Source organism: Triticum urartu, chromosome 4, assembly GCF_003073215.2.
Source record: "Triticum urartu cultivar G1812 chromosome 4, Tu2.1, whole genome shotgun sequence".
Taxonomy (NCBI): Eukaryota; Viridiplantae; Streptophyta; class Magnoliopsida; order Poales; family Poaceae; genus Triticum; species Triticum urartu.
The window spans coordinates 83636988-83709076 of NC_053025.1; the positions used below are offsets into that span (position 1 = coordinate 83636988).

Genomic DNA, 72089 nt, shown 5'->3' on the forward strand with positions numbered 1-72089 from the left:
TTAGTAACTTGAGTAGTCTTGCCAATCTTTACGGGAGTTTTTTCGATAGTTTTAGCAGATGCAAAAGCCGTGCTCAAATTACTAAAGATTTCTTCTAGTTTATCAATCCGAGACGAACTTTCTTCAATTCTTTCATGAATTATGGTTCGCTTTTCTTTTAACAACTTAAAAACTTCTCCTTCTTTTGCCCCAATTTTAGTAGCAAAATTATGCATCTTTTTATCCAAAATTTCAATATGCTCTTCAGTAAGCATTTTCTTTTCAATAGCATCTAATCTTTCCATAACATGCTCAAGAGTCAAAGTTGTTTCATTAATCATAAGAGGAGGTGATCCCACTAAATTTCCCATAGCATTGAAAGCATCAAGAGAGGGACACATCAAGAAATTTCCACCGGTAATCGTATCAAGGATGAATCTATACCAAGTGGTGATGCCCACATAAAAACAACGAAGAAGAACAATAGTAGATTGCTTACGGATAGATCTATCATGAGCATTGAAAATTCTATACCAAGAATCTTTTAGATTTTCTCCTCCCCTTTGTTTAAAGTTGAGAACTTCGTTCTTGGGAGTGCATGTAGTAGAGGATGAAGTATCCATGATGATAATGACGACGAACAAGATTGCACACAAAACAGATCCAACAAGAAAACGGCGAACGAAAAAGAGGGGCGAATAAAACGACAATTTTTTGTGAAGTGGGGGAGAGGAAAACGAGAGGCAAATGGCAAATAATGTAAATTGAGAGGAGATGAGATTTGTGATTAGGATCCTGGTATATGTTGAAGATCCTTGATCGCTCTCTCACTATAGCGCCAAAAAAGCTCCTGTCTGCTAGGACTACGTCGGTATTTCCCCAAAGAGGGAGGGATGATGCAGCACAACGACAGTAGGTATTTCCCTCAGTGAAGAAACCAAGGTTATCGAACCAGTAGGAGAAACAAGCAACACAACGTAAACATCACCTACACACAAATAACAACACCTCGCAACCCGACGTGTTAAAGGGGTTGTCAATCCCTTTCGGGTAATGATGCCAGAAATTGGTAATAGATTGAAATAATAGATCGCAAATAAAATAAAGTGCAGCAAAATATTTTTGTATTTTTGGTTTAATAAATCTGAATAAAAATGCAAAGGAAAAGTAGATCGCAAGCAAATATATGAGGAAGAAGACCCGTGGGCCGTAGGTTTCACTAGTGGCTTTCTCGAGAAAGATAGCAAACGGTGGGTGAACAAATTACTGTTGCACAATTGATATAACCCCAAATAATTATGATGATATCCAGGCAATGATCATTACATAGGCATCACGTCCAAGATTAGTAGACCGACTCCTGCCTGCATCTACTACTATTACTCCACACATCGACCGCTATCCAGCATGCATCTAGTGTATTAAGTTCATGGAGAAACGGAGTAATGCAATAAGAACGATGACATGATGTAGACAAGAGCCATTTATCTATTGCGTAGATATAGATCCCATATTTTTATACTTAGTAGCAACGATACATACGTGTCGGTTCCCTTTCTGTCACTGGGATCAAGCACCGTAAGATCGAACCCACTACCGGGCACCTCTTCCCCTTGCAAGATAAATAGATCAAGTTGGCCAAACAAAACCCAAATATCGGAGTAGAAATACGAGGCTATAAGAGATTATGCATATAAGAGATCAAAGAAACTCAAATAAATTTCATGGATATAAAAAGATATGACTGATCATAAACTCAAAGTTCATCGGATCCCAACAAACACACTACAAAAGAGTTACATCATATGGATCTCCAAGACACCATTGTATTGAGAATCAAGAGAGAGAGAGAGATGAAGCCATCTAGATACTAACTACGGACCCGAAGGTCTACAAAGAACTAGTCATGCATCATCGGAGAGGCACCAATGGAGGTGGTTGTAACGCCCCGTATGTAACCTGACATATTTGTATTCCAACTCTTGCCATTTCCGGCACTAAGTTATGACATTTCTTCGTTGTCGGGTTTTGTATTCGTGTTGTTTTGCCTTTGTCATGCATCTCATATCATGTCATCATGTGCATCGCATTTGCACACGTGTTCGTCTCATGCATCCTAGCATTTTCCCCGTTGTCCGTTTTGCATTCCGGCGCTCCTATGTCCTCCGGTGTCCCTTTCTACCTCTTTTCGTGTGTGGGTGTTAAACGTTCTCAGATTGGACCGGGACTTGTCATGCGACCTTGGTTTACTATCGGTAGACCGCCTGTCAAGTTTCGTGCCATTTGGACTTCGTTTGATACTCCAACGGTTAACCGAGGGACCGAAAAGGCCTCGTGTGTGTTGCAGCCCAATAGCTCTCCAAAGTGGCCCAAAACACACCTAAACCCCTTCCATCATCTAGATCGTTCGATCACGATCGCGTGGCCGAAAACCGTGCTCAATTTGGAGCCTCCTAGCTCCCTCTACCTATAAATATAGCCCTCCTCCGAAATTTTCGGATCAATCCACCCCCAAACCCTAGCTCCCCGCACCTCCGCATGGCCGGACACGTCCGGTCCGGCGGGACACAACCACCACCGCCAACCGGGAGCCGCCACCTGTCGCCACCGCCTCCTCCCGCCGTCTACTCCCGCCGCCGCCCGCGGGTCAACGCCCCGACCCCGCGCCCGGTCGCCTCGCCGCCGTTCCGCCCGGATGCCGCGCCGCCCTTCGCCAGAGAGCTCCGCCCCGCCAGCCGCCCTCGCCTCCGCAGCGCCACCGCGCGTCCACGCCGCCGGAGCCGCCCAACGCCGCCCTAAGCCGAGCGCCTCGCCGCGCCGCCCGAGTCCGGCGACGACTCCGACCCCTTCCCCAGCTCCGGCAAGTCCCTCCTCGCTCCGGCCACCGTGGCTCCATTTCTAGCGACCTCGAAGTCCGTGCTCCGGCGAGATCCCGATCTAGATCTACAGTGAACCCTAACCTCGGTTGACTTTTGCCTCCGCTTCAGTAATTTTTGTATATGTTCATCGCATCATAACTCTGCAACCGTGGTTCCGTTTTGGGCGTGTAGCATATCAAATTGTTCGTCTCGTTGAGCACTTCATTTTATCTCATTGCATCATGTTCATTTGAGCTCATCTTGATGCCCTAAATGCTGTTGGAAGAGTGCTAGTTTATGTTAGTTTCAGATTCATATCAGTAATTGGACTTTTGTCATTTTTGCCATGATTCATGTGTGCCTCCTATGAACTTGAGCCCTACATGAGTTTTGAAGTATGCCATGCCATCTTTACAGGGGTGTATGCCATGTCTTTTTTTGATCTTTGTGGTGACTAGCACAAGCATGCAAAGTAGCCCTCTCAATGTTGCTGATTTCAGGGACTTAGAAATATTCTAAGTCATTGCCCTGATAATATTTTTATGCCATGTATTCATGTTGCTTCAGAGTGATCCGTGCCTCTTTTGAGCATGATCAGTAAGGATGTTTTGTAGATATTGTGGTGCTCTATCCATCCATGTCTTTGTTTGCAATTATGGAGCACCCTAGCTTGACTCAATCGAGCTCTACTTTTGCTATAAAATGTTCCTGGCAGAATGTTTACATGTTAAGCATTTTTGCCGAGCTTGTTGTAATTGATCCATGTATGCTATGTTGATGTTCTTGCCATGTTTAGCTCCTATGCCATGTCTACTTGCTGGGTGTATGCTTAGTTTGTCATGCAATGCCTTGTGGTGAGTGCATCGAGCTCGTAAACCTGCCTACTTAATATCTGTTTTGCCATGTTCCAGTTTTCTGCTAAGTCTGAATCTGTTAACGATAATTGCTATGTTCACATGGTTACCATTGTATTTTATGATCCCTTTTGGCTTATGGTCAGTAAGGGACTTTTGTTGTATGCTTTGAGTAGCTTCATGCCATGCCTTGCTTTGCCATGACATGTTCCTGTAGCATGTTGATATCTTGCTCTAAACATTGCTTCCTGATGTTAAATTCCTGACTTGATGATATTTTCACTAAGTCTGTAACCTGATATCTTTTGCACTTTCGCCATGCTTGTTTGAACCTGCTATTGAGTGAATTAGCTGTAGCTCAGTGTTCATCTTTTGTCAAGCATCTTGAGTGGATCCCTGCCATGTATTTTGTTGCTATGTTAGAGTGCTGTAGCATGTTGTTCTTGATGAATTTAGATGGCCTCGTGTTGTAAATCGCAGATCGGTGCCATATTTGTTTTGCTTGCCATTTGCAAACCGTGGATCCGATTTCGGTGATCTTTATATCTATTTTGACCGAAATTAACTCATCTTTCCAGTGGCATTCTTGGTTTTCCAAGTTGAGGCCAGGTTCAATCATTCCTTTCCGAAACATGCATATGCATTGCATATCACGTCCCGCATAACATGCCATGTTTTGCATCATATTGTTTGTGCATTGCACGTGGTTGATTGTGTCTCACTTAGCTTGTGTTCTTGCTTTGGGTAGAGCCGGGAGACGAGTACGTGATCGAGGAGCCCATTGAGTACGTTTACGAGGATCAAGCTAACGTCAACTCGGAGAACTTTGTAGGCAAGATGAACATACCCTCGAAATCACTTCTATCTTTGTCTGCTAGATGCTCGCTCTTTTGCTATGCCTATACTACGATACCTACCACTTGCTTATCATGCCTCCCATATTGCCATGTCAAACCTCTAACCCACCTTGTCCTAACAAACTATTGTTTGGCTATGTTACCGCTTTGCTCAGCCCCTCTTATAGCGTTGCTAGTTGCAGGTGAGGATTGAAGTTTGTTCCTTGTTGGAACATGTTTATTGTTGGGATATCATTATTATATCTTGTCTATTTTAATGCACCTATATACTTGGTAAAGGGTGGAAGGCTCGGCCTTATGCCTGGTGTTTTGTTCCACTCTTGTCGCCCTAGTTTCCGTCATACCGGTGTTATGTTCCTTGATTTTGCGTTCCTTACACGGTTGGGTTATAATGGGAACCCCTTGACAGTTCGCCTTAAATAAAACTCCTCCAGCAATGCCCAACCTTGGTTTTACCATTTGCCACTTAGCCTCTTTTTCCTTGGGTTTCCGGAACCCGAGGGTCATCTTTATTTTAAACCCCCTGTGCTAGTGCTCCTCTGAGTGTTGGTCCGAACCGAGTAGACTGCGGGGCCACCTCGGGGCAACTTGAGGCACTACAACAAAAACCCACCTTTAACAACGGATATGTAGCAACGAAACATAACATGTGTTGTCGGTGCTCCACCACCTCGCACCTCCCACGAAGAGGTAACCTTCCCGTACTCATCTCCACATTATCTGGAAGCACCACCCCATCCAAATATCACGCAACAAAAAAGAGTGAAATATTTTATATCAATCACCTCTCTGATTGGGTGATTCCTTTCTCATGAGCTTCGTGGCCACAAAAGCTGCTGCCACAACCTCCGACTCCGGCTAGATCCAGTGCTTTTCTGCGCCGCCGCTCAACAGCCCATTCCCCCTTACTGCTTTTCTCTGTTCCTGTGCCGCGGCGAGTTCCTCCGTGCCGCCGCTCAACCTCCTGGCTCCGCCTTAGTGCTCTCCTCCAATCCCCAGCCGTCGCGACGTCCTCCACTCCCCCGCTGACCCGCTCATGGGCTCGGGAACCCCTCGCCGCTCCTCTGATCCATTGCCGTGGCGACGTCATCCACGCCCCTGCACGCGCCCCCTCAGGAACCCTAGCCGCCATGGTTTGCTAGCGCAGCTCCCACGTCTCCTCTCGTTTGTCTGCCCATTACCCCGCGTATCCGCGCGCGTGGCTGCCGGCTCGGGCTCGACCGTGCTGTTCCACATCGAGTCCTCGACTACCTCGACCGATGGCAGACGGTTCAGCAAGGCCTTCCTCCTTCTAATAATGTTTGCACAATGTCGAGATAATGGGATCTGTCCCGGATCAAAAATTGATTTTGAAGCAGCATACATCATTTGGACTTATTGATGGATTCTTTCATTTTCTGCTAGATTTATTCAGCATAATTTTGACAAATTTACCCTGTTTCCTAAAGATTATAACACAGTAAGTTCCATGTAGGAAGTTCAAATACCAATGGATTTATCTGCTGCAGAGACAACAACGCTTCTGTTGTCACAGGCTCAAAATTACTGCGTGTAAGATCCCTTGTGTTATTACTAAATCTGCTACCTTTATGTTGTACCAGAGATTTTCTCTAATAGCAGACAATTACAATAATTTGCAATAAATCATCAGTGTAACACCTAGAAGCATATTGCCGCCCCAGTTTTAGATGTTCAGGGGTGGACTTTTTTCTTCTGTGGTTGAACGATTCACCACTTGTCTGTACTCTGTACCTGTTGATTCAGGAATAATGTTTGTAGCATTTCAGCAATAGTTCTTTCTTGTGATGCATTAGGCTCTAATTTCTTGATTCTATGTGCGTGGATAATTAATCAATATCTTTGTGAGGACGATCATGGTAGATTAGTTAAATAAGTCGATAGTACCTCCAGATATCCTAGTTAATAGCCTATATATGACCATGTTATCAAAGAACATTTCTTCAAGTATCAGTTAATATGCGAGCACTATTATCTATAACATCATGATTGTTTTCAAGAGACAAAAACCCCTCCTTATTAGTGTTATGAATCCTTACTGATTTCTGTCACACGCTTCTGTAGGACTATAGGAATAAGCCCACATGCATCTATCTGTCCTAATATTTTTTTATTGTATAATCCTTAGTTTCATCTTCCCTCACAGGTTCTGAAGTTGACTACGTGCTTCAGCCAACATGTGTTTGTTTGTTCTTTCTCTTAACAGGTATATCTACTAGACTTGTGCATACTGCGATTAGGAGATATAAAAATCAACACTTATATATTAAGAGGCCCTAAAAAGAATTTGAAGCCTCTGGAAAATTTAAATATTGAACTATGTATGTATAATCAAGATTATTGGTTACCTATTATCATTCAGTTGGTTCCAGAATTCATATCATTGTTAATATATATAATGTTTGGATAATCATTACTGTAGTAAATACATGCTGATGGTTCAAAATGAATAGCCCCATCCAGTTGTTCAAACATCTCAGGGTGCGTTTGGGAACCAAGTATTTCTAAAGTTTTTTAGAAATACTGTGGTTTCTGAGAAAACTTCAGTATTAAATACTTTGAGGTGTTTGGACAGAAAAAATACTACAGCCTAACAAACCATTTTTTCTCGAATATGCACGAGTGTGCATATCATATATTAAAGAAGGAAAGGCATAGAAAGCCTCAACCAGTCATTTACAAAGGTGAGAACGTTACACCATGCACAACTCCACCTCACGCACGATCGCGCACGCTAACTAGACTACTACTCCCCACTCGTCCACCTAGCTAAGCCTGCAAACACAGCCTCTACATTGCCTCTGAAGAGCCCTGCCATCGACCAGCTCCTACCCTCGTTCACAATTCTCTTGATAAGTTGGTTAGCTGATGGCGAAGCACCATCGAAGACAATTGCGTTTCTGTGCTTCCACAACTCCCACAACGTGAGAAGCAGTATAGCGTGCAGATCCTTCCTTGCCACATTGGCAGCCGGTTGCTTGTCACAAACCCACGGCTTAAGAGCATCCTGCATAGATGGTGCCCACTCTGGCTTTCCCAGAGCCGTACAAATCGCCACCCAAATCTCTCGAGCGAAGACGCATGTTAGCAACACATGATCAATGGTTTCCTCCTCTTGGTCACACAAAGGGCATTTGTCCTGATGCGGCAGCCCCCTCCTAGCTAGCCGGTCCGACATCCAACATCTGTTCCGCAGGGCCAGCCACGTGAAGAATTTGCATTGAGACGGGGCTCGCGATTTCCACATTAACTCCGCGGAGGGAATGACCTCCCTTCCCCAGAACTTCGCTGCGTACACAGATCTGACAGAGAATTGTCCCGTCGGCTCCCAAGACCAAACTATCCTGTCCGGGACACTCTCCACCGGTTCCCACGCCTGAACCCGCTGCCATAGCTGTAGGAACTGTTGCAATGCCACCATAGTTATGTTGGGACCAAGGCAAGCTGCCCAGGACCCGTCCATCCCCACCTGGCCAAGCATACACGTCTGCCTGATCCGGCGCGGCACCAAGTCATATACCGCCGGCGCAAGCTCCTGGATCCTCATCCCGTCAAGCCATCGATCTTCCCAAAATAAGGTATTCAGCCCGTTGCTTGCCCTGCACCTAGTAGCCGCTTGAAAGATTTGCATCGCCTCAGATGGAACTTTGATTTTGAATTCACTCCAAGGTCTACTCCTATCCGTCCTCTGCAACCATGGCCATTTGGCCTGCATGGCCATGTTCATCCACCTCAAGTTAGGCACACCTAGCCCTCCTGCCCATTTTGGGGTACAAACGGTCTCCCAAGCGACCGCACAGTTTCCTCCATTAGCTTCCGCTCTCCGGCACCAAAGAAAACCTCGACAAATCTTGTTCATGGCCGTCAGGGTTTTGGCAGGAAGGTCCAAAGCCATCATCGCATGGATGGGCATTGCACACAGTACCGAAAGCCTAACAAACCATAGTATCTCCAAACTGTGGTATTTTTGTAGTATTTGTAAAAGAGGTCGGGACCTCTTTTTTTAAAACTGAGAAACGCTAGTTCATTGGTCTCTCTGAGTCCAACATCTTATGACCAATACTTGCTAGACCATAGATCTATCTGGCCAGAGGTGTGCGTACACGTACGGATGACTTACCGCCGGCCGTAAACATGTGCACGTGGAGGCGATTCTTATAGGGGTGTGTTGCTTCTGATCACTTCTAGACGCACGAGCTGCACCTTCAGTGCCTGTCACAACGCTACGTCTTTGATGGATCACAAGAGATAACTGACTATGTATCCTAGAATCTAAAGAGAACGTGCTCATGCCCAGCATACATAGGGCGGCCGTAAGCAGGAGTTGATTCTGCCGTGAGTGCAGCTCACTTAGGTTCGATCGGCTATAGGTATCGTTAAGATTATCCATGCAACGAGACAACACTCATTCAAAATAAGAGAAACTTAATAAAACAGCCATTTGCCAAACGCCTCCACAGTTTTACCAAAACTAAGAAAAAACTACGTTTTTAGAAACTAAAGTATTTATGGCCCACATATTAAAATACTGAGGTTTTAAAATACTATGGTTTTGCAAAAACTGCGTTGCCAAACTAATATGCAGTTTCTGATCTGAACGAGTTCAAAACTTGTGCAAGTCGCAGCTGAGAGAATAGAATGTTATCAGTCTACAGGAATGTTCGAGACTTGAAGTCTCTGTGTTTGTACTTCATAGCATGGTGATGTCCCTTCTGCTAGTGTTTATTACGATGGTTCATATAGTAAGTTGATGCAAGATGCAAAATTTATTTAGTACACTGTACACAGATATAGGTTGCATCTGTATTTTTATTAATAAACTCCTGTTGAAATTTTTTTGTATTCAGATTATTAGCTAGCCCCACATCTATATGTAAATCAATGTGTAAGTAATATTTGTGAGCATGTATCACAATACCTAATTTAGACACACCCAAATTTAGCCAGGTGCGAATTATTTTCTTTTAACTACAGTATCTACATGGTTTTTTTAGGGGGTACCTCGTGTCTTACTTAGTATGTTCTTTTGAGGTTTATGTTACTCAATCGACATATAACATTTTGTTCATAGGAAAACAAGGATCGAAAGTGATTGTTAGATGTAGGCTAGTACTCTCCCTTTCTACATACAGAGCTAGTAATGTCATGACCCTCAACCTTTCTTTGCCTCCTCCATAACTTTCTGCTCTATTGATATTCTCTATCATAAGTTACTAATCTCATTCAATTGTTGTTCTTGATTGCCAAGATAAATTCAAGATGCATGGATGTTGATTGCGAGGTCAAGAATGGCTATTTTACCAGATAATTAGAATGTCATTTTCAAGTGTAATGTTTCAAACACTATAGTTGATTGAATGATCAAGATTTAGGCTTGTAGTAGATGGTTTCACATATGTAATATTTGTATCGTGTTCTTTGTAATGCAATACATTCTTTTTAATATATTATGAGGATTCCTACTTATTGTATTGTCGCTCCTATCCATCTGCATTGGGCTAATTTTGGCTCACAGTATATAAAATAACATTAAATTGTTCATATATGCGAAAGCATCTAGTCATTGCAATGACATGGCATGTCCATTTGAAACTCGTTTGTGTGGGGTAGCCACCAACGCATATGAAACATTGCTAACCTTCAGCTCTATACGTTGCTGTCTTGCAACGCTTCTGCACGTGGTTTACCAACGGATGTATATATGTTGTTGTAGACCATTGCAACGCCACCAACGGCAACGCATACTAATCCGTTGGGGTAGACCTTAGCAACGCATATATGGACATACGACAACGCATGGATGCGTTGCTAAAGGGGGGGGTTCTTGCTGTAGTGAAGGTTGGTTTTATTCATAGGATGTCTCATCCGAGTGTGCCCTGAGAACGAGATATGTGCAGCTCCTATCGGGATTTGTCGGCACATTCGAGCGGCTTTGCTGGTTTAGTTTTACCATTGTCGAGATGTCTTGTAACCGGGATTCCGAGTCTGATCGGATTGTCTTGGGAGAAGGAATATCCTTCGTTGACCGTGAGAGCTTGTGATGGGCTAAGTTGGGACACCCCTGCAGGGATTTGAACTTTCGAAAGCCGTGCCCGCGGTTATGGGCAGATGGGAATTTGTTAATGTCCGGTTGTAGTAAACCTGAAACTTAACTTAATTAAAATGAATCAACAGAGTGTGTGGCCGTGATGGTCTCTTTTCGGCGGAGTCCGGGAAGAGAACACGGTCTCGAGTTATGCTTGAACGTAGGTTGTTCTAGGATCACTTCTTGATCTTAGTTTCTCGACCGTGCCTTTGCCTTCTCTTCTCGCTCTCATTTGCGTATGTTAGCCACCATATATGCTAGTTGCTTGCTGCAGCTCCACCTCGTACCTTTTACCCTTCCTATAAGCTTAAATAGTCTTGATCGCGAGGGTGTGAGATTGCTGAGTCCCCGTGGCTCACAGATTTCCTTCAAAACCAGATGCAGGGACCGATGATACCGCTCCAGGTGATTCGACTGAGCTCAAGTGGGAGTTCGATGAGGACTCAGGACGATACTACGTTTCCTTTCCAGACGATCAATAGTGGAGCCCAGTTGGGGAGATCGGGGACTTTGTCGCATTTGGGGTTGTTCTTTATTTTGGTTCCATAGTTGGACCCTGATTGTAACTGGATGAATGTATTGATATTTATGCTATTGTGTGACGTGGCGAGTGTAAGCCAACTATGTATCTTTTTCCCTTATTAATTACATGGGTTGTTGTGAAGATTACCTCACTTGCGACATTGCTTACAATGCGGTTATGCCTCTAAGTCGTGCTTCGACACGTGGGAGCTATAGCCGCATCATGGGCGTTACAGTGGTGAACCCCATCCGAGATGGTGTCTAGATTGGATCTGGTGGTTCTGGACTCTGCGGCGGCTGGATGAATATTTCATCAACGCTTCGAGGGTTTCTGGAATATTGGGGTATTTATAGATCAAAGAAGCGGTCCAGGGGGGCACCCGAGGTGGGCACAACCCACCAGGGCGCGCCTGGGCCTCGTGGCACGCCCTAGTGGGTTGTCCCCTCCTCGGGACTCCCCCCCAGGTGCAACCAGGGTCCAACATGTTCCTTATGGTCCATAAAAAATCTCTGTAAAGTTTCGTGGCATTTGGACTCCGCCTGATATTGATTTTCTGCGATGTAAAAACAGGAACTGGCACTTGGCACTATGTCAATAGGTTAGTGCCAAAAAATGATATAAAATGATTATAAAACATCCAAGGTTGATAACAAAACAGCATGGAACAATAAAAAATTATAGATACGTTGGAGACGTATCAACATCCCCAAGCTTAACTCCTACTCGTCCTCGAGTAGGTAAGCGATAAAAACAGAATTTTTGATGTGTAGTGCTGTTTATCATGTCATAACATATTATTTTCTTTATAGCATGGACAATTGGACTTTTATGTGATTCAAAGCAATAGTCTAGTTTTGACATAATAATTTAGATACTCAAGCATATCAACAAGCAACCATGTCTTTCAAAATATCAACGCTAAAATAAGTTATCCCTAGCCCATCATGCTCAAACATTGATCCATTCATGAAACACACTCGAATATTAGCTACACCCAATACCTAAGTACGATCATATTGCCTCCTAGTTGGTGCTTTTATGAGAGAATATGGGCACTAAAATTCAAAAAAAAAATTGCATAAAGTAAAGGAAGGCCCTCGCAGAGGGAAGTAGGGATTTGTAGAGGTGACAGAGCTCAGAGCGAAAAAAATAGAGATAAAAGCATTTTGGAAGGTGTATCCATCCCACCAACGAAAACACTTAGAGTTCCCAACACTTTCCAAACAGAAAATAAAGTTTATTCCTTTTTCCACCATACTTTCACTTTCCATGGCTAACCGTATCCACGGGTGCCCTCCATACCAACATTTTCCAAGAAATTTATTATTTGACAACATAAAGTAAACTCATTTTTGCATTTCGGGTCTGGGCATCCCTAAGACCTTTGCCTTACTCTCGTGCAATGACAAGTGAATAAACACTCATCGTGAGAATAACACATCCAGCATGGAAAATATTAGCCACCCATTATCGTTCTGCAAGTGAAACAAACACACAAAATAGAAGTTTATTTTGAAAATTAGAGATGGCACATGCAAATTTGCTTAGAACGGCAAAAGAATACCGCATATAGGTAGATATAGTGGACTCATGTGGCAAAACTGGTTTAAAGGATTTTGGATGCACAAGTAGAGATCATACTTAGTGCAATATGAAGGCTAGCAAAAGATTGGGAAGCGACCAACCAAGAAACGAATAATCTCATAAGCAAGCATTAAGCATAATTAACACCAAATAATGCACCATAAGTAGATATAATTTTCATTGCATGACTATTGACTTTCGTGCATGCATAGGGAATCACAAACCTTAACACCAATATTCTTACTAGAGCACAATTACTCATCAACATAACTCAAATATCACATCATCATATCTCAAAACTATTACTAAGAATCAAGCTTATTTTGTCCAATGATCTTCATGACATTTTTTCTTTCTTTATCCTTCTTGGATACTTATCACTTTGGGACTACTTTTCATAAGCTCAATCAAATGTAAGTGAAGATCATGAGCATAACAAATTTTCTTTCTCTCAAAATAATTTAAGTGAAGCAAGAGAGAATTTCTTCAAAATAACAAAGCACACCATGCTCAAAAAGATATAAGTGAAGCACTAGAGCAAGTCCTAGCTCATAAAAATTTAAGTGAAGCATAGAGAGCAATTTCAACAAGTCATGACATAATTTTGGCTCTCTCAAATAGGTGTGTTCAGCAAGGAGTGATGACATAAAACACAAAATAAAACAATCAAAGGCAGATATCATACAAGACGCTCCAAGCAAAACACATATCATGTGACGAATAAAAATATAGCCCCGAGTAAAATACCGATGGTTGTTAGAAGAAAAAGGGGATGCCACTCGGGAGCATCCCCAAGCTTAGTTGGTTGCTCATTCTTGGATAATATCTTGGGATGTCGTGGCATCCCCAAGCTTAGGCTCTTCTATCCTTCTTTCATCCATCGTAAGATAACCTAAAACTTGAAAACTTCAATCACACAAAACTCAACAAAACCTTCGTGAGATCCGTTAGTATAATAATAATAAATCACTACTATAACTGATGTATCAAACCAATTCATATTTTGTTTTTGTATTATATCTACTGTATTCCAACTTTTCTATGCCAAAAACTCAGCAAAGAAAACCATAGAGCCATCAAAATAAGCACACAACACAAAGAAAACAGAATCTGTTAAAACAGAACAGTCTGTAGTAATATGACTATTTCGAATACTTCTGTAACTCCAAAAATTCTGAAAAATTAGGACGACCTGAGAAATTTGTATATTGATCTAGTACAATTGGAATGGGTATTTTATCGCTCTCTGGTAAAGGATGATAAATATTTTGGTGAGCGCAAAACTTTCTGCTTTTTCAGCAAGATCAAACAACTATCACCCGAGAAGATCCTAAAGGCTTTACTTGGCACAAACACTACACAAAAAAACACATTCATAACAGTAGCATAATTGTGCTAACACTTAAGAACAGAAAGAAAAAAGCAAAAAATACATTTTATTCATTGGGTTGCCTCCCAACAAGCGCTATAGTTTTACGCCCTTAGCTAGGCATAAAGCAAGAATTTAAGTTTTGTCATCTTTGGTTAGAGATCCATAAGATGCCCTCATTATTAATTCATAATGTGGCTTAATTCTTGTTCTAGGAAATTGTTTCATACCCTTCCTCAAAGGAAATTGGAACTTAATATTGCCTTCTTTCATATCAATCACGACACCGATAGCGCGTAAAAACGGTCTACCAAGAATAATTGGACAAGACAGATTGCAATCAATATCAAGAACAATAAAATCTAAGGGCACATAATTCCTATTTGCAAGAATAAGAACATCGTTAATTCTTCCCATAGGCTTTTTAATAGTAGAATCCGCCAAGTGTAAATTTAAAGAGCATTCTTCAATATCGGTAAGACCAAGCACATCACATAAATATTTCGGAATTGTAGAAACACTAGCACCCAAGTCACACAAAGCAAAACACTCATAATTTTTAATATTTAGTTTGATAGTAGGTTCCCATTCATCATGCAATTTTCTAGGAATTAAAACTTCTAATTCCAGTTTTTCTTCAAAAGCTTTCATCATAGCATCAACAATATGTTTAGTAAAAGCTTTATTTTGTTCATAAGCATGGTGTGAATTTATCATGGATTGCATCAAAGAAATACAATCAATCAAAGAGGAACTATCATAATTAAAGTCTTTGTAATCCAAAAGAGTGGGTGCATCACTAGTTAAAGTTTTGACCTCTCCAAACCCACTTTCATCAATTTTCTCAACAAGATTTTCACCCTCCGAAATATTGGGACGCCTTCTACCTAAAGTTGACTCTTCTCCAATCCCTTTTTCATCAATCTTAACTTTACTAAACAAGGAATCAATAGAAGAAACACCAATCATTTTAAGATCTTCATCACTTTTGCGAAAGAAATCACTAGAAAACGCTTTTTCCAAAAATTCTCTTTTAGCTCTATGCATAGTAGTTCTTTTCTTACTTTCATCCATAGAAACATAAAGAGCTTTAATTGATTCATCTACTTTAGGCACAAAAAAATTCATCTTGAGATTTTCCACATCATGAGCAATTCTATCAATACTTCTATACAAATCATCAATCTTATTCAACTTTTCTTCTATGGAAGTGTTGAAAACTTTTTGTGTGTTGATAAATTCTTTAATATTATTCTCAAGATCAGAGGTGTTCCTATTATTATTATAAGATTGATTTCCATAGGAATTACCATAATTATTAGAGGAATTACTAGGAAAAGGCCTAGGATTAAAATTACCTCTATAAGCATTGTTATTGAAATTATTGCGAGAAATAAAATTCACATCAATGGCATCACTATTTTGCTAAATCAAAGTAGACAAAGGCATATCATTAAAATCAATAGGAACACTTTTACTAGCAAGCAATTTCATAAGAGTATCAACTTTTTCACTCAAAGAAGAAATTTCTTCAACCGAATTAACTTTTTTTTACTAGTAGGAGCCCTTTCAGTATGCCATTGTGAATAATTTGCCATGATATTATCAAGAAATTTGGTGGCTTCACCCAAAGTAATTTCCATAAAAATACCACCCGCGGCGGAATCTAAAATATTACGAGAAACAAAATTCAACCCCGCATAAAAAGTTTGTATGATCATCCAAAGATTTAACCAATGAGTTGGGCAATTCCTTAGCATCATTTACATCCTTTCCCAAGATTGTGCAACATGCTCATGTTCAGGTTGCTTGAAATTCATGATCTGGGTTCTAAGGGAAATAATTTTTGCGGGAGGAAAATACTTAGTGATAAAAGCATCTTTGAACTTATTTCAAGAATCGATACTATTACGAGGCAAAGAAGAGAACCAAATTTTTGCAGAATCACGCAAAGAAAACGGAAATAATTTCATCTTGACCACATCATTGTCCACATATGTTTTCTTTTGCATATCGCATAATTCCATGAAGGTATTAAGATGGAACGCGACATCCTCATTGGGAGTACCAGAAAATTGGTCTTTCATAACAAGATTCAGCAAAGCAGTATTAATATCACAAGTCTCCGCACTAGTGGCGGGAGGAGCAAGCGGAGTGCCAATAAAATCATTGTTGTTGTTATTTGAGAAATCAAATAACTTGGTGTTCTCTTGAGTCATGATGACCACACAACAATATTGCACTCAAAAACAGACCCGACAAGAAAACAGCGAACGGAAAAAGAGAGGCGAATAAAATAGCAATGTTTTGTGAAGTGGGGGAGAGGAAAATGAGAGGCAAATGGAAAATAATGTAAATTGCAAGGAGATGAGATTTGTAATTAGGAATCCGGTATATGTTGAAGATCCTCCTCGGCAACGGCGCCAGAAATTTCTTTTGATCGCTCTCTAACTATAGCGCCAGAAAAGCTCCTGTCTGCTAGGACTACGTCGGTATTTCCCCAAAGAGGAAGGGATTATGCAGCACAACGACGATAGGTATTTCCCTCAGTGAAGAAACCAAGGTTATCGAACCAGTAGGAGAACCAAGCAACACAACGTAAACAACACCTGCACACAAATAACAACACCTCGCAACCCGACGTGTTAAAGGGGTTGTCAATCCCTTTCGGGTAATGATGCCAGAAATTGGTAATAGATTGAAATAATGGATCGCAAATAAAATAAAGTGCAGCAAAATATTTTTTATTTTTGGTTTAATAGATCTGAATAAAAATGCAAAGGAAAAGTAGATCGCAAGCAAATATATGAGGAAGAAGCCCCGGGGGCCGTAGGTTTCACTAGTAGTTTCTCTCGAGAAAGATAGAGAACGGTGGGTGAACAAATTACTGTTGGGTAATTAATAGAACCTCAAATAATTATGACGATATTCAGGCAATGATCATTACATAGGCATCACGTCCAAGATTAGTAGACCGACTCCTGCCTGCATCTACTACTATTACTCCACACATCGACTGCTATCCAGCATGCATCTAGTGTATTAAGTTCATGGAGAAATGGAGTAATGCAATAAGAACGATGACATGATGTAGACAAGATCCGTTTATCTATTGCATAGATATAGATCCCATCTTTTTATCCTTAGTAGCAACGATACATACGTGTCGGTTCTCTTTCTGTCACTGGGATCAAGCATCGTAAGATCGAACCCACTACCGGGCACCTCTTCACATTGCAAGATAAATAGATCAAGTTGGCAAACAAAACCCAAATATCAGAGAAGAAATACGAGGCTATAAGAGATCATGCATATAAGAGATCAAAGAAACTCAAATAACTTTCATGGATATAAAAAGATATGACTAATCATAAACTCAAAGTTCATCGGATCCCAATAAACACACCGCAAAAGAGTTACATCATATGGATCTCCAAGACACCATTGTATTGAGAATTAAGAGATAAAGATGAAGCCATCTAGCTACTAACTACGGACCTGAAGGTCTACAAAGAACTACTCACGCATCATCGAAGAGGCACCAATGGAGGTGGTGAACCCCATCCGAGATGGTGTCTAGATTGGATCTGGTGGTTCTGGACTCTACGGCGGCTGGATGAATATTTCGTTGACGCTTTGAGGGTTTCTGGGATATTGGGGTATTTATAGAGAAAGAGGCGGTCCGGGGGGCACCCGAGGTGGGCACAACCCACCAGGGCGCACCCGGGCCTCCTGGCGCGCCCTAGTGGGTTGTCCCCTCCTCGGGACTCCCCCCAAGTGCAACCAGGGCTCAACATGTAAAAAATATCCGTAAAGTTTCGTGGCATTTGGACTCCGTCTGATATTGATTTTCGGCGATGCAAAAAACACGGAAAAAACAGGAACAGGCACTTGGCACTATGTCAATAGGTTAGTACCAAAAAATGATATAAAGTGACTATAAAGTGATTATAAAACATCCAAGATTGATAACAAAACAGCATGGAACAATAAAAAAATTATAGATATGTTGGAGACATATCAATCCTCCCCGGCAACGGCGCCAGAAATTGGTGCGTGGCCGGGAGACTATCTTGACTTGATCCTCCCCGACAACGGCGCCAGAAATTCCTTTCGATGTTGCTTGAAGCTATGTCGTTATTTCCCCAAAGAGGAAGAGATGATGCAGCACATCGGCGGTAGGTATTTTCCTCAGATATGAAATCAAGCTTATCGAACCAGTAGGAAAACCAAGCAACACAATGTAAACAGCACCTGCACACAAATAACAACTACTCGCAACCCAACGTGTAAAAGGAGTTGTCAATCCCTTTCGGGTAGCGGTGCCTCAAGATAGGCGTGAGAGAGTTGTAAATATTAATAGATCGAACGCCAAAAAAAATTGCAGCAAGGTATTTTTGTATTTTTGGTTTAATAGATCTGAAAATAAAAGCAAAGGAAAATAGATCGCAATAAGAACGATGACATGATGTAGACAAGATCTATCTATGTAGAGATATACCCCATCGTTTTATCCTTAGTAGCAACGATACATAAACCCACTACAAAGCACCTCTTCCCATTGCAAGATAAATAGATCAAGTTGGCCAAACAAACCCCAAATATCGGAGAAGAAATACGAGGCTATAAGCAATCATGCATAAAAGAGATAAAAGAAACTCAAATACTTTCATGGATATAAAAAGAGATAGATATGATCATAAACTCAAAGTTCATCGGATCCCAACAAACACACCGCAAAAAGAGTTACATCATATGGATCTCCAAGAGACAATTGTATTGAGAATCAAACGAGAGAGAGGAATCCATCTACCTACTAACTACGGACCCGAAGGTCTACAAAGAACTACTCACGCATCATCGGAGAGGCACCAATGGAGGTGGTGAACCCCATCCGTGATCGTGTCTAGATTGGATCTGGTGGTTCTGGACTCTGCGGCTGCTGCAATTGATTTTCGTCGACTCCTCTAGGGTTTCTGAAATATTGTGGTATTTATAGAGCAAAGAGGCGGTCCGGGGGGCACCCGAGGTGGGCACAACCCACCAGGGTGCGCCTGCGCCTCCTGGCGCGCCCTGGTGGGTTGTGCTCTCCTCGGAGAACCCCCCAGGCGCAGCCTTGGCACATTAGGTGTCTTCTGGTCCAAAACAATCTCTGTAACGTTTCGTTCCATTTGGACTCCGTTTGGTATTGATTTCCTGCGATGTAAAAAGCATGTAGAAAATATCAACTGAGACTTGGCGCTATGTCAATAGGTTAGTACCAAAAAATGATATAAAATGACTATAAAATAATTAGAAAACATCCAAGATTAATAATATAACAGCATGGAACAATAAAAAATTATAGATACGTTGGAGACGTATCAGACCTCCACCGACTTCAACTCCAACTCCATATATTCACGTTCAGGGAGAAAAAATCAGAGAGAAGGATTCATCGTATTTTACGATACGGAGCCGTCGCCAAGCTCTGTTCTTCCTCGGGGGGGGGGGGGGCAGATCTAGAGTCCGTTCTGGGCTCCGGAGAGGGAATCCATCGCCATCATAATCATCAACCACCCTCCATCACCAATTTCATGATGCTCACAGCCGTGCGTGAGTAATCCCATTGTAGGCTTGCTGGACTGTGATGGGTTGGATGAGATTTACCACGTAATCGAGTTAGTTTTGTTAGGGTTTGATCCCTAGTATCCACTATGTTCTAAGATTGATGTTGATATGACTTTGCTATGCTTAATGCTTGTCACTAGGGCTCGAGTGCCATGATTTCAGATTTAAACCTATTATGTTTTCATGAATATATTTGTGTTCTTGATCCTATCTTGCAAGTTATAGTCACCTACTATGTGTTATGATCCGGCAACCCCGGAGTGACAATAGTCGGGACATTTCCCGGTGATGATCGTAGGAGTTCATGTATTCACTAAGTGCTAATGCTTTGGTCCGGTACTCTATTAAAAGGATGCTTTAATATCCCCTAGTTTCCAGTAGGACCCCGCTGCCACGAGAGGGTATGACAAAAGATGTCATGCAAGTTCTTTTCCATAAGCACGTATGACTATATTTGAAATGCATGCCTACATTATATTGATGAATTGGAGTTAGTTCTGTGTCACCCTATGTTATAACTGTTGCATGATGAATGCCATTCGACATAATTATCCATCATTTATTCATTGCATACGAGCTTTTCACATATTGATTTTTGCTTCATTACTTTTTCGTTGCCACTATTACGATTCCTACAAAACTGCTAATGTTACTTTTGCCACCGTTATCGTTATTTCCATACTACTTTGCTACTAAATACTTTGTTGCAGATATTAAGTCTTTCAGGTGTGATTGAATTGACAACTCAGCTGCTAATACTTGAGAATATTCTTTGGCACCCCTTGTGTCGAATCGATAAATTTGGGTTGAATAATCTACTCTCGAAAACTGTTGCGATTCCCTATAATTATGGGTTATCTCTCTCTCCTCCACCTCATCATTTATCCTACGTGACATTCTTAAGATAGAACCATTGTACATGCCCTAACCATCTTGTGTTGTAAGAATAATGAACACCTAAACTTTGTCACCATTTGTTTTAAATTTCATTTTCTTTTTTTAGAGTAATATAAATACTCCTTCCGTCCCACAAAGTAAGACGTCAGCTTCCAAAAATGTCTTATATCGTGAGACGGAGGGAGTACCTGTACTTAATTCATTCTACCTTAGAAAAACATATGTTTTTATTTTGTTCGGTCCTTGTATTTATTTTAGTTGATGTTTTTGTTTATTTGCAAAGAAAAGAAAAACAGATTGATTTTTAATTTCAGCTATTTGTTTTGCGTCGTGAAGAGAAATAAAAAGAAACATATTATTAGCTCATTTATGGAATATCCAATTCGGCTCCCAAACTCATCTACACCCTATGAAAGGCAAATTGAAAACAAATACTAGCAAAATTTAAAAAATTCCAAAAGAAATGTGGTGAAAGATGCTTGAGTGTGTGATGTCCGTGCCAAGTTTCAGATCATTCGTACTGATACGGTCATAACTAATAGGCATGCTAATTATTGCATCGGCAGAGATCTTGTTGGGATGAAAGAAAGAAAAAGAAAAGAACGTGGCGCATGCAAATTCTGGAAGAGACTTGCTAGATGCAAATCAGCATGAGGACGTGGCCTCACATGCGGTATGGAAAAATAATACTCCTCATTTATGTGCTAATGCAGCATGGAGATCAGTCAAGCATTCTTTTTGTTTCAAAGGAATGCACGCACATATTTTTTGGGATGAAAGGAAGGAGAATTGGTTTGAACGGAAGGAGATCAAGATGTTATCTATCTTTCTATTTTTACCAAGGAAAGAGAAGGATCAGTCTTACACGTGTTCTGTATGGGATCTGTTGTGTTTAAAGGCTGTTGGGTGGGGTCCACCTACACGCATATTGCACGAGAAAGAGACGCCACGACCAAAATAGGGAGTCTAGTTTGTTATCAGGTTGGCGAATATTTAATTAGTTAATTCTTTGTTAGTTAGGATAAAAGTAAGAGTCCACGTGAGTTTAGCTTTGTTTCTAGGCCGGCTACTACTATAAAGCCAAGTTATGCGTCCCATGTAATGCAGGTTATATTTTGATATGAAATAGACAGATGTGTTTTCAGGGGTAGACACCCGTATCAAGTTTTTGAGGTAGCTTTAGAAAACCTCTTTGTTGCGATTTCTGTGTGGAAATTGTTTTACGTGTGAGGTGCTGTCGTCCAGATTGTTTCTCTCGTGCTGAGCCGCAAGGTTCAAACCCTCTACTTCGTGTACATCGCGTGCGCGGGCGAGAGATTACTGCTACTGAAGGTGGAGTACCGTGAAAGATCGGGCCGCGATAACAGATCGGATCTCACCATCGAGGTTCGGTGAATATCACGTACATCTGACTAGCTCTCAGAAAAAAAATCAAGTCTGAACAATGCAAAACAGTAAACATTTTTCATAGATCCTAAATTTGTTTTCTTTGCTGAGATCCCATCAGATGTTCAAATGTGCTGAATTTTTGCATGGACAGCACAAACTCAAGCATCTTTCATCACATTTTTTTGATTATTTATCTTTTAAACATTTTTTGACGAATTTACTGTTCACTCCCGGGCTCAGATGAGCCTGGGAGCTAAAACGCCCCGTCCGCTCATTTACCTTCTAATAAAAGATGTTGCTGGTGATGTTGATGGAGGATGACAGATTGGCGGAAATCCTGAATCGTTCATGGACCAAGTCGATTAGATATGAGATCTTGTTCTTCTTCGCTTAGTCATTCGACCCAAATACTTTCTCTGTAAACTAATAGTATACCAATCTGTGTGTGTTCCCATTTTGTTGGTTCATGACATCGAGACCACATCGGTGCCTTTTCTTTTTCTGGGTGTTCTGAGTGGGCTCGTCCGAGGGCGGCACAAACATCAGCTTTTCTTCTTCTGGCGCCCCGATTTTGTTCTTCTGATGATTTTCTTATCGTATTTCTTATGCACCGGATGAGGGCTGATTCTAGTCAGGTTGTTACGAAAAAGGTTTTCGCCCCGTTTTATTATTAAAGCAAACCACCACCACATCCAACGGATACAATAAGGTTCACATTCACACACATAGAAAACGAAACAAGACAAGCAGTACGGGTTCTACTAAGGATATAGCTCAACAAGTCCAAAAAACAAAAACAAAATCACAACAACGCGGGCAAGCCGCTTACCCTCTAGCATTCACTTCTTTCTTCTTTTTGCCAAAAGAAATGTGATTCAGGTACCGGAGACGCACTAAATTCGTCGATCTCAATATGTTGTACCGGCTTAGAATTTTGGAGGTGTTCACAGGAACAAGAATATGATGTGCCTGTGTGTGATTATAGGGGTGAATGTATATATGCGTTGTGATTATCTGCGATTGTACTGTGTTAAAAATAAATTAGCCTACTTCATGGGTCACAAGGCTGTGAAAATAATACTTTTATATTTAATACCACTCCCTCCGCTCCAAGATATAGTGCTTTCTTTATTTCCGTGCTTCAACTTTGATTATAAATTTAACCAACGAGATCGACTGCGGCGCGAGCAAAAGTTATACCAATGAATTCGTATTCAAAAGAAGTTTTTAATTATATAATTTTTCTCCCGTCGCAGTCGGTCTCGTTGGTTAAATTTATGATCAAAGTTGAACCTTAAAAAACGCGGGCATATTATATTTTGGAATGGAGGGAGTGCCTCTGTGACAAAATACAAGACGTTTTTGCAGTTAATTTGGTACGGAGGTAGCAGTGACCTAGGTACGAAGACTTCATTTTTGTATATCGCCTAAATTTTGCGTTTTCATTTGAGCCACGCGCTGCGAAGCTCAAAAAGAAATAAAAGAATCTAGCGCGCTCCGCGTCCAGCGCGTCGTCAGATCTGACCCCAGACCCAGACCAGAGGCCGAGGCAAGGTCACGCTGGAGGTCCTCACGCGCCATACGCGCTAATAGATCCCCCGTTTTCTTTTGAAAGAAAGACTTGAGGGAGAGTCAAGTCAACTCAATCCAGATCTCGTTGGGTTCATTTATATGCACCTTCGGCTATCAACGAACCATTCAACTCACAATCCTCATCCCCATTTCGCTGTTCCCTTCCCAGCATCTATAGCAGCATACCTCAAGTGTTCCATCTTCTCCAGGTCAGTGCTTTCTAATAAGAACCTTCTTGTTTTTCAGATGATTGTAGGCTTGTAGCACAACCCTGTTTATAGGTTTTTTTTTAAAGAAAGGGGTTGCCCCCCTGCCCCAACTTTATAGATTGAAGCAGATAAAGTAGTCACAAATAGTTCCAACAGCACCTAAACAGAGAAATAAAGCAACTACTTCTAGACGACTACGCTGCCTAGAATCTCGAGAGCAGAAGTTCTCTCCAACAGAATATGAGAATGAAACTGAGTACTACTTATTACAGAACCAGGTCAGAAGGAAAGGGAACAAAGAAGATTTCTTCCACGCGCGTCTTTCATGCTCCCCTCCCACACCTCACTTCCAGGCTATCCGCATCAGCTCTCCACGTCGCTTGTCCAACAGGAGGATACACCTTTGCAACAGGCTTGCTTGAGCATCGTCGCAGAAACATTCCACTGATGCAAATAAGAGCTTAGTCTTGCAAGAATGCAGTTCACGTTTCTCCATTTTTGCCCCTGAAAACAGAAACTGTTTCTTAGTCTCCATAAGCTCCATAAGGAAGCAGCAATAACCATGTTAAGCACAGGTTTCTTTTTATGTATTCGTCAAAAAGCAAAGATATCGTCAAAGCTAGCAATTCTATCAATCTCAAAGAAATCGGATATAAATCCCCACACATGTCTAGCAACTACACAGTCAAACATCAGATGCTGTACAGATTCGAGCTCTGCACAAAAGAGACAGGAAGGGTCCTCCACCTCCCTCCTTTTAGACAGATTATCCCTAGTCAGAATTTTATTATAAGCACACAACCACAAGAATACATGTATCTTGTGAGGGCAAACAATTTTCCAAAGATCATCTTTGATAGCAGAAGTTATCCCTCCAAAGTTGATGTTTTTATAAAAAGATTTCACAGAGTATAATCCATTAGGTTCCAAGGACCAGTTCGGCATATCAGGTTCATCTGATAAGATACATTGTTGAACAATTCTCAACAACGAATCCCATCTGTCAAGCCCACTTTGGTCTACACATCTCCTAAAAGATAGCTTAAGTTCTTGTCCATCCCATACCTGAGCCACAGAACATTCCGTTTGGTTGCAAATACTATATAAGTCCCATAATTGTACCTTCAGGGAACATTCCCCGACCCAGGTATCGTGCCAGAAACTAATTAACTCACCATTACCCAACTTCCATCTATAGAAGTTTTTAGCAGCAGCTAACGCCCAAGTGATGCTCTTCCAAAAGGTAGAGCCACCATCTCCTTTTGCCCAAAGAAGGTTAGGAGAATTTACTCTATACTTGTAATGAATGATTTTTTTCCAGTCTGCATCAGATTCATCAAAGAACCTTTTGCCCCAGAAAGCCAGCAAGGCCATATTAAATTCTTTGATATTAGGAATCCCCAATCCACCATATTCTTTCCACCTAGTGACAAACCCCCAATTAGCTAAATGGTATCTGTGTTGATCCCCAATATTTCCCCAAAAGAAGTGAGCCATTTGTGAATTAATGGCATTAATAGCCCACTTGGGAAACTTAATGACAGACATGAGATAGGCAGGTATGCTAATCAAGCATGCACACAGCAAAACAATTTTGCCTCTATAAGTGAGATATCTCCCAAGCCATCCAGAAATGCCCTTAATAATTCTATCTATAATGGGCTGGAGATCCTCCCTTTTCAACTTGTCATAGTGCAAAGGCACGCCTAAATACTTAATTGGAAAACATCCTTTTTTGCAACAGAAAATCTGGGCAAAATCATTGGCCACTTCCTCATCAATATTGATGGTCATCAGGTCACTTTTATGAAAATTAATTTTCATTCCTGAAAGAGATTCAAAACATGATAAAAACCACTTAAAATTCCTGGCTTTATGAGCTGAATTCTCCAGGGAAAGAATAGTGTCGTCTGCGTATTGTAGACTCACCACACCTCCTGGGATTATATTGGGCAGAAGCCCGGAAATCAGGTTTTGGGAAGCTGCTTTTTTTAAGCATTTTTGTAAACACGTCAGCTACTAAGTTAAACAACAAGGGGGAGTGGGGGTCCCCTTGTTTAAGTCCTTTCCCACCAACAAAATAGTTCCCATTAGTATCATTAATTCTCACAGCAAATGTACTGTTAATTAATGTATTTTTAATCCAAGCAATCCACTTGGGGAAAAAACCCCTAGACTGAAGCATTTCAAATAAGAAATCCCAGCTAACCCGATCATAGGCTTTTTCATAATCTAGTTTAAGCACTAGACCCTGAGCACCAGATTTCTTTACCTCATGAATCACTTCACGAGCCATGACAACACTTTCTAAAATATATCTCCCCTTAATAAATGATGTTTGGTTAGAAGAGATTAATCTACGACCAATAGGGGAAACCCTATTGGTCATGGCTTTAGAAAAGATTTTAATCGCACAGTTGCTCAAACTTATTGGCCTAAATTTCTTCAAATCCTTGGCGTCAGGCTCTTTAGGAATAAGGACTATCAAAGCAAAATTCAACCTCTGCAAATCTAGCTTGCCTTCTTCAAAATCTCTCACTAGTGCCATAAAATCAGTTTTGATAACATCCGAGAAGGTTTGATAAAAAAGAAATGACAGCCCATCTGGTCCAGGTGCACCATGTGCATATGACCCAAATATGGCCTCCTTAATCTCCTCCTTAGAGAAGTTACTTTGGAGACGTTCATTCTCTTCTTCGGTAACCAGATCATCCTCCTCCCAAAAGGAAGGTCCAAGATGCACATGAGGTTTATTTTCAGCTCCAAATAAATTCTTATAAAAGATAGTAGCAACTTCCAGCATCTCCTTGGTACTATAGACAGGGCCATTGTCCCCATTAAGTTCAGAAATGTGATTCTTTCTATGCCTATAATTAGCTAGCATTTGAAAATAAGCACTGTTCTTGTCACCATCTACAATCTTACGATCTCTGGACCGCTGCCAGAAAGCAGTTTCTTCTTTACTCCAAATACTATTAAGCTCATTTCTAATCTCTTCTATCCTATGTCTATCCACTTCATTGACTTGATTCCTTTCCTAAAAGACATCAAGGATATCAAATTAGAGCAGAAGCTCTCTCTTCCTCTTCTTAATACCTGCCTCTATATTAATGCTCCAGCGTTTAACTTTCTTCCTAAATAGTCTACTTTTATTCAACCAGATATCTATGGCCGTCCTGCCAGGGACGGGGGTGTTCCAAATCTTGCGCACTAGATCTTTGAAATTAGGTTGGTCAAGCCACCACTTTTCGAACTGGAATATCTTGGGGGAGGTAACCCTCCGCGCACCCGTGTCAATAACCATAGGGGCATGATCACTCCCAACACGTGGGAAAGCTGTCACAACAGACAGAGGAAATTTGGTATCCCAAGAACCCGAAGCAAAAACCCTATCTATAGTAGCAAAAATAGGATTATTCTGATTATTACTCCAAGTAAATTTCCTATTGGCGCTCTTGATCTCCACAAGGGACCATTTATTGATCCAATCATTAAACAAGTAGGAAAACTGGTTATTAATAATCCCATTATTTTTGTCGTCAGCCGATCTGACCAAGTTGAAATCCCCTCCCACCAAGACTGGGTAAGTGAGGGTATCCATAGTATCATGTACTTCAGCAATGAACTCAAGCTTCTTATCATTGTAAGAAGTGCCATAAACAGTCACTAAGTGCCAAATAAAACCATCACATTTATTCTTAACCGTAGCCACAATACAAAACTCTTTATTAATAAAACCTATCACCTCAAATAAATCGCTCTTGAGACCCACAAGGATCCCCCCAGCAGTGTTCACAGCCGGTAAAAAATGCCAAATGAAATCCTCCTTTCCAGAAATGTATCTAAGCACACAAATATCAATATTTTCTTTCTTAGTTTCAAAGAAACACACAAAATCCAGACGATTATTATTAATAAAGTCACCTTAGGCACTGATTTTTCCCAGTTTGGCCCATTCCCCGAATGTTCCAAAAGGCCCCTATCATTTAACCTTAAACGGGTGCGACAAGCCACAAGGCTTTTTTTTGTGTTCAAGACAGGGCTTTCCATTAATGGTCCAGCAGTGCCATCCGAGCCATTAATGTGAAGGTCGTTGTTATTAGATTCAATCTCATCACCCCCTATTTCTAAGTCAAGATTCTCAAGGAGAACAATCTCTGGATTATCATCCGCAAACTTAAGGCAACGGTTTTTCTCCTCATCTATCATATCCATGACAATATCTATTTGTTCTTCAATGTTATTCCCAATGCATAAATCAATTTTACTAGTGTTAGAAATCAGAACATCAGGGTTAAGGACAGCAAACGATTTACCTTTGAAGGTAGTAGGAATTTCCAGATTCTTCTTCTTCATGTATGCAGCTGCTTTGTCCATGATCCTAACGTCCCCATGATTCCTGGTATTTGGTTTGTTTGTGAGAATTGGCCCCCAAACAGGAGAGTTTTTGACACTTGGTTTTTTCTTCTGCACCGATTCCACGCTCTCCAGAATTTCCAGTAAGGATCTCTTGACAGATCCCATCGCCAAAGCCAAATCATCAGGTAAACATTGCATTTCATCCACTAATTCTTCCTCTTCTTCATCAGTCTCAGCCATTTCAAACTTGCTTAGTTGTGTAGAGCAATATTCCATATGTGCTGACAAGGAATCAGGTCTTCCAGAAGAAAAGGTTTTTGTAGGTGTGGATTTTTCACTTTCTGCCTCTTCCCTCTTCTCAGGAGTTTTGCATCTAATTTCTTCCACAAAGTCCTCATGAATTGTGTCCAGCATGTTGGGAGGGTGAAAATCCACTCCAGAAGCAGTTCTCTGTGATTTTGGTTGACTAGAGCTTGCAGCCAGATTATTCTTGGAAGGAAAATTAGCCTTGTCCAGCTCATCAATAGGTTCCCCCATGTCTTCTTCCTGAGTTTTATCCTTGCTAGGCATGTCTTCATTGTTATCTTCTTCCTCTTTCTCCATACTGTCAACATCTGGGTCTAGATCATCTCCATCAGAATCCTCCCCCAGTTGTTCAAAACCCTCAACAGTGAAGAGCAGAATGTATAGCTTCCTTTTCATTTCCACTAACCTCTCAAAAGGGATTTTCCTGGGGTCTCTACAAGCCACTTTCACTCTGATATTCTCATAAAAACTCTTGAATATACCATTCCAGTCTACATCAACCAGGATCCCTAAGCAAGCTGTAATCTGTGCAAACACCTTCTAGGCACACCACTTTGGAGGAATCCCTTCAATTTGAACCCAGGCCTCAGTAAGTCCTCCAAATTCATCCAACATCCCAACCCATTCACAGATCTTGACAGAAACACCATCAATTGGGAGCTCAAATGCAGGAAACTCAATCAGGTCTTCCACATTCTTCCAAGGTGGAAATCTCAGCAAGAATTTCTTCTCTCCCAAGTCCCTAATATGCCAAGGCCATTCCTTATTTTTACAAAAAAATCCCATTGAGCTGAATCAGTAACTCTGAGGCAAAAACCTCACCCTTCACAATTTTGAGAACTGCACAGTTCTTGTAGTTGAGCCAGTTCAGTTCTGATGCAGTAGGAACATCAATGTGGTAAAAACCTAGACCAGCTGCTGCGCTACCAAAGTACGTCGCTGTAGGGTGTGGTTTCGCCCAGGTAGCACAGTTATTGACGTTATGGCCTCCCATGCAAATAAAGCATTTCTTCGGCTCAATGCAGTTCCCCACATAATGCCCTGGCCAGCTACAGTTAAAGCAGATCATGTCTTTGTACCTGGGATCCAGTGCTTGAACTGTAACAACAGGAGGAGGAGGAATTGGAGCTGGGACTGTTGAAGGAAATATGCCCTAGAGGCAATAATAAAGTTATTATTTATTTCCTTATATCATGATAAATGTTTATTATTCATGCTAGAATTGTATTAACCGGAAACATAATACATGTGTGAATACATAGACAAACAGAGTGTCACTAGTATGCCTCTACTTGACTAGCTCGTTAATCAAAGATGGTTATGTTTCCTAACCATGGACAAAGAGTTGTTATTTGATTAATGAGGTCACATCATTAGTTGAATGATCTGATTGACATGACCTATTCCATTAGCTTAGCACCCGATCGTTAGTATGTTGCTATTGCTTTCTTCATGACTTATACATGTTCCTATGACTATGAGATTATGCAACTCCCGTTTACCAGAGGAACACTTTGGGTGCTACCAAACGTCACAACGTAACTGGGTGATTATAAAGGAGCATTACAGGTGTCTCCAAAGGTAGATGTTGGGTTGGCGTATTTCGAAATTAGGATTTGTCACTCCGATTGTCGGAGAGGTATCTCTGGGCCCTCTCGGTAATGCACATCACATAAGCCTTGCAAGCATTACAACTAATGAGTTAGTTGCAAGATGATGTATTACGGAACGAGTAAAGATACTTGCCGGTAACGAGATTGAACTAGGTATTGGATACCGACGATCGAATCTCGGGCAAGTAACATACCGATGACAAAGGGAACAACGTATGTTGTTATGCGATCTGACCGATAAAGATCTTCGTAGAATATGTAGGAGCCAATATGGGCATCCAGGTCCCGCTATTGGTTATTGACCGGAGACGTATCTCGGTCATTTCTACATTGTTCTCGAACCCGTAGGGTCCGCACGCTTAAGGTTACGATGACAGTTATATTATGAGTTTATGCATTTTGATGTACCGAAGGTTGTTCGGAGTCCCGGATGTGATCACGGACATGACGAGGAGTCTCGAAATGGTCGAGACGTAAAGATTGATATATTGGAAGCCTATGTTTGGATATCGGAAGTGTTCCGGGTGAAATCGGGATTTTACCGGAATACCGGGAGGTTACCGGAACCCCCCGGGAGCTATATGGGCCATAGTGGGCCTTAAGTGGAAAAGAGAAGGGGCTGCCCTAGATGGGCTGTGCGCCTCCCCCTTCCCCTAGTCCTATTAGGACTAGGAGAGGTGGCCGGCCCCCTCCTCCTCTTTTCCCCCTCCGCGAATCCTATTCCGACTAGGATTGGGGGGGGGGGAATCCTACTCCCAGAGGGAGTAGGACTCTCCTGCGCCCTCCTCCTTGGCCGGCCAGCCCTCCCCCTTGGATCCTTTATATACGGGGGCAGGGGGCACCTCTAGACACACAAGTTGATCCACGTGATCTATTCCTTAGCCGTGTGCGGTGCCCCCTGCCACCATATTCCTCGATAATACTGTAGCGGAGTTTAGGCGAAGCCCTGCTGTTGTAGTACATCAAGATCGTCATCATGCCGTCGTGCTGACGGAACTCTTCCCCGACACTTTGCTGGATCGGAGTCCGGGGATCGTCATCGAGCTGAACGTGTGCTCGAACTCGGAGGTGCCGTAGTTTCGGTGCTTGATCGGTTGGATCATGAAGACGTACGACTACTTCCTCTATGTCGTGTCAGTGCTTCCGCAGTCGGTCTGCGTTGGGTACGTAGACAACACTCTCCCCCTCGTTGCTATGCATCACATGATCTTGCGTGTGCGTAGGAAATTTTTTGAAATTACTACGAAACCCAACAGTGGCATCCGAGCCTAGGTTATTTATGTTGATGTTATATGCACGAGTAGAACACAAGTGAGTTGTGGACGATACAAGTCATACTGCCTACCAGCATGTCATACTTTGGTTCGGCGGTATTGTTGGACGAGACGACCCGGACCAACCTTACGCGTACGCTTACGCGAGACCGGTTCCCTCGACGTGCTTTGCACATAGATGGCTTGCGGGCGACTGTCTCTCCAACTTTAGTTGAACCAAGTATGGCTACGCCCGGTCCTTGCGAAGGTTAAAACGGAGTCTATTTGACAAACTATCGTTGTGGTCTTGATGCGTAGGTGAGATTGGTTCTTACTTAAGCCCGTAGCAGCCACGTAAAACTTGCAACAACAAAGTAGAGGACGTCTAACTTGTTTTTGCAGGGCATGTTGTGATGTGATATGGTCAAGGCATGATGCTGAATTTTATTGTATGAGATGATCATGTTTTGTAACCGAGTTATCGGCAACTGGCAGGAGCCATATGGTTGTCGCTTTATTGTATGCAATGCAATCGCGATGTAATGCTTTACTTTATTACTAAACGGTAGTGATAGTCATGGAAGCATAAGATTGGCGAGACGACAACGATGCTATGATGGAGATCAAGGTGTCGCGCCGGTGACGATGGTGCTTCGGAGATGGAGATCACAAGCACAAGATGATGGCCATATCATATCACTTATATTGATTGCATGTGATGTTTATCTTTTTATGCATCTTATCTTGCTTTGATTGACGGTAGCATTATAAGATGATCTCTCACTAAATTATCAAGAAGTGTTCTCCCTGAGTATGCACCGTTGCCAAAGTTCGTTGTGCCCAGACACCACATGATGATCGGGTGTGATAAGCTCTACGTCCATCTACAACGGGTGCAAGCCAGTTTTGCACACGCAGAATACTCAGGTTAAACTTGACGAGCCTAGCATATGTAGATATGGCCTCGGAACACGGAGACCGAAAGGTCGAGCGTGAATCATATAGTAGATATGATCAACATAAAAGATGTTCACCATTGAAAACTACTCCATCTCACGTGATGATCGGTTATGGTTTAGTTGATTTGGATCACGTGATCACTTAGAGGATTAGAGGGATATCTATCTAAGTGGGAGTTCTTAAGTAATATGATTAATTGAACTTAAATTTATCATGAACTTAGTCCTGGTAGTATTTTGCAAATTATGTTGTAGATCAATAGCTCGCGTTGTGGCTTCCCTGTGTTTATTTTGATATGTTCCTAGAGAAAATTGTGTTGAAAGATGTTAGTAGCAATGATGCGGATTGGATCCGTGATCTGAGGTTTATCCTCATTGCTGCACAGAAGAATTATGTCCTTGATGCACCGCTAGGTGACGGACCTATTGCAGGAGCAGATGCAGACATTATGAACGTTTGGCTAGCTCAATATGATGACTACTTGATAGTTTAGTGCACCATGCTTAATGGCTTAGAATCGGGACTTCAAAGACGTTTTGAACATCATGGAGCATATGAGATGTTCCAGGAGTTGAAGTTAATATTTCAAGCAAATACCCGAGTTGGGAGATATGAAGTCTCCAACAAGTTCTATAGCTAAAAGATGGAGGAGAATCGCTCAACTAGTGAGCATATGCTCAGATTGTCTGAGTACTACAATCGCTTGAATCAAGTGGGTGTTAATCTTCCAGATAAGATAGTGATTGACAAAATTCTCTAGTCACCATCACCAAGTTAGTAGAACTTCGTGATGAACTATGATATGCAAGGGATAACGGAAACGATTCCCAAGCTCTTCGTAATGCGGAAATTGACGAAGGTAGAAATCGAGAAAAACATCAAGTGTTGATGGTAGACAAGACCACTAGTTTCAAGAAAAGGGCATAGGAAAGAAGGAGAACTTCAAGAAGAACAGCAAGCAAGTTGCTGCTCAAGTGAAGAAGCCCAAGTCTGGTCCTAAGCCTGAGACTAAGTGTTTCTACTGCAAAGGGACTGGTCACTGGAAGCGGAACTACCCCAAGTGATTACCAGATAAGAAGGATGGCAAAGTGAACATAAGTATATTTGATATACATGTTATTGATGTGTACTTTACTAGTGTTTATAGCAACCCCTCAGTATTTGATACTAGTTCAGTTGCTAAGATTAGTAACTCGAAACGGGAGTTGCAGAATAAACAGAGACTAGTTAAGGGTGAAGTGACGATGTGTGTTGGAAGTGGTTCCAAGATTGATATGATCATCATCGCACACTCCCTATACTTTCGGGATTAGTGTTGAACCTAAATAAGTGTTATTTGGTGTTTGTGTTGAGCATGAATATGATTTGATCATGTTTATGGTAATACGGTTATTCATTTAAGTAAAAGAATAAATTGTTGTTCTGTTTACATGAATAAAACCTTATATGGTTACACACCCAATGAAAATAGTTCATTGGATCTCGATCTTAATAATACACATATTCATAATATTGAAGCCAAAAGATGCGAAGTTAACAATGATAGTGCAACTTATTTGTGGCACTGCCGTTTAGGTCATATTGGTGTAAAGCGCATGAAGAAACTCCATGCTGATGGGATTTTGAAATCACTTGATGCTTGCGAACCATGCCTTATGGGCAAGATGACTAAAACGCCGTTCTCCGGAACAATGAAGCAAGCAACAGATTTGTTGGAAATCATACATACTAATGTATGTGGTCCGATGAATATTAAGGCTTACGGCAGGTATCATTATTTTCTGACCTTCACAAGATGATTTGAGCAGATATGGGGATATCTACTTGATGAAACATAAGTCTGAAACATGTGAACAGTTCAAAGAATTTCAGAGTGAAGTGGAAAATCATCGTGACAAGAAAATAAAAGTTTCTACGATATGATCGCAGAGGTAAAATATTTGAGTTACGAGTTTGGTCTTCAGTTAAAACAATGTGAAATAGTTTCACTACTCACGCCACCTGGAACACCACAGCATAATGGTGTGTCCGAACGTCATAACCGTACTTTATTGGATATAGTGCAATCTATGACGTTTCTTACCGATTTACCAATATCGTTTTTGGGATCATGCATTAAGGACAACTGCATTCACGTTAAAGGGGCACCATCAAAATCCGTTGAGACGACGCCTTATGAACTGTGGTTTGGCAAGAAACCAAAGTTGTCGTTTCTGAAAGTTTGGGGCTGCGATGCTTATGTGAAAAAGCTTCAACCTGATAAGCTCGAACCCAAATCGGAGAAATGTGTCTTCATAGGATATCCAAAGGAAACTATTGGATACACCTTCTATCACAGATCCGAAGGCAAGACTTTTGTTGCTAAATTCGGAAACTTTCTGGAGAAGGAGTTTCTCTCGAAAGAAGTGAGTAGGAGGAAAGTAGAAAACTTGATAAGGTAATTTTACCTTCTCCCTTATTGGAAAGTAGTTCATCACAGAAATATGTTCTTGTGACTACTACACCAATTAGTGAGGAAGCTAATGATGATGATCATGTAACTTCAGATCAAGTTACTACTGAATCTCGTAGGTAAACCAGAGTGAGATCTGCACCAGAGTGGTACGGTAATCCTATTCTGGAAGTCATGTTACTAGACCATGAAAGACTTGCGAACTATGAGGAAGCGATGATGAGCCCAGATTCTACGAAATGGTTTGAGGCCATGAGATCTGAGATATGATCCATGTATGAGAACAAAGTATGGACTTTGATGGATTTGCCCGATGGTCGGCAAGCCATAGAAAATAAATGGATCTTCAAGAGGAAGACGGACGCTGATAGTAGTGTTACTATCTACAAAGCTAGAATTGTCGCAAAAAGGTTTTCGACAAGTTCAAGGTGTTGACTACGATGAGAGTTTCTCACTCGTATCTATGCTTAAGTCTGTTCGAATCATTTTAGCAATTGCCACATTTTATGAAATCTGGCAAATGGATAAACAAAACTGCATTCCTTAATGGATTTATTAAAGAAGAGTTGTATACGATGCAACTAGAAGGTTTTGTCGATCCTAAAGGTGTTAACAAAATATGCAAGCTCCAGCGATTCATCTATGGACTGGTGCAAGCATCTCGGAGTTGGAATATACGCTTTGATAAGTTGATCAAAGCATATAAGTTTTATACAGACTTGCGGTGAAGCCTGTATTTACAAGAAAGTGAGTGGGAGCACTACATCATTTCTGATAAGTATATGTGTATGACATATTGTAGATCGAAAATAATGTAGAATTATTCTGCAAAGCATAAAGGAGTGTTTGAAAGGAGTTTTTCAAAGAAAGACCTCGGTAAAGCTGCTTACATATTGAGTATCAAGATCTATAGAGATAGATCAAGACGCTTGATAAGATTTTCAATGAGTACATACCTTGACAAGATTTTGAAGTAGTTCAAAATGGAACAGTCAAAGAAAAAGTTTCTTGCCTGTGTTACAAGGTGTGAAGTTGAGTAAGACTCAAAGCCCGACCACGGCAGAAGATAGAAAGAGAATGAAAGTCATTCCCTATGCCTCAGCCATAAGTTCTATAAAGTATGCCATGCTGTGTACCAGATCTATTGTATACCCTGCATTGATTTGGCAAGGGAGTACAATAGTGATCTAGGAGTAGATCACTGGACAGCGGTCAAAATTATCCTTAGTGGAATAAGGATATGTTTCTCGATTATGGAGGTGACAAAAAGGTTCGCCGTAAAGGGTTACGTCGATGCAAGTTTTGACACTAATCTGGATGACTCTAAGTCTCGATCTAGATACATATTGAAAGTGGGAGCAATTAGCTAGAGTAGCTCCGTGCAGAGCATTGTAGACATAGAAAATTGCAAAATACATAACGGATCTGAATGTGAAAGACCGTTAACTAAGATTCTCTCACAAGAAAAACATGATCACACCTTAGTACTCTTTGGGTGTTAATCACATAGCGATGTGAACTAGATTACCGAATCTAGTAAACCCTTTGGGTGTTGGTCACATGACGATGTGAACTATGGGTGTTAATCACATGATGATGTGAACTATCGATGTTAATCACATGGTGATGTGATCTAGATTATTGACTCTAGTGCAAGTGGGAGACTGAAGGAAATATGCCCTAGAGGCAATAATAAAGTTATTATTTATTTCCTTATATCATGATAAATGTTTATTATTCATGCTAGAATTGTATTAACCGGAAACATAATACATGTGTGAATACATAGACAAACAGAGTGTCACTAGTATGCCTCTACTTGACTAGCTCGTTAATCAAAGATGGTTATGTTTCCTAACCATGGACAAAGAGTTGTTATTTGATTAATGAGGTCACACCATTAGTTGAATGATCTGATTGACATGACCCATTCCATTAGCTTAGCACCCGATCGTTTAGTATGTTGCTATTGCTTTCTTCATGACTTATACATGTTCCTATGACTATGAGATTATGCAACTCCCATTTACCGGAGGAACACTTTGGGTGCTACCAAACGTCACAACGTAACTGGGTGATTATAAAGGAGCATTACAGGTGTCTCCGAAGGTAGATGTTGGGTTGGCGTATTTCGAGATTAGAATTTGTCACTCAGATTGTCGGAGAGGTATCTCCGGGCCCTCTCGGTAATGCACATCACATAAGCCTTGCAAGCATTACAACTAATGAGTTAGTTGCGAGATGATGTATTACGGAACGAGTAAAGAGACTTGCCGGTAACGAGATTGAACTAGGTATTGGATACCGACTATCGAATCTCGGGCAAGTAACATACCGATGACAAAGGGAACAACGTATGTTGTTATGCGGTCTGGCCGATAAAGATCTTCGTAGAATATGTAGGAGCCAATATGGGCATCCAGGTCCCACTATTGGTTATTGACCGGAGACGTATCTCGGTCATGTCTACATTGTTCTCGAAACCGTATGGTCCGCACGCTTAAGGTTACGATGATAGTTATATTATGAGTTTATGCATTTTGATGTACCGAAGGTTGTTCGGAGTCCCGGATGTGATCACGGACATGACGAGGAGTCTCGAAATGGTCGAGACGTAAAGATTGATATATTGGAAGCCTATGTTTGGATATCGGAAGTGTTCCGGGTGAAATCGGGATTTTACCGGAATACCGGGAGGGTTACCGGAACCCCCCGGGAGCTATATGGGCCATAGTGGGCCTTAGTGGAAAAGAGAAGGGGCTGCCCTAGATGGGCTGTGCGCCTCCCCCTCCCCCTAGTCCTATTAGGACTAGGAGAGGTGGCCGTCCCCCTCCTCCTCTTTTCCCCCTCCGCGAATCCTATCCCGACTAGGATTGGGGGGGGGGGAATCCTACTCCCAGAGGGAGTAGGACTCTCCTGCGCCCTCCTCCTTGGCCGGCCAGCCCTCCCCCTTGGATCCTTTATATACCGGGGCAGGGGGCACCTCTAGACACACAAGTTGATCCACGTGATCTATTCCTTAGCCGTGTGCGGTGCCCCCTGCCACCATATTCCTCGATAATACTGTAGCGGAGTTTAGGCGAAGCCCTGCTGTTGTAGTACATCAAGATCGTCACCACGCCGTCGTGCTGACGGAACTCTTCCCCGACACTTTGCTGGATCGGAGTCTGGGGATCGTCATCGAGCTGAACGTGTGCTCGAACTCGGAGGTGCCATAGTTTCGGTGCTTGATCGCTTGGATCGTGAAGACGTACGACTACTTCCTCTATGTCGTGTCAGCGCTTCCGCAGTCGGTCTGCGTTGGGTACGTAGACAACACTCTCCCCCTCGTTGCTATGCATCACATGATCTTGCGTGTGCGTAAGAAATTTTTTGAAATTACTACGAAACCCAACAATTGTCGCATCGGCTACTTGCTGCTGTTGGATCCCCCGCGACGCCTGCTTGGGGGGTTGCTGCCCCTGCTTGACAGCACCTGCCACCATAGCTGCACCTCCGGCCGGCGGGCCCGTGGCTTTCCCATCCTGAGGCGCCGACTTCTACCCTGGCGGTGGACGGCATTGCCGCTGCCCTCCCTGCCGTCGCTCCATCCCTCCCTTGACCACCTCAACAAACGATCTAGGAAAACCTAGCTTCTCGGTGGAAATTTTAAAGATGGTAGGAGTCGGATCAAATCTACCCACTGCCCGAATAGGGAAACAATCTTGAGCAGAGAAATTTCTATCCCTAAACAGATCTTTTCTCACCCAAAACAATTTGGGAATCGCAAAGCTAGGGTTCGGCGGTGACCGCTTCTCTTTTTGTAGGCGCTGGCGGCGGCTGGGGGAGGGAACCACCCATAGCTGGCCATAGAACTCCGTCACTTCCTCCCCGTCCCCGCTAACAAAGGTAGAAAGCGTATTCTTACGGCACGTTTTCTTCCCAACCACACAACCCGAAATCAACGGGGGTGGTTGAGGGATCGGTCCTGGTTGTGGGACCAACAGATTGAAACCAGTCCCGCCCCTCCCGCAAAAGCGAGCTCGTCGGCGGCGGACTGGCTCGCCGGAATCACAGATTCATAAGAATCTCTCACTGATTCAGGGAAAATAGAAGTAGATTCACACCAATTCTCACAAGGGACAACCCTATCTTCCTTAACACTCAATTCAACTCCAAATCATTATCAGATCTCGAACAAACATGCAAATTGGGTCTGGATTTCCTCACCTTATCAGGGAGATGTGGTATCTCCCCGCGGTCGCCCGGCCATGGTGGAAGGTTGAGGAAGCGCGCCTCGCTCGTCCCACGCCGCGCCCGCAGGTTGGAGAGGCCCTGCGGGGCGTGCACGCCGGGCATCCCACGATTCAGGGGACCCGTGGCAGGACGGTCCCCGGCGCCAGGTACTCCGGGGGGATGCTGGCGATCTGCACCACCGACGGTGGCCGGATGTTGAGCCGCGACGGATTCCTTGTCCTGAATCTCGCCCACTTCGCCACCTGCCTCGGATTCGCTGACTCCGCCTCCTGGATGGCCCAGAAGATGAGCTCGTAGTCCATCCCTCCATCGTCGCCGGCGAACCGCGTGCGTTCCTCGAACGTCGTGTGCTGGATGACCTCGATGAAGATCGTCAGCCAGTTGTCGCGGTTCGGAAATCGCTCCTCCACCACGTGAACCATCTCCGCATGTGCCTCTGGCGATCCCCGCTCGGTCACCGGCAGTTGCGACACCGGCACCGGTGGCGGAGGAGCCATCGGCGCCGCCACCTGGTGGTTGGGGCGCACCCGCCGCGCCCTTGCACCCCTCCGCGGCCCCCCACCATCTCTCTCACTCAACTGGCCCGTGGGATCTGACGATGAGAAGCCGCCAAGGGAGGAAGACGATGTGGTGAGGGGGGGGGGGGAGAAGGACTAGATAAGCCCGCGCGGCCATTAATGGCGGCTGCGGCGCCATTACTCGTGGTAGGTGAGACGAGCGGGCGCGTGGTAGGTGAGGAAGCTTCCATTAATGTAAATAAAGTTTGTTAAAAAGAAATATAAGAAATGTTTGTTCAAAACATCATGGCTTACCGACATGAAATATAGGTTTGTTAAACACTAGCACTCCCCCTGTTTATAGGTTTGTTAAACACTAGCACTCCCCCTGTAAATAAAGAAATATAAGAGTGTTTGAATCACTACTTTAGTGATCTAAACACTTTTATATTTCTTTATACAGGGAGTATATGTTATGGCTTTACTCATGTTTCTCATTTCTTAAAAAGGAAGATTTTGTTCCCCTTGTTTTGATATATCCGTAGCCTATAGCAATTCACATCCATTACTTCTCATATCATCAGCATCAGAAATGAATACTGAAGATGACAAGCAGACTGTTCTAAGCACGTTACCCAAGGACCTACCTCTAGACTTCTTGAAGACCATCACAGATCAGTTCTCAGACAACCGGGTTATCGGTAAAGGTGCATTTGGAACAGTTTATACGGTATGTTCATGCCTTACATTTTCTGCCATTTCGAAAAGTGGTGCATATTTCTGAATAAGTGTCTGTGTGGCTGAACAGGGAACTATGCCTGATGGGCAAACGATTGCTGTGAAGAAGCTTGCGGAAAATGCGCCGATTGCACGCGACAGAATATTTAATAACGAAGTTCAAAACATCATGGCTTACCGACATGAAAATATAGTCAAGTTGGTTGGGTTTTGCCATGAAGGACAGAAGAAAGTAGTACTGAACAATGGGCGATATATTGTCTCAGATGTTTACGAAGGTCTACTTTGTTACGAATATTTACCTAAGGGAAGCCTTCAGAGGAACCTCTTTGGTATGTGACGCTTCTGATATAGTTTTTATCTTAGTTTCATCAAATATTTATGTTCTTCTGTTCTCTTCCTTGAGCTATTAAATCTTAGGTACTGAAATAACTTGCTCCCTAACTTCAGATAAACCCATCGATATGGCATGGGACGTCCGCTTCAAGATAATTAAGGGGATATGCGATGGTTTACATTTTCTTCATAGCATTCCTCTTATCCATATGGATTTGAAGCCTCAAAATATATTGTTGGATGATAACATGACGCCGAAAATATCGGATTTCGGACTTTCCAGGCTATTTGGCAAAGAACAAACACGTGCGAATACACAGAATGTTGTGGGATCATAGTAAGCTAACTGGAGCTGTCATGATATTCTGTGGTTAATTGCATTTTCACCTTCTAGTAATGCTTATTATTACTGCCAACTGTATGCAGCGGATACATAGCTCCAGAATACCTATACAGAGGTGAAATCTCCACTCAGTCAGACATTTACAGTTTAGGCTTATTAATCATCGAGATTACCACTGGCGAGAAGAATACCCCCAAACAGAACGAACCATCAGCAAGGGAATTTATTGAAAGAGTAAGAAAGAATACTAGATGTTGATTTATGTGAGAGTTTATTTTTATAGTCACCTAGGATAACAGTTCGAATTCTTAACATAGGTACGTCAAAATTGGACAGAAGGGCACATAGCATCCATATACCAGTTAAATCCAAATGCCCTCCAGGAAGTAACAGTATGCATTGAAATTGGTCTAGAGTGTGTGGACGTTGATTGGAAGAAGAGACCTTCCATCGAAAGCAATGTTGAGAGGCTCGGTAGATGCTGTGCAAACCTGGTATGAAAATTAACTGTGGACTGGATCAAAGGCTCTGTATAGTTTCTTGCAAGTGAATAGGAGGAACTTCTGTCTTCTGATTTCTTTCAGTAGTTTGGCTACTTTTGAGAAACCTACCACTGAAATTGTTCGCTTGATGCCTATATACTAAAGTTTCAAATGGCGGAATTCCACAAAAGTCCATGTGTACATTTTGAAATCTAGGTAGTTATTATGTACCCTCCAAAATATATATTAATTGTTCAAATTGGACTATGGATGGGATCGAGATGGATCGTGACAATCCGTTTGTCTAGCCAGCCAGCCAATTTTATTCAATTTTTGCGGCTAGTTTTTCACAACGGATAGTAAAATACATTCACCACAACAAAAAACAACCGCACAATCTGAGTATTAAGGTTCTGCGAACTTTTTCTCGTGATGTTACCTGATGCATTCACACTATCTGCCTGTCATGACCAGTTAGGTTGCATTAGGCTTTCAAAGAATAGATTCTCGTGATTTGCAGCCCAAAATGCTTCGATTAAGATATTAGTAACCCATATTTTTCTAGGAGGGAACATAATCACATGTGCATGCTTGGTTCCTTTGGTTTTTGTCGGCTATCCATATTTTACTTATAGTGTAGATTTTTCACTGTTACTATGTTTTTTACCATGTTTACATAATTACATATAGCTTATGTTGCATTTAAGCTATTGTTGGTAACATATCCTCTACAAAAATTCAGGTCTCCACCACTTCCATGCGAACGTGAAACTAGGGTCTTCTATTGATGAAAGAAGGGCAACATGGAAGAAAAGAACTTTCTCCGTCATTACTATAATGAATTTATTTCTAAAAGAATCATTTGTGTTGTCACGTCACCGTGGAACTTGTTAAATTTATTATGATAAATGATATTCCATTATCTCCTATAGTCCATTGTTTTATACTCCAAACAAATGCAATGTTGTTTTTTCTGTTCAGTGCGGTTTGAAATAAGAATTGAAATTTCTCCAGTTGATCAAACATGAGATCCCTCTGATCGATCAAACATGAGATCCACCTCAGTATCAACATCTCCATAGGCAAAGAAGAAGGGCATATTCTGGCTAGCCTCATGGCTTGGTAGGGCTCCTTTACGGGCCAAATTCCCTAGCTTGTTTGTGATTTGCTTGGACCCAATGCTTTTGGTAGCCTCTGGCGCCTACAATTGGGTTTGGAACATCCTGTTCCGACGAACAATTGGCCGTGAGGAAACCTCGGCCCTCACAACGGCATTGTCAGGATCTTTGGATGTTGTGTCTTGGCACCTGCCCCATTGGCGTTTTTCTCTACTGGTTCGGCACATTGGGCCTTATGTGGTCTGCCAAACCTTATGTGGAGCATTCTCTTGTGGAAAGCATCACTTCTGATGAAGATCAAGATTTTCGTATGCTAGCTTCTGCGCGACAGATATGGAGGTGGCCAAACAGCATGGACCCGACGATAGTCTGTGCCCCTTTTGTGGTGTCCCCGATTTCGAGGCTAACATTTTCTTCTCTCGTCCCGTTGTTCACTTCCTTTGGAGCGTTTGCATGATGGTCTGGGTACTAAGTGGCAGGCTCTGTACTTGGGTGAGTTATTGGAAGCTCAAACCAACTGTGCAAGTAAGAGGAGGCATCTCTTCTGGCTAGTGTCCGCGGCAGTGACCTGGACCCTTTGGACTACCCGTAACAAGAAAAGTGTTCCGCCTTAGAGGGAAACAACTGCGCTCACTGAGTGGTTTAACCTTTAAACAAAGTAGGAAAGGGATTTGTGTCTGAAAGCTTTGACCAAGAGTTTACCTCCAAAATGAATTTTTTTCACTGTGGGCAGGCAATGTATATGTGTTTTGCTTGATCCCCAACTTCCTCGAACTGTCTTGACCCCTCCTAATAGTGTAGATGTTCTATGACTCAAATTAAACGGAAAGACCTTCAAGTATTCGAAAACTGATGTCTTTTTCCTTTTTGAAATAGGGGGTCAAACATGTGCGTAGAAAATCACCTAGAGACCAATGCACTGAGATAAACTTGATAGACGACTTTAGTTCACTTTCAATCACCAATGGTCATGTTGACATATTTTCAACTCTGTCCAATATCCTTTTTCTGGCCATGGCAGCATGGACATTGAGGAGCCCCATGATTTGTTTCACCGCAAACCCAGCAAGGACCCTTCTCTGTGTTGCTCCTTTTTCGGTCATTCTTCCTTTTGAAGTTGGTAGTTGGAGACTTTGCTCTTTCTCTTGAACTTGTGGGAATGTATGTGCACCACATTGGTAACAACATGTCCCTCTACTCCTTAGGTCGTGTATCATTTGCCCTTACCTTCTCTTCAACATCCAAAGATCCAATGAGGCTCTCAATAGAGAAGTGGAAAAGATCCTTCAAGGAGGAAGCTTAGCAACAATGCTCACATCAGCAAAATTGTTGGTAACACACACTTAATGAGCTCGGGTTCCTTTGCCACCCACTGCAGCTCATGAATTTGTTCGACCATGGAATGGTTCTCAACCATTCTCTATGCCATACTGTTCACCACCGACATCAGTGGAGCCAAACTTGGGTTCAAATGCAAACAACAACTTTTTGACACCCCACGTATGCAAATATGCATCAACTAAGTTGTCACCCAACACATTGGTGACAACACACACGCAAAGATTACAATGGCCTCAAAAAATGCTTTGTCCTATTCAAGAGTAAGCGGCCCTCTTAGAGTGCTAGCCAAAACCTAGTACATGTTCATTGCAACGAGCCACAAGAAGGTTTCGGTCTGCCTTCTTTTGAAACAAGCACCTGTAAACGGGCTCAGTTTCACCACATGACATATGTGGTAAGCAATTCAAACTATTCCAAAAAATGGGCTCAGTTTCAAAGCAACAACAAAGCCAGTCAATGTTAGGAAATTAACCAGTTTTTGGTTAAGCTTAATCCATATTAGCACCAACACAAGATTACTTACATAACAAATCACATATGACAAACTAGGAACATCCAACATATACTCATATGGGCCAAAGGCATGATACGTCTCCAACGTATCTATAATTTTTGATTGTTCCATGCTATTATATTATCTGTTTTGGATGTTTAATGGGCTTTAATTTACCTTTTTATATTATTTTTGGGACTAACCTACTAACCAAAGGCCCAGTGCAAATTTTTTTTTCCTATTTCATTGTTTCGTAGAAAAGGAATATGAAACGGAATCCAAACGGAATGAAACTTTTGGGAGAGTTATTTTTGGAACAAACATGATCCAGGAGACTTGAAGTGGACGTCAAGAAATAAGCGAGGAGGCCACGAGGCAGGGAGGCGCGCCCGGGGGGTAGGCGCGCCCTCACCCTCGTGGGCCCCTCGTAACTCCACCGACGTACTTCTTCCTCCTATATATACCCATATACCCCGAAAACATCCAGGAGCACCACGAAACCCTATTTCCACCGCCGCAACCTTCTGTACCCGTGAGATCCCATCTTGGGGCCTTTTCCGGCGCTCTGCCGGAGGGGGAATTGATCACGGAGGGCTTCTACATCAACACCATAGCCTCTCTGATGATGTGTGAGTAGTTTACCACAGACCTTCTGCTCCATAGTTATTAGCTAGATGGCTTCTTCTCTCTCTTTGGATCTCAATACAAAGTTCTCCTCGATTCTCTTGGTGATCTATTCGATGTAATTCTTTTTGCGGTGTGTATGTCGAGATCCGATGAATTGTGGGTTTATAATCAAGATTATCTATGAACAATATTTGATTCTTCTCTAAAATCTTTTATGCATGATTTAAATATCTTTGCGAGTCTCTTCGAATTATCAGTTTGGTTTGGCCTACTAGATTGATCGTTCTTGCAATGGGAGAAGTGCTTAGCTTTGGGTTCAATCTTGCGGTGTCCTTTTCCAGTGATAGCAGGGGAGCAAGGCACGCATTATATTGTTGCCATCGAGGATAAAAATATGGGGTTTATATCATATTGCTTGGGTTTATCCCTCTACATCATGTCATCTTGCCTAATGCGTTACTCTATTCTTATGAACTTAATACTCTAGATGCATGCTGGATAGCGGTCGTTGTCTGGAGTAATAGTAGTAGATGCAGAATCGTTTTGGTCTACTTGTCGCGGATGTGATGCCTATATACATGATCATGCCTAGATATTCTCATAAGTATTCGCTTTTCTATCGATTGCTCGACAGTAATTTGTTCACCCACCGTAGAATTTGCTATCTTGAGAGAAGCCACTAGTGAAACCAATGGCCCCCGGGTCTATCTTCCATCATATTATTTTCATATCAATTTGCTATTTCTATTACCGTTTATTTTGCAATCTTTATTTTCCAATCTATATCATAAAAATACCAAAAATATTTATCTTATTATCTCTATCAGATCTCATATTCGTAAGTGATCGTGAAGGGATTGACAACCCCTTTATCGTGTTGGTTGCGAGGTTCTTGTCTGTTTGTGCAGGTACTAGGTGACTTGTGTGTTACCTCCTACTGGATTGATACCTTGGTTCTCAAAAACTAAGGGAAATACTTACACTACTGTACTGCATCACCCTTTCCTCTTTAAGGAAAAACCAACGCATGCTCAAGAGGTAGCAAGGCACATGTCAACAAAGAGAGGTTCAGATCATACAAGTTCGCCAAAACTCGGGTACAACAACATCGTCGGCCATGCATGGTGGTGAAGACAAGGTGGTCGTCCTCCATAGAGGAGGTAGTAGAATCAGGCGGATGGACAACGAGGACATAGTCGATTAGAAGCAAGCAGTGGTGCCGAGACGGTCCCCAAAAACCTTATGGCCTCTCACCCGGTTCAGGTTTTCTAGGTACGCGATTTTGGAGGCCTGCTCTCTTGGATGAATGTGCATGGAGTTTCCGAGATGGTTTCACCGGAGAAGCAACTTAGGACAAGAAACTAGCCCAGTGTGTGTGTTTGTTCTAATGCTATGTCTTCTCTGTAGCCTCTCTCCATGGTATTGCCTCTACATAGAGTGGACGCGTGGGAGAGTGGAGAAATGCAACTCATGAGTGGTGAAAGAAAATTGTGGATGTAAAAATTGTGTCCATGATGTGCTCGATTATTGACACGTACACTTAAGAGTTAGGCAGTGCACTACCATGTCAAATTTTAGTTCTTCCAACAAGGCACATAACATTAGTTTGAACTTAAACTTGATTCACAAAATGTGACGCGTGTGTGTTGCATGGCATGAAGTGAGCGATTGAGCATGCACTTTATTGCTCTATTTTCTCATGCACAAGGAGTACTGGAACAATCCACCTTACATGTTGGTGTTTCTTCAACTCAACTAGCAGTTGAGACTAAACTTACACACAAGTCATGTATTTGAATGAGCCTCTGAGATTTTTGTATTTTTTTGCAAAAAGAGATTTCAAAACTTAAGTTGCGCCGAGATACAAGATTTAGTTAGATGAGATCCATAAAATTTTAAAATGTGTCCACCAACATGCTTTTGTTGGCGACAAGCTGGCGGTGTTCTAGCTCTGCACTCTTTCTTCCCTTTGGCAAAAACAATGCGGCTCAGAATTCCTTCGGCCAAAACAATGTGGTTCTATGAGAACATCTCCAACAGATGATGAAATAATCATATGTTCGCGAAACGGTCGTTTAGGGCATTTTGGGCCCAAAACAATGCTCTAGCAGATGATATATCTTTAAATGCTGATGATTTTCTGGGGGAGGGGGGATAACCCAAAATTTTGGCTCATGTTGTTGCATATTACTGAAAAAGGCTTTCGTGCCGCTTTATATATAAAGAAACCTATCAGATCACAAGGTTCGACAAACGTTCACACCGCACACACACACAAAAGTACCAGACAAATAGAGTACACATGGTTCTGCTGAGGGCACAGCTCAACAAGCCCTATAAGAAGATGAAAAGAAAAGCGGCGGCACAGGCCTCAAGGCCGCTAATACGGCTCAGGTGGTGATGGAGGAAGCGACAACGCCAAGCGGGCAGCCATCGAGCGAAGATCTGCAATGATGATGTTGATGACGTCTTGATCCTGGGCCGGCTAAGCGGCCACCAAAGCTGCAAGTAACCACACATTTTGAAAATAACGTCAGTAACATGTCGTAGAGGAACACGATGGATCATAAGTTTATTACGCACGGTCCAAAGAGTCCAAGCAAGGACCCCAATACACAGCCACCTAATATGGCAGTCATGCTAAGGGGTGGCCTGGATTTCCGCAAAGAGGTCAAGGAAGTTGTTGTTGCATGATATCTACTACACAACCTTCTTCTTGTAGACGTTGTTGGCCCTTCAAGTGCAGAGGTTTGTAGGACAGTAGCAAATTTCCCTCAAGTGGATGACCTAAGGTTTATCAATCCATGGGAGGCGTAGGATGAAGATGGTCTCTCTCAAACAACCCTACAACCAAATAACAAAGAGTCTCTTGTGTCCCCAACACACCCAATACAATGGTAAATTGTATAGGTGCACTAGTTCGGCGAAGAGATGGTGATACAAGTGCAATATGGATGATAGATATAGGTTTTTGTAGTCTGAAAATATAAAAACAGCAAGGTAGCAAATGATAAAAGTGAGTGAAAACGGTATTGCAATGCATTGAAACAAGGCCTAGGGTTCATACTTTCATCAGTGCAAATTCTCTCAACAATAATAACACAATTGGATCATATAAAAATCCCTTAACATGCAACAAAGAGTCACTCCAAAGTCACTAATAGAGGAGAACAAATGAAGAGATTATTGTAGGGTACGAAACCACCTCAAAGTTATTCTTTCTGATCGATTTAATATCTTTCGTGAGTATGATGCAAAGGAAAATTGTGCCAAAGTGTTAGAAGAAGAATGCATTAAAATGTTCGGCACTAAATCTTTGAATGATGAGCATGATTGCAATGTTGTTAGTATGAATTCTTTGAATATCCATGATGCTAATGATATGCAAAGCAACAACCTTGGGGAAGCTATCTTTGATGAAGATGGTATTTTTTGTCTCCCAAGTTTTGATGAGCAAATTTATTATGATGATAGCATGCCTCCTATTTATGATGATTATATTGATGAAAGTGGGTTTGGAAGAGTGTCAACTTTAGGAAGTGAAGATCCCACTATTTTGGAAGATGTTGAATCTTCTTGTGATAGTTATAAAAGTGGATTTGGAGAGGTCATGATTTTATTTAGTAATGATTCCACTATCTCGGAAGAGGTTCCAATTGATTGTGAGAATAAAGTTGCTATCTATGATGATTATTGTGATGACTTGTATGCTATTAAGAATAATGATAACCATGAAACTTGTCATCATGATTTTAGTTTTCAATTGGATTATGCCTCATATGGTAATTATTTTGTTGAGTTTGCTCCCACTATTATTCATGAGAAGAAATTCGTTTATGTGGAGAGTAATACAATTTATATGCTTGGGGATCATGAAAAGAATGCTTTATGTGATAGTTATATTGTTGAATTCATTCATGATGCTACTAAAAATTATTATGAGTGAGGAATAAGTGCTTGTAGGAATTGCAATAATACCAAGTTTCCTCTCTATGTGCTCAAAATCTTGAAGTTATGCTTGTTTTGCTTTCCTATGCTAGTTGATTATTGTTCTCATAAATTGTTTGCTCAAAAAATACCTATGCATAGTAAGTGTGTTAGACTTAAATGTGCTAGTCATATTCTTCGTGATGCTCTCTTCATGTTTCAATTCTTATCTTTTATGTGAGCGTCATTGAAATCATCATGCCTAGCTAGGGGCGTTAAACGATAGCGCTTGTTGGGAGGTAACCCAACTTTATTTTTATTCCTTACTTTTTGCTCCTGTTTAGTAATAAATAATTTATCTATCCTCTGTTTTGGTTGTGTTTTTTATGTTTAATTAGTATTTGTGCCAAGTAGAACCGTTGGGAAGACGTGGGGAAAGTCTTTTTGTTCTTGCTGTAAAAACCAGAAACTTTAGCGCTCACGAGAATTGCTGCCATTTTTATTTAGATAGTGCTATTTAGTTAATTCTTTTTGCAGATGATTAGTATATAAATTCCTCACGTCCATCAATGTTTTTTAGAATTTTGGGGGTTCCATAAGTATTCGAAACCTACATATTACTACAGACTGTTCTGTTTTTGACAGATTTTGTTTTTCGTGTGTTGTTTGCTTATTTTTAATAGATAAATTCTTTATTTTGATGAATATATAGTGTTAAACCTACTATATTCCAACTTTTCTATGGTTCATAAACTCTATTACTAGCCATAGATTCATCAAAATAAGCAAACAACATACGAAAAACAGAATCTGTCAAAAAAAGAACAGTCTGTAGTAATCTGTAGGTTTCGAATACTTATGGAACCCCCAAAATTCTAAAAAACATTGATGCACGTGAGGAATTTATCTATTAATAATCTGAAAAAATAATTAACTAAATATCACTATCCAAATAAAAATGGCAGCAATTCTCGTGAGCGCTAAAGTTTCTGTTTTTTACAGCAAGAACAAAAAGACTTTCCCCACGTCTTCCCAATGGTTCTACTTGGCACAAACACTAATTAAACACAAAAAACACAACCAAAACAAAGGATAGATAAATTATTTATTACTAAACAAGAGCAAAAAGCAAGGAATAAAAATAAAGTTGGGTTACCTCCCAACAAGCGCTATCGTTTAACGCCCCTAGCTAGGCATGATGATTTCAATGACGCTCACATAAAAGATAAGAATTGAAACATAAAGAGAGCATCATGAAGAATATGACTAGCACATTTAAGTCTAACCCACTTCCTATGCATAGGTATTTTGTGAGCAAACAATTTATAAGAACAATAATCAGCTAGCATAGGAAAGCAAAACAAGCATAACTTCAAGATTTTGAGCACATAGAGAGGAAACTTGGTATTATTGTAATTCCTACAAGCACTTATTCCTCACTCATAATAATTTTTAGTAGCATCATGAATGAATTCAACAATATAATTATCACATAAATCATTCTTTTCATGACCCCCAAGCATATAAATTGTATTACTCTCCACATAAGCGAATTTCTTCTCATGAATAATAGTGGGAGCAAACTCAACAAAATAATTACCATATGAGGCATAATCCAATTGAAAACTAAAATCATGATGACAAGTTTAATGGTTATCATTATTCTTAATAGCATACAAGTCATCACAATAATCATCATAGATAGCAACTTTATTCTCATAATCAATTGGAACCTCTTCCGAGATAGTGGAATCATTACTAAATAAAGTCATGACCTCTCCAAATCTACACAGACGAGGAGGCTTATTGGCGCCAACAGGGGACCCAAAAGTGGGTCCTCAAAGGTGATGCCAATACGGCTTACCTCCAGGCCATAGCTAACGGCCGGAGACGCCGGAACACCATCCCTCTCCTTTGGGATGGCGACCGCCTCCTCCAGCGGCCGGTTGGCATTCGCACCCACGTTGATGGCATCTACAAAGTGCTCTTCTCCGCCTCCCCTAGGGGAGGGGCGACCTTGGCCCTGGACATTTGGGCTGATCACCGGCATGTGTCGACGGCCTACAATGAGGCCCTTATGGCTCCATTTTCCGAGGAGGAGGTCTAGATGGTCATCAAGGGCATGAATCCAACATCCGCCACGGGGCCTGATGGCCTCCCGCTGAAGTTCTTCCAAACTTTCCGGGACATCGTCAAACCCAAGGTGATGGCGATCTTTGAGGAGTTCTACGTGGGCTCCATTGACCTGCCCGGCTTAACAACGGGATCATCACTCTCATGCCCAAACTGCCGGGGGCCTCAGACATTCGCCAATTCCGCCCAATCACGATGATCAATGTGATATTCCGCATTTTGGGGGAAGGGGCTACGCCAATAGGATGACCCAGTTTGTAGAACACATCACCCATCCGAATCAGTCGGCCTTCATTAGAGGAAGGTACATTCTCGATGGGGTGTTGGTGTTCCATGAAGTCCTTCATGAGGTACACCGAGGCAACTGAAAGTGGTATTTCTGAAGATTGACTTCCATAAGGCCTACGACACTGTTCACTGGCCCTTCTTGCGGGAGGTCCTCCTCCGTCAGGGCTTAGACGATAGATGGGTTATGCGCGTGATGCATATGGTATCTTGCGGTCGCACTGCGGTTAACATCAACGGGGAAATTGGGCCCTTCTTCCCCACCCTATGTGGGGTCAGACAGGGTGACCCCTTCTCCCCATTCTTGTTTAACATGCTTGTCGAGGCCTTGGCCACCTCCTTGACAGAGCTAGGACCGCGGGCCATATCCACGATGTGGTGCCCCATCTGGTAGATGGAGGAGGGGTTTCCCTCCCGCAGTATGCCGACGATACCATTATCATGGTAACCGGCTCAGCGGAGGACATCAGCCCCCTCAAATTCCTCCTCCTATGTTTCCAACAAATGTCGGGTCTCGCCATCAACTTTGACAAGGGTGAAGTGATGGTTATGGGCTACTCGCCTAATGATAACCAGAGCATCGCCGATCAGGTTAGTTCATGCATATTTGCAGCGCCACTATGATTACCACAAAAAACCAAAATGCATGCCCCAACTTGCAACTGCCCATGAATTTTTTCTAGCCTCCAGCCGCGTCATCACCCTCCAGCACCACCATCGATTCTGACTGTTCCCACTCCCCAACTGCCACGATGCCGCTAAGATCCATCCCTATTTCAACCTACCTCGAGTTGCATCCTCGCATCGCCCGCAACAGCCGCCGCCCATTACCGTCCAAATTCAGCCTCCCCCATTATCGTCGTCAATGGATTCATCGCCCCCATCCGTGATCTATCGGTTCCAGCTGTGGGGCGGTCGATTCGCTGCCGCTCCATTGGGATTCGCTCAACGCCACCTCCAGCTTTGTTTCTTTCAAAATGCCGTTGTGCCAGCCGCCGCAGCCTCCGTGCAAAACCATATCGCGGCATTCACGTCTATAGTCTTTCAGGCAATCGGCTAGAGATGCTCTAATGAAAAAATTAACTAAACCCTAAACCCTTAGGAGTACTCTCAATTTACGTGGACTTGTCGATGGCCAAGCCTAGAGTGTGGAAATATACTACTCCTATTTAGTACTCTACTGACCTACTAGGTACCGAAGACCCCGTTTTTTTACATAAGCTAGTCAAGTACTATCGAGGCAGACGTACACCAAATATGGTTTTTCCCTTTGGAGACACGAGCGACTAGAAAGCCTAGCAACCCTCCGCCAATGACCTCTCGGTCATCGGTGGTGAGGGGGTCGCTGGATGACGCGCGTGCAGATCGTTTGGCTTTATGTTTAGGCCCTAGTAGCTTAGGTTTTTGGGTCCTTCATCATCTTGACTTCGGTGATGGCGATGGCGGCGCTGAATAAAGAAGCTTCAAATCCTTCCCTGACGAGGCGATTGTCCCATGGTTATAGATGGATTTGGAAATCAGTATGTTCAAGTAAGGATGGTGTGGCGACAACATCCTCGTGGTGGATTTGTGTCCTCAGACTCCGTCGTTGCGAGGAGGTTTGCTCCAACGCCGACGAGAGCTTGGGAGGTAGTCCAGGAGCAGATGCAAATTGTGGTCTGCATCAGTGGCATATTGAAAATAGCGAATCATGTGATGGGTTCGTAGTTCGTGGTTCGTGGCTGGTAGGTATGGCTTCCTCCTCTGAGGTCTTAGTCATGCGGGGTGTTAGATCTGGAGTTCAATGGCGTGTCCGTTGTGTTTCCCCGGTCTGATTCGTTCAACGGCGATAGCTTCGCCTTTGGTGAGGTACCTTGAAGGTCTGCAAAGCTGCATATCAGCGATGCAGTCGCGTTGAGCTTGGGTGATGAGGTGATTCGTCATTTTTCTCTTTGGTGGTGCCGGAGGCAGGTGACGGACGTTGGTGTCAAGCTCAAGGAATTTTTCGGTCCTGATTGTAATTTTCTTTCTTGGATGATGTTTCTTTGTGCAAAGACTAGCGTTTTGCTCTCTTTTCAGTTTTTTCATATCGGTATATACGTGACTTGTAGTATGGTCTTTATGATATACTAAATGAGACATGTATTACCATGAAAAAGAAATAGTCAAGTAGTGCTACCTAAGCAAACCAACCTGTTGTTGGATGGTTAGAGGGTCAGTGGTATCCACATTCCACTAGGGTTCAAGTCTTGTTACTCGCATCCTCGGCAATGCGCTTTTAGTAGCGGAGATGTTCCCGTCGACGACGAGACGCTCACGGTGACTTCGTAAGATGATATGTCGTCTTAATCTCTTGAAGGTGATCATAAGGATAAGATATGCGTGTGTGCCTTTATAGGGGTGAGTATATAGACATATGAAAGAGCGCTTGCGTCTGTACTGTATTAAAAAAAATAGTAGTACCTAAAATTTGTACGTACTATTTTCTTTTGAGCAGTATAATCCAGCGCGCACCGCGTCCAGCCGGCTCGGTCCAGCGCGTCGCCGGATCTGGCGGCCAGCGGCTAGCGGTCCTCACGCGCTACAGATCCCCCGTCTTCTTTGAAAGGAAGACTTGAGGAAGACTCAAGTCAACTCAACCCAGATCTCGTTGGGTTCATTTATATGCGACTCCGGCTAACAACGAAACCATTCATCTCAGAATCCTCATCCCCATTTCGTGCTTCTGTTCCCAGCTTCTAGCATAGCTCAAGTGTTCCACCTTCTCCAGGTCAGTGCTTTTCATTAACATGCTTGTTATCTTCAGATGCTCGTAGCAAAACTATGTTTATAGCTTAGTTCAAAGGAAGATTTTGTTCCCCCTTGCTTAGATAAATCCATAACAGCTCACATCCATAACTTCTTATATACAGTACTATATATATCGTCAGAAATGAACACCGAAGGGAACGGGCAGAGTGTTCTAAGCACATTACCCAAGGAACTACCGTTAGACTTCTTGAGGACTATCACAAATCAGTTCTCAGAGGACCGTGTTCTTGGTACAGGTACATTTGGAACAGTTTATACGGTATGTTCATCCCGTACCATTCTCTACCATTTGCAAAGTTGCAGAAAATGCCAGTAGTTCTGAAAAATCATCTGTGAGGTTGAACAGGGAATTATGCCAGATGGACAACACATTGCCGTGAAGAGGCTTGCCGAAAATGCTCCCCTCCCACGTGACAAAGCAATTACCAATGAGGTTCAGAATATCATGGCTCTCAAACATGACAACATAGTAAAGCTGGTTGGGTTTTGCCATGAAGGACAGAAGAGAGTGGTACTGAACAATGGGAGGTATATTGTTGCAGATGTTTTTGAAAGCCTACTCTGCTATGAGTATTTACCCAAGGGAAGCCTTCTGAAGAACCTTTTTGGTGTGTGACGCTTTCCGATACATTTCTATTTTAGTTTCATCAAATGTTTGCAATGTTATAGCGGATTGCATGAACCTGTTCTATGTTCCTTCAACTGTTAAATCTCAGACACTGAAACAAGTTGATCTTTAACTTCTTCAGACAGATCCAATAGCATGGCTTGGGACACACGCTTCAAAATAATCAAGGGGATCTGCAATGGTTTACTTTTCCTTCATAGGATTCCCATTATCCATATGGACCTCAAGCCCGAAAATATATTGTTGGATGACAACATGAACCCAAAAATCGCGGACTTTGGACTTTCCAGGCTCTTTGGCCAAGAACAAACGCGGGCGAACACACAGAATGTTGTGGGATCATAGTAAGCCGGTTACAACTGTGATAATATTTTGTAGTAAATTGCATTTTCATCTTCTACTAGTGCTTATATTGAATTATTACTGCTAATTATATGCAGCGGATACATAGCTCCAGAATATTTGTACAGAGGTGAAATCTCCGCCCAGTCGGACATATATAGTTTAGGCCTACTAATCATCGAGACTACCACTGGTGAGAAGAATCAACCCAAACAGAACGAACCGTCAGCAAGAGATTTTATTGAAAATGTAAGAAAAATATTACATGTTAAAATCTGGAAGCTTATGTTGGAGTTTACTTTTATATTATCAAGGATAACAGTTTGAAATTCTTTTACACAGGTACGTCAAAATTGGACAGACGGGCGCATAGCATCCAGATACTCAACGTTAAAAGCAAATGACCTCCAGGAAATAAAAGTATGCATTAAAATTGGTCTAGAGTGTGTGCAGATTGATCGGAAGAAGAGACCTTCCATTGAAAATATTGTTCAGAGGCTCGACGGACGCTGTGCAAACTGAATGGCAAACCAGGTATAAGATTAACTGTGGGCTGGATCAGGGGCTCTGTATTGAAATCACTTAGTTCCATGCAAGTGCACAAGGGGAACTTCTAATCTCTTTCAGTAGTCTGGCCGCTCTGGAAAACCTACCGCTGAAATTGTTAGCTTGCTTCCTATACACTAATGTTTCAAGTGGCAAAGTTCCACAAAAGTCCATGTGTATATATATTTTGAAATGTATGTAGATATGGTGTACCCTCCAGAATTCTTTATTGATTGTTCAAATTAGACTATGGATGGGGTCGAGGTGGATGGTGATAATACATTTGTCTAACTAGCCAGTGGATTTTATTCATTTTTTGCGGTTAGTTTTTCACATCAGCTAGTTTTTGTAGAGTACATTCACCACAACACAAAACAACCGCATTCTATTCTTTGTATGCTGCAAACTTTTTCTCGTGAAGTTACCTGATTGCACTCAAACTATCTGCCCGGCATGGCCAGTTAAGTTGCATCATGCTTTCAAAATAATAGATTCTTCTCTCACTTGCACCCCAAAATGCTTGGATTAAGATATTAGCAACCTATTTTTCTAAAAGGAGGGAATATAATCGTATTTACCTACTTGGTTTCATTTATTTTTGTTGACTATCCATAGTTTATTTATAGAGTAGATTTTTCATTGTTATTATGTTTTTACCTTGTCTATATATTTTACATTTAGCTTATGCTGCATTTAAGCTGGTGTTCGTAACATATGCACTACAAAATTTCAGGTCTCCAACGCTCCCATGCAAGCATGAAAGTAGGACCTTCTCACAAAACAAGGGCACCATGGAAAGAAAAGAACTTGCTCTGTTATTACTATAATGAATTTATTTCCGAAGCAATAAGCTGTGTTGTCACGTCACCGTAAAAAAAACTTATGTTGCATTATCTCTTGTAGTCCATGGTTTTATACTCCAAAGGCAATGTTGTTTTTCTATTTAGTGCGGTTTGAAATTTCTTGATGCAATGATATTCATTATCTCTTTCAATGTCAGTTTGAAGAAAGAGTTTTATTTTTCTTCAGTAGATGATAGCATGGGTATATGCGTCGGAGCCTTATCGATCAATCATTTTCCAATATGTAGTTTTATTGATCAATTGAACAAAGTATATCCAATAAGAGGCAATTCACCACAAAAGTTTTGTTGGGTCCAATTTTAATCTTTATTAGCTGAAGTGATGTGATACAAAACATAGGATGTGACATCTGATAGGCGGTCAATGGGCACCAGAAATGCCATATGGTTAAGTGGACTGATATCTGTTTTTGTAAGGACCTAGGCAGTCTAGGTATTCTGTCGCCACGCTAGATATGTGGCCCTTATGCTGAGATGGGTGTGGCGGATTCTCAAGGATGAGGAGGGCCTATGCTTGCCGATTATGAAAGCTAAATACCCGTAGGTCCGTCCTCTCCTCGACTATTATCGATGGGAGGGTTCCCAATTCTGGAAATCCCTTCAACTGATCAAACATGATATCCCTCTTAGTATCAATGTCTCCATAGGCAAAAGCGAGGGGGCTGATTCTGGCTGCCCTCATGGCTTAGGGTTCCTTTATGGGCCGAATTCCCTAGCCTTTTTGCGATTTGCTTGGACCTGATGCTTTTGGTTGCCTCGGTCGCCTTCAATGGGGTTTGGAACATCCCGTTCCGATGAACATTTGACCCTAAGGAAACCTTAGCTTAGGCTGATTTGCAAGCTGATAGTGCAATACATTGGGGGTGGCCCATCGGCTAGGAAGCCCGGTGTTGAGCTGGCCTCGGGGCCAGGAGCCCTGATGGCAGCATGGCTCCAGGAGGCACTCTAGGGGCCGGCTTGAAACAAGAAGTTTATCTTGGTGTGCAAGCCGACAAGCCACCAACATGAAGTCGATTAGGGACCCTGTAAACCTTACCTCTCGCCCCCTATATAAGGTGAGGCTAGGGGTAGCCAATCCAATCTATTCCATAGACCACATTGTCGACAGTGATATCCATCATCATCTTGTACCCCCCCCCCCCCTCGCACGAGGTGCTCCCACATCAATACCAAACAAAGCAGGACATGGGGTTTTGCCTCACCATGAGGGCCTGAACCTGGGTGAACTCCTTGTGCGAACTCCCTTTTGGTGCTTCTAGCCATGTTCGCCACCCTACCGAGGGTACTGGCGGTTTTTTGTACCGTCAGTTGGTGCGGCAAGAAGGGGATGCGTCGGCCGAACCAACTCTCGATCGTATCTTCCATCATGTCTAGCGACTTCACGCTAGGAGAGAGCTTGACCTTCGGATCCCTTACCTTCATCATGGACAGGGCATACCGGTTTGACATCAACTCGACGCCCTCCCCTGCTCGCACCACCTTCTTCAGGTCACTTGCATTCATCATCGACCTCTACAGTGATCTCCGACTCTGTGTTCCACCGCCTTGTTGGGCCATGGATGAGGCCCCATTGAAGCTCGTCTCACCTACACCATTGGCCTCCTACTTGAAGGAAGACGACCCTGTATCAACAACCCTTGCGGTCGAAGCCTGTATTCTGACCTCGAGATCGGAATGCTGCATCGATTTCCCTAATCAAGGAGGTCTTCTAACTAGGCAAGGTTCTTCTCCTAGAAGGGAGGAATCCCATTAGCGGAGATACATAGAGCAAAGCTCTCTCAAGATCTATTTTATGCCTTTCTTACCCTAGAATGGAGGAGGATTATAGTTTATATAGTTTAGCCATGAAGAGGTAGGTGGGAGGCGAAAACTAAACGTGCCCGCGGCCGCCTTCACTGCGCGTAGGAAGATCGGGCATTCTAACTTAAGTCAGACGTTCCGAGGTGTCTACCAATTGGGCGAAATGTCCACTGCAGTCCATAGAGCTTCTACATAGGTCAAACATTTGGTTGGAAATTTGGGCCGGACATTTGGACAGAATGTCCAACATTTCCGCACTTGTCTCTCTGGTCGTCATCTTCTGGTTCCTTCCCCGCTTCCATGCTTCCCTCACGCAAGGTGTAGGCATTCTCTTGTTCTTGACCATCATTCGGCTCAAACCTATAGGTGCAAGGGCTCAGTGGGCCAAGTAGAATACCACCCAAGAAAGGACCAAGAAGACACGCATAAAGGATATAGTTCACCTTAGTATGTGCGATGTGAAGGAAATATGCCCTAGAGGCAATAATAAAGTGATTATTTATTTCCTTATATCATGATAAATGTTTATTATTCATGCTAGAATTGTATTAACCGGAAACATGATACATGTGTGAATACATAGACAAACAGAGTGTCACTAGTATGCCTCTACTTAACTAGCTCGTTAATCGAAGATGGTTATGTTTCCTAACCATGAACAAAAGAGTTGTTATTTGATTAACGGGATCACATCATTAGAAGAATGATGTGATTGACATGACCCATTCCATTAGCTTAGCACCCGATCGTTTAGTATGTTCCTATTGCTTTCTTCATGACTTATACATGTTCCTATGACTATGAGATTATGCAACTCCTGTTTGCCGGAGGAACACTTTGTGTGCTACCAAACGTCACAACGTAACTGGGTGATTATAAAGGAGCTCTACAGGTGTCTCCAAAGGTACATGTTGGGTTGGCGTATTTCGAGATTAGGATTTGTCACTCCGATTGTCGGAGAGGTATCTCTGGGCCCTCTCGGTAATGCACATCACATAAGCCTTGCAAGCATTGCAACTAATGAGTTAGTTGTGAGATGATGTATTACGGAACAAGTAAAGAGACTTGCCGGTAACGAGATTGAACTAGGTATTAAGATACCGACGATCGAATCTCGAGCAAGTAACATACCGATGACAAAGGGAACACCGTATGTTGTTATGCGGTTTGACCGATAAAGATCTTCGGAGAATATGTGGGAGCCAATATGAGCATCCAGGTTCCGCTATTGGTTATTGATCGGAGACATGTCTCGGTCATGTCTACATTGTTCTCGAACCTGTAGGGTCCGCACGCTTAAGGTTTCGATGATAGTTATATTATGAGTTTATAAGTTTTGATGTACCGAAGGAGTTTGGAGTCCCGGATGAGATCAGGGACATGACGAGGAGTCTCGAAATGGTCGAGACGTAAAGATCGATATATTGGACGACTATATTCGGACATCGGAAAGGTTCCGAGTGATTCGGGTATTTTCGGAGGTACCGGGGAGTTACGGGAATACGGGGAAGAAGCAATGGGCCTTAATGGGCCTTAGTGGGAAGGACCAGGAGGTGGCGCGCGCCCCTCCCAAGCCCAGTCCGAATTGGACAAGGGGTTTGGGGCGCGGCCCCTCTCTCCCTTCCTTCCCCTCTTCCCCCCTTTCCCCCCTTCTCCTAGTTGGACTAGGAAAGGAGGAAACCTACTCCAACTAGGAGTAGGAATCCTACTCCCCTGGCGCGCCTCTCCTAGGGCCGGCCTCCTCCCCCCTTTCTCCTTTATATACGGGGGCAGGGGGCACCTCTAGACACACAAGTTGATCTTCATGATGGTTCTCTTAGCCGTGTGCGGTGCCCCCCTCCACCATAATCCTCGATAATATTGTAGCGGTGCTTAGGTGAAGCCCTGCGACAGTAGAACATCAAGATCGTCACCACGCCGTCGTGCTGACAGAACTCTTCCTCGACACTTTGCTGGATCGGAGTCCGGGGATCGTCATCGAGCTGAACGTGTGCTAGAACTCGAAGGTGCCGTAGTTTCGGTGCTTGATCGGTCGGACCATGAAGACGTACGACTACATCAACCACGTTGTGCTAATGCTTCCGCTGTCGGTCTATGAAGGTACGTAGACAACACTCTCCCCTCTCGTTGCTATGCATCACCATGATCTTGCGTGTGCGTAGGAATTTTTTTGAAATTACCACGTTTCCCAACAGTGGCATCTGAGCCTAGGTTTTATGTGTTGATGTTGTGCACGAGTAGAACACAAGTGAGTTGTGGGCGATATAAGTCATACTGCTTACCAGCATGTCATACTTTGGTTCGGCGGTATTGTTGGATGAAGCGGCCCGGACCGACATTACGCGTACGCTTACGCGAGACTGGTTCTACCGACGTGCTTTGCACACAGGTGGCTGGCAGGTGTCAGTTTCTCCAACTTTAGTTGAACCGAGTGTGGCTACGCCTGGTCCTTGCGAAGGTTAAAACAACACCAACTTGACAAACTATCGTTGTGGTTTTGATGCGTAGGTAAGAACGGTTCTTGCTCAGCCCGTAGCAGCCACGTAAAACTTACAACAACAAAGTAGAGGACGTCTAACTTGTTTTTGCAGCGCATGTTGTGATGTGATATGGTCAAGACGTGATGAGATATAATTTGTTGTATAAGATGATCATGTTTTGTTGAAGTTATCGGCAACTGGCAGAAGCCTTATGGTTGTCTCTTTATTGCATAAGATGCAAGCGCCAAATAATTGCTTTACTTTATCGCTATGCGATAGCAATAGTTGCAAGAGCAGTAGTTGGCGAGACGACCATGTGACGACACATTGATATAGATCGAGATGATGGAGATCATGGTGTCATGCCGGTGACGATGGAAATCATGACGATACTTTGGAGTTAGAGATCAAAGGCACAAGATGATGATGGCCATATCATGTCACATATTTTGATTGCATGTGATGTTTATCTTTTATGCATCTTATCTTGCTTTGATTGACGGTAGCATTTTAAGATGATCTCTCGCTAATTATCAAGAAGTGTTCTCCCTGAGTATGCACTGTTGCGAAAGTTTTTCGTGCTGAGACACCACGTGATGATCGGGTGTGATAAGCTCTACGTTCAAATACAACGGGTGCAAAACAGTTGCACACGCGGAATACTCAGGTTATACTTGACGAGCCAAGCATATACAGATATGGCCTCGGAACACGGAGACCGAAAGGTCGAGCGTGAATCATATAGTAGATATGATCAACATAGTGATGTTCACCAATGAAGCTACTCCATCTCACGTGATGATCGGACATGGTTTAGTTGATTTGGATCATGTGATCACTTAGAAGATTAGAGGGATGTCTTTCTAAGTGGGAGTTCTTAAGCAATATGATTAATTGAACTTTAATTTATCATGAACTTAGTCCTGGTAGTATTAGCATATCTATGTTGTAGATCAATAGCTCGCGTTTAGTTCCCTGTTTTATTTTTGATATGTTCCTAGAGAAAACTAAGTTGAAAGATGTTAGTAGCAATGATGCGGATTGGATCCGTGATCTGAGATTTATCCTCATTGCTGCACAGAAGAATTATGTCCTTGATGCACCGCTAGGTGGCAGACCTATTGTAGGAGCAGATGCAGACGTTATGAACGTTTGGCTAGCTCAATATGATGACTACTTGATAGTTTAGTGCACCATGCTTAATGGCTTAAGAATCGGGACTTCAAAGACGTTTTGAACGTCATGGACCATATGAGATGTTCCAGGAGTTGAAGTTAATATTTCAAGCAAATACCCGAGTTGAGAGATATGAAGTCTCCAACAAGTTCTATAGCTAAAAGATGGAGGAGAATCGCTCAACTAGTGAGCATGTGCTCAGATTGTCTGGATACTACAATCACTTGAATCAAGTGGGAGTTAATCTTCCAGATAAAATAGTGATTGAAAGAATTCTCTAGTCACCATCACCAAGTTAGTAGAACTTCGTGATGAACTATAGTATGCAAGGGATGACGAAAACGACTCCCGAGCTTTTCATGATGATGAAATCGATGAAGGTAGAAATCGAGAAAAACATCAAGTGTTGATGGTTGACAAGATCACTAGTTCCAAGTAAAGGGACAAAGGGAAGAAAGGGGAAATTCAAGAAGAACGGCAAGCAAGTTGCAGCTCAAGTGAAAAACCCAAGTCTGGACCTAAGCCTGAAACTGAATGCTTCTACTACAAAGGGACTGTTCACTGGAAGCGGAACTACCCCAAGTAATTGGCGGATAAGAAGGATGGCAAAGTGAACATATGTATATTTGATGTGTACTTTACTAGTGTTTATAGCAACCCCTCAGTATTTGATACTGGTTCAGTTGCTAAGAGTAGTAACTCGAAACGGGAGTTGCAGAATGAACAGAGACTAGTTAAGGGCGAGGTGACGATGTGTGTTGGAAGTAGTTCCAAGATTGATATGATCATCATTGCACACTCCCTATACTTTCGGGATTAGTGTTGAACCTAAATAAGTGTTATTTGGTGTTTGCGTTGAGCATGAATATGATTTGATCATGTTTATTGCAATACGGTTATTCATTTAAGTAAGAGAATAAATTGTTGTTCTGTTTACATGAATAAAACCTTATATGGTTACACACCCAATGAAAATGGTTCATTGGATCTCGATAGTAGTGATACACATATTCATAATGTTGAAGCCAAAAGATGCAGAGTTGATAATGATAGTGCGACTTATTTGTGGCACTGCCGTTTAGGTCATATCGGTGTAAAGCGCATGAAGAAACTCCATACTGATGGACTTTTGGAACCACTTGATTATGAATCACTTGGTACTTGCGAACCGTGCCTCATGGGCAAGATGACTAAAATGCCGTTCTCCGGTAATATGGAGAGAGTAACAGATTTGTTGGAAATCATACATACTGATGTATGTGGTCCGATGAATATTGAAGCTCGTGGCAGGTATCATTATTTTCTAATCTTCACAGATGGTTTGAGCAGATATGAGTATATCTACTTGATGAAACACAAGTCTGAAATATTTGAAAAGTTCAAAGAATTTCAGAGTGAAGTGGAGAATCATCGTAACAAAAATAAAAGTTTCTATGATATGATCGCAGAAATAAAATATTTGAGTTACGAGTTTGGCCTTCAGTTAAAACTATGTGAAATAGTTTCACTACTCACGCCACCTGGAACACCACAATGTAATGGTGTGTCCGAACGTCATAACCGTACTTTATTAGATATGGTGCGATCTATGATGTCTCTTACCGATCTACCACTATCGTTTTGGGGTTATGCATTAGAGACAGCTATATTCACGTTAAATAGGGCACCATCTAAATCTGTTGAGACGACACAATCTGAATATGGTTTGCCAAGAAACCAAAGTTGTCGTTTCTTAAAGTTTGGGGTTGTGATGCTTATATGAAAAAGTTTCATCCTGATAAGCTCAAACCCAAATCAGAGAAATATGTCTTCATAGGATACCCAAAGGAGACTATTGGGTACACCTTCTATCAATCCGAAGGCAAGTTATTCATTGCTGAGAATGGATCCTTTCTAGAGAAGGAGTTTCTCTCGAAAGAAGTGAGTGGGAGGAAAGTAGAACTTGATGAGGTAACTGTACTTGCTCCCTTATTGGAAAGTAGTTCATCACAGAAATCTGTTCCTGTGACAACTAGACCGATTAGTGAGGAAGCTAATGATGATGATCATGTAACTTCAAATCAAGTTACTACCGAACCTCGTAGGTAAACCAGAATGAGATCCGCACCAGAGTGGTATGGTAATCCAGTTCTGGAGGTCATGTTACTTGACCATGACGAGCCTACGAACTATGAGGAAGCGATGATGAGCCCAGATTCCGTGAAATGGCTTGAGGCCATGAAATCTGAGATGAGATCCATGTATGAGAACAAAGTATGGACTTTGATTGACTTGCCCAATGATCGGCGAGCCATTGAGATTAAATGGATCTTCAAGAGGAAGACGGACACTGATAGTAGTGTTACTATCTACAAAGCTAGAATTGTCGCAAAAAGGTTTTCGACAAGTTCAAGGTGTTGACTATGATGAGAGTTTCTCACTCGTATCTATGCTTAAGTCTGTCCGAATCATGTTAGCAATTGCCGCATTTTATGAAATCCGGCAAATGGATAAACAAAACTGCATTCCTTAATGGATTTATTAAAGAAGAGTTGTATATAATACAACCAGAAGGTTTTGTCAATCCTAAAGGTGCTAACAAAATGTGCAAGCTCCAGCGATCCATCTATGGACTGGTGCAAGCATCTCGGAGTTGGAATATGCGCTTTGATGAGATGATCAAAGCATATAGTTTTATACAGACTTGCGGTGAAGCCTGTATTTACAAGAAAGTGAGTGGGAGCACTACAGCATTTCTGATAAGTATATGTGAATGACATATTGTTGATTAGAAATAATGTAGAATTATTCTGCAAAGCACAAAGGAGTGTTTTGAAAGAAGTTTTTCAAAGAAAGACCTTGGTGAAGCTGCTTACATATTAAGCATCAAGATCTATAGAGATAGATCAAGACGCTTGATAAGTTTTTTCAATGAGTACATACCTTGACAATAATTTGAAGTAGTTCAAAATGGAACAGTCAAAGAAAGAGTTCTTGGCTGTGTTACAAGGTGTGAAATTGAGTAAGACTCAAAGCCCGACCACGGCAGAAGATAGAAAGAGAATGAAAGTCATTCCCTATGGCTTAGCCATAGGTTCTATAAAGTATGCCATGCTGTGTACCAGATCTATTGTATACCCTACACTGTGTTAAGCAAGGGAGTACAATAGTGATCTAAGAGTAGATCACTGGATAGCGGTCAAAATTATCCTTAGTGGAATAAGGAAATATTTCTCAATTATGGAGGTGAAAAAAGGTTCATCATAAAAAGTTACGTCGATGCAAGTTTTGACACAGATCTGGATGACTCTAAGTCTCGATCTAGATACATATTGAAAGGTGGAGCAATTAGCTAGAGTAGCTCCGTACAGAGCATTGTAGACATAGAATTCGCAAAATACTTACGGATCTGTATGTGACAGACCCGTTGACTAAAATAATCTCACAAGCAAAACATGATCTCACCTTAGTACTCTTTGGGTGTTAATCACATAAATGATGTGAACTAGATTACTGACTCTAGTAAACCCTTTGGGTATAGGTCACATGACGATGTGAACTATGGGTGTTAATCACATGGTGATGTGAACTATTAGTGTTGAATAACATGGCGATGTGAACTAGATTATTGACTCTAGTGCAAGTGGGAGACTGAAGGAAATATGCCCTAGAGGCAATAATAAAGTTATTATTTATTTCCTTATATCATGATAAATGTTTATTATTTATGCTAGAATTGTATTAACCGGAAACATGATACATGTGTGAATACATAGACAAACAGAGTGTCACTAGTATCCCTCTACTTGACTAGCTCGTTAATCGAAGATGGTTATGTTTCCTAACCATGAACAAAAGAGTTGTTATTTGATTAACGGGATCACATCATTAGAAGAATGATGTGATTGACATGACCCATTCCATTAGCTTAGCACCCGATCGTTTAGTATGTTGCTATTGCTTTCTTCATGACTTATACATGTTCCTATGACTATGAGATTATGCAACTCCCGTTTGCCGGAGGAACACTTTGTGTGCTACCAAACGTCACAACGTAACTGGGTGATTATAAAGGATCTCTACAGGTGTCTCCAAAGGTACATGTTGGGTTGGCGTATTTCGAGATTAGGATTTGTCACTCCGATTGTCGGAGAGGTATCTCTGGGCCCTCTCGGTAATGCACATCACATAAGCCTTGCAAGAATTGCAACTAATGAGTTAGTTATGAGATGATGTATTATGAAACGAGTAAAGAGACTTGCTGGTAACGAGATTGAACTAGGTATTAAGATACCGACGATCGAATCTCGGGCAAGTAACATACCGATGACAAAGGGAACACCGTATGTTGTTATGCGGTCTGACCGATAAAGATCTTCAGAGAATATGTGGGAGCCAATATGAGCATCCAGGTTCCGCTATTGGTTATTGACCGGAGACATGTCTCGGTCATGTCTACATTGTTCTCGAACCCGTAGGGTCCGCACGTTTAAGGTTTCGATGATAGTTATATTATGAGTTTATAAGTTTTGATGTACCAAAGTGTTGGGGAATGTAGTAATTTCAAAATTTTTCCTACGCACACGCTAGATCATGGTGATGCATAGCAACGAGGGGAGAGCATGATCAACGTACCCTTGTAGACCGACAGCGGAAGCGTTAGCACAACGCGGTTGATGTAGTCGTACGTCTTCACGGCCCGACCGATCAAGCACCGAAACTACGGCACCTCCGAGTTCTAGCACACGTTCAGCTCAATGACGATCCCCGGACTCCGATCCAGCAAAGTGTCGGGGAAGAGTTCCGTCAGCACGACGGCGTGGTGACGATCTTGATGTACTACCATCGCAGGGCTTCGCCTAAGCACCGCTACAATATTATCGAGGATTATGGTGGAAGGGGGCACCGCACACGGCTAAGAATATGATCACGTGGATCAACTTGTGTGTTTAGGGGTGACCCTGCCCCTGTATATAAAGGATCAAGGGGGGGTGCAGCCGTCCAGGAGGAGGGCGCGCCAGGAGGAGTCCTACTCCCACCGGGAGTAGGATTCCCCACCTTTCCTAGTTGGAATAGGATTCGGGAAGGGGGAAAGAGGAGAGAGAGAAGGAAGGGGGGCGCCGCCCCCCTCTCCTTGTCCTATTCGGACTAGGGGGGGAGGGGCGCGCGGCCCAGCCCTGGACACCTCTCCTCTCTTCCACTAAAGCCCACTAAGGCCCATATACCTCCCGGGGGGTTCCGGTAACCTCCCGGTACTCCGGTAAAATCCCGATTTCACCCGGAACACTTCCGGTATCAAAATATAGGCTTCCAATATATCAATCTTTATGTCTCGACCATTTCGAGACTCCTCGTCATGTCCGTGATCACATCCGGGACTCCGAACAAACTTCGGTACATCAAAAAGCATAAACTCATAATATAACTGTCATCGAAACCTTAAGCGTGCGGACCCTACGGGTTCGAGAACAATGTAGACATGACCGAGACACGTCTCCGGTCAATAACCAATAGTGGAACCTGGATGCTCATATTGGCTCCTACATATTCTATGAAGATCTTTATCGGTCAGACCGCATAACAACATACTTTGTTCCCTTTGTCATCGGTATGTTACTTGCCCGAGATTCGATCGTCGGTATCTCAATACCTAGTTCAATCTCATTACCGGCAAGTCTCTTTACTCGTTTCGTAATACATCATCTCACAACTAACTCATTAGTTGCAATGCTTGCAAGGCTTATGTGATGTGCATTACCGAGAGGGCCCAGAGATACCTCTTCGACAATCGGAGTGACAAATCCTAATCTCGAAATACGCCAACCCAACATTTACCTTTGGAGACACCTGTAGAGCTCCTTTATAATCACCTAGTTACGTTGTGACGTTTGGTAGCACACAAAGTGTTCCTCCGGTAAACGGGAGTTGCATAATCTATTAGTCATAGGAACATGTATAAGTCATGAAAAAGCAATATCAACATACTAAACGATCGGGTGCTAAGCTAATGGAATGGGTCATGTTAATCACATCATTCTCCTAATGATGTGATCCCATTAATCAAATGACAACACATGTCTATGGCTAGGAAACATAACCATCTTTGATCAACGAGCTAGTCAAGTAGAGGCATACTAGTGACGTTTGGTTTGTCTATGTATTCACACAAGTATTATGTTTCCGGATAATACAATTCTAGCATGAATAATAAACATTTATCATGATATAAGGAAATAAAATAATAACATTATTATTGCCTCTAGGGCATATTTCCTTCAGTCTCCCACTTGCACTAGAGTCAATAATCTAGATTACACAGTAATGATTCTAACACCCATGGAGCTTTGGTGCTGATCATGTTTTTCTCGTGGAAGAGGCTTAGTCAACGGGTCTGCTATATTCAGATCCGTATGTATCTTGCAAATCTCTATGTCTCCCACCTGGACTAGATTCCGGATGGAATTGAAGCGTCTCTTGATGTGCTTGGTTCTTTTGTGAAATCTGGATTCCTTTGCCAAGGCAATTGCACTAGTATTGTCACAAAAGATTTTCATTGGACCCGATGCACTAGGTATGACACCTAGATCGGATATGTATTCCTTCATCCAGACTCCTTCGTTTGCTGCTTCCGAAGCAGCTATGTACTCCGCTTCACATGTAGATCCTGCCACAATGCTTTGTTTAGAACTGCACCAACTGACAGCTCCACCGTTTAATGTAAACACGTATCCGGTTTGCGATTTAGAATCGTCCGGATCAATGTCAAAGCTTGCATCAACGTAACCATTTACGATGAGCTCTTTGTCACCTCCATATATGAGAAACATATCCTTAGTCCTTTTCAGGTATTTCAGGATGTTCTTGACCGCTGTCCAGTGATCCACTCCTGGATTACTTTGGTACCTCCCTGCTAGACTTATAGCAAGACACACATCAGGTCTGGTACACAGCATTGCATACATGATAGAGCCTATGGCTGATGCATAGGGAACATCTTTCATTTTCTCTCTATCTTCTGCATTGGTCGGGGATTGAGTCTTACTCAATTTCACACCTTGTAACACAGGCAAGAATCCTTTCTTTGCTTGATCCATTTTGAACTTCTTCAAAACTTTGTCAAGGTATGTGCTTTGTGAAAGTCCAATTAAGCGTCTTGATCTATCTCTATAGATCTTAATGCCCAATATGCAAGCAGCTTCACCGAGGTCTTTCATTGAAAAACTCTTATTCAAGTATCTTTTTATGCTATCCAGAAATTCTATATCATTTCCGATTAGCAATATGTCATCTACATATAATATCAGAAATGCTACAGAGCTCCCACTCACTTTCTTGTAAATACAGGCTTCTCCAAAAGTCTGTACAAAACCAAATGCTTTGATCACACTATCAAAGCGTTTATTCCAACTCTGAGAGGCTTGCACCAGTCCATAAATGGATCGCTGGAGTTTGCACACTTTGTTAGCTCCCTTTGGATCGACAAAACCTTCCGGCTGCATCATATACAACTCTTCTTGCAGAAATCCATTCAGGAATGCAATTTTGACATCCATTTGCCAAATTTCATAATCATAAAATGCGGCAATTGCTAACATGATTCGGACAGACTTAAGCATAGCTACGGGTGAGGAGGTCTCATCGTAGTCGATCCCTTGAACTTGCCGAAAACCTTTTGCGACAAGTCGAGCTTTGTAGACAGTAACATTACCGTCAGCGTCAGTCTTCTTCTTGAAGATCCATTTATTCTCAATTGCTTGCCGATCATTGGGCAAGTCAACCAAAGTCCATACTTTGTTCTCATACATGGATCCCATCTCAGATTTCATGGCTTCAAGCCATTTTGCAGAATCTGGGCTCACCATCTGTAACACCCCGGATGTAACTTTCCCAATTTGTACTCCAACTCTTGCCGTTTCCGACGTTAAGTTATTTTATTTTCTCGGGTTCGGGTCTTTGTCTCCGTGTGTTGTCATTGTCATGCATCTCATATCATGTCATCATGTGCATTGCATTTGCATACGTGTTCATCTCATGCATTCGAGCATTTTCCCCGTTGTCCGTTTTGCATTCCAGCGCTTTGTTCTCCTCCGGTGGTCATTTCTAGCTTTCTTTCGTGTGTGGGGATTAAACATTTCCGGATTGGACCGAGACTTGCCAGGCGGCCTTGGTTTACTACCGGTAGACCGCCTGTCAAGTTTCGTATCATTTGGACTTTGTTTGATACTCCAACGGTTAACCGAGGGACCGAAAAGGCCCTGTGTGTGTTGCAGTCCAACACCCCTCCAATTTGGCCCAAAACCCACCAAAACCCTCTCCATCTTCTAGAGCGTTCGATCACGATCGCGTGGCCGAAAACCGCATCTCATTTGGACTCTCCTAGCTCCCTCTATGCCTATTTAAAGTCCCCTCCCGAAATTCGCGGATCTCCTTCTCCTTCCTCCCGAAAAAACCCTAGATCGTCCCCTCGCGCGCGCCGGACATTGTCCGTCTGGACCGGACGGATCCGCCGCCGCCAACCGCCGCCTGCCACGTGGCAAGCCGCCGCCGCCACCGCCCGAGGCCCGCGCGGCCCAGCCGGGGCCCCCGCGGCCCGCAACTGCCTCTCCGCCGCTGCCTCCTCCTCCGAGCCGGCCGCCGCCGCCTCCACGCCGCCGCCGCCTCCACGCCGCCGCCGCCTCCGCGCCCGCCGCCTCTGCCCGGCGCCACCATGAGCCGCCGACCCCGCCGGCCATCCTCTACCTCGCCGCCGTCGGGATCCGGCCAAGGGAGCTCCGGATCTGCCTCCCCGCCCCCTCTCCGGCAAAGTCCCGGCCGGCTCCAGCGAGATCTGCCACCGCCTCGACTTCCGTGCTCCGTTGACTTTTATCTCGGGGTTGATTTTTCCTCCAAGTCCCAAAAATTCCAGATCCAAGTGCTCTTGTTCATAGCCTCGTAACTTTGCATCCGTAGCTTCGATTCATGCATATAGCATATCAAAATGTTCATCTCAGAGAGTACATCATTTAATTCCATTGCATCATTTTCATTTGAGATCATCTTGATGCCCGAAATGCTGTTAGAAGAGGGATACTTGAGATATTTGTCAGATCTGCTACTCCATTTAGAGTTTTGTCATTTTTGCCATGATTATTGTGTGCATGATATGCCCTGATGCTCTACATATATTTTGTGAAGGGTTTTGCCATCTCTCCGAGGTGCAAACCATGTATTTTTGTGATGTGTGTGGTGCCTAGTGCAAGCTTGCAAAGTGGTGCACTTGCTAATTCTGTTTTCAGGGACTTAGCATTTCCAGTAAGTCCTTGAACTGTTTTGTTCATGATGCCATATGTTCATGTTGTTTCCTAGTGATCCGTGCCTCTTTTGAGGATGATCAGTAAGGATGTTTTGTTAATATTGTAGTGCTCTATCCACCCATGTCTTTGTTTGCAATTATGGAGCACCCTAGCTTGAGTCAATCGAGCTCTACTTTTGCTACTTTGTGAATCTGGGCAGATTGTCAACTTGTTTGCAATTTTGCCGATGATGTTGTAGTTGACCCGTGCATGCTATGTTATTGTTCTTGCCATGTCTAGCTTGCATTTTGTGTGTTCTTGATAGATGTATGCTTATCTTGTCATGACTTGCACCGTAGTGAGTGCATCGAGCTCGTAAACATGCCTACTTGATATCTGTTTTCAGCATGCTCCAGTTTTCACTAAGTCTGTGATCTGATTATGTTTTTGCCATGTTCACATGCTTGCAATTGTATTTTCTTATCCCCTTTGGCTCAAGGTCACTAAGGGACTTTTGTTAAGCTATTTGAGTAGCTCCATGCCATGTTTTACTTTGTCATGTTCAGGTCCTGTAGCATGTAGTTTTGTTGCTCCAAAGAGTGCTACCTGATCTGAAATTTTAGACAAGTGTTAATTTCACTAAGTCTGAGATCTGTTTACCATATGCATTTTTGCCATGCTTGTTTGAACCTGTTAATGGATGATTTGGCCGAAGCTCAGTGCTAGACTTTTGTTAAGCATCTTTAATGCATCCCTGCCATGTATTTTGTTGCCATGTTTGAGTGCTGTAGCATGTTCATCTCATTGCATTTAGATGGCTACTTGCTGTAAATGGCAGACCGATGTCATATTTGAATCGCTTGCCATTTCCAAACCGTAACTCCGATTCCGGCGTTCTTCATATCGTTTTC

At 42.5% G+C, this 72089-nt stretch overlaps 2 protein-coding genes across 3 annotated transcripts; both read left to right on the forward strand.

Moving 5' to 3' along the window:
• Positions 1–23785: 23785 nt before the first annotated feature.
• LOC125550805 (cysteine-rich receptor-like protein kinase 36) lies at positions 23786–56603 on the forward strand. 2 transcript variants are annotated; one of them, XM_048713900.1, is made up of 7 exons: positions 23786–23804; positions 54195–54352; positions 54440–54701; positions 54843–55065; positions 55162–55312; positions 55406–55597; positions 56343–56603. In XM_048713900.1, exons 2-6 carry the CDS (start codon positions 54215–54217, stop codon positions 55583–55585), a joined length of 954 nt encoding a protein of 317 aa, XP_048569857.1. In that variant the 5' UTR covers positions 23786–23804; positions 54195–54214; the 3' UTR covers positions 55586–55597; positions 56343–56603. The 2 variants fall into 2 exon arrangements, with proteins under 2 accessions (XP_048569857.1, XP_048569856.1); XM_048713899.1 differs by lacking the exon at positions 23786–23804 and adding an exon at positions 53801–54052.
• Positions 40073–42382, forward strand: LOC125554627 (cysteine-rich receptor-like protein kinase 40). The gene is made up of 6 exons (XM_048718126.1): positions 40073–40210; positions 40289–40550; positions 40669–40891; positions 40981–41131; positions 41215–41391; positions 42122–42382. The coding sequence occupies exons 1-6, from the start codon at positions 40073–40075 to the stop codon at positions 42146–42148; spliced, it is 978 nt and encodes a 325-aa protein (XP_048574083.1). The 3' UTR covers positions 42149–42382.
• Positions 56604–72089: the final 15486 nt, after the last annotated feature.

Coding starts and splice junctions, on each gene's coding strand:
- LOC125554627 (XM_048718126.1), top strand. CDS start 40,073: ATGAATACTGAAGATGACAAGCAGACTGTTCTAAGCACGTTACCCAAG. Junction 40,892..40,980: donor CAGAATGTTGTGGGATCATA/GTAAGCTAACTG, acceptor AACTGTATGCAG/CGGATACATAGCTCCAGAAT. Junction 41,132..41,214: donor CAAGGGAATTTATTGAAAGA/GTAAGAAAGAAT, acceptor TTCTTAACATAG/GTACGTCAAAATTGGACAGA.
- LOC125550805 (XM_048713900.1), top strand. CDS start 54,215: ATGAACACCGAAGGGAACGGGCAGAGTGTTCTAAGCACATTACCCAAG. Junction 55,066..55,161: donor CAGAATGTTGTGGGATCATA/GTAAGCCGGTTA, acceptor AATTATATGCAG/CGGATACATAGCTCCAGAAT. Junction 55,313..55,405: donor CAAGAGATTTTATTGAAAAT/GTAAGAAAAATA, acceptor TCTTTTACACAG/GTACGTCAAAATTGGACAGA.